The following is a 72,089-nucleotide window of genomic DNA, read 5'->3' on the forward strand; positions in this document are numbered from 1 at the left end:
GCAATGCTGGGGCTGGAGGACATGATTGCAGTGGAACTCCAGCAACAACAACAACAACAGGCAGCACAGGGGAGACTCAGGAGGAGAAGGAAGGTGAGGCAGGTCCAGCATGCCCCACCAGTGCATCCACTGGTACCACGCAGGCAGCCCCCAATCCCTCGCATCAGAGTCAGACCATTCAACCTAACCCCTGAGCAGATACACACCCTGTACAGTCTGGACCGGGACACCATGACCACCATTGTGGACATTTGACATGACAACATTGTCAGCCTGATTGAAATACGCACCGCCATCCCACCTCTACTGAAGGTAGTGTCTGTGCTCCACTTCCCAGCCACAGGCACCTACCAGCACACAGTGGGGCACATGCATGGCATATCACAACCATTATTCTCACATACACTGAACCAAGTGCTTGATGCCCTCCTGAAGCACACAGGCGAACACATTATCCTACCACAGACAGCCCAGGAGATCTCCAACACCAAAGTTGGTTTCCATTCACTGGCCGGCATCCCTGGTTGCATTGGCACCAACGACTGCACCCATGTTGAATTGGTGGTCCCACATGCCATGGAGGCAGTGTACCGCAACCGTAAGTTATACCACTCCATCAACGTGCAAATGGTATGTGACTCAAAGAAGATCATCACACATTGTTGTGCCCGATTTCCGGGATCAACCCATGATTCAATGGTCATGCGGAACTCCACGATACCACGCTACATGGAGTGACACGCAGGGCACAGATCCTGGCTACTCAGTGAGTTGCATGTTAGGCTCATGGCAACGCGATGTGGGTAGGCGATTGGGGGGTGAGATGCATACTTCACCTGGCTGAGATGGGGGGATGCATACTTCACCTGGCTGAGATGGGGGGGAGAGATGCATACTTCACCTGGCTGAGATGGGGGGGAAGAGATGCATACTTCACCTGGCTGAGATGGGGGGGAGAGATGCATACTTCAACTGGCTGAGATGGGGGGAGAGATGCATACTTCACCTGGCTGAGAGTACCTGAGAGGATGGACCATGCTCATACCCCAAAGCAGGCCAGACTTGACCCGACACATGACCCCAAAATGCAAGACGTAAGCTTCCCTACCATGAAAATGATGCAGTGCTACAACCATTCCATAGCCATCAACATGTACACTGCACATAATCAGACCGTAGCCCCCGCAACACAATGCAGCGACAAGCAATTCGTATGGTCAATGCACAGCACCAAATACCATCATCAAAAAGGAAAGTTCTCCATTACTGCGTACAAAGGAGTCACATGAGGGCAAAATACATGAACACACCCCTCCACCAACACAGAGGTCCACCAAAACAGCATGTCAACATCTGTTGTGCAGAGTGAGATCATCATGAGTCTTCCATCAACGGTGACATGATAAAAGCATACATTTGACTACACAGCACCCAGATCATGGGAACAACCGGCATGGACTACCACAGTGCATGGGAACTCACAAGGAATAGGACACCTGTGCGCCCACTAGACGATACCACGCACACCTGTCGATCAGATGAATACACACATTGCAGTTACATCATGACGCTCTATTCATGCATGGATATGTGGGTGCAAACTGGAAATAAATGCATGCTATGGTGTCATTGATACAGGTCCCATAAGATGTGATCACTTACACATAACCATTGTTGCACACATGCAGGTGATGCAGGCTATCCCTTGAAGAGGTGGCTCCTTACCCTAGTCCAGAACCCGCAGAATAGGCACGAAGAGGACTACAATCGTGCGTATACACGTACCCGTGTGGTGATTAAGCAGACATTTGGCCTTTTGAAGGCACGTTTTTGCTGTCTCAGCAGGTCTGGTGGGGCACTCCTGTACGGGCATGAGAAGGTGGGCAAGATCGTCATGGCATGTGTCGTGCTACACAATATGTGCATCAGACGGAATGTGCCTCTGCCCCCTGACGCTGAACTGCAAACACCAGACGATGAGGATGAGGAGGGTGGAGATGGGGCTGCACTTCAGGGAGGCAGCGATGCACAGGTGGGACATGCCATGCGTCAGACTTTGATAAACCAATGTTTCTAGCACACATGGATGGGGAGTGTGACATGGAGGTGGGACTCAGGGCACTGGGTGTGTCAGGGACATGGAAACTGTAGCCTGTTCACCAATAAAGCACGCGTACACTATAAACAATGTCTGCTCATGTGAATTCTGATTTCACAACAGATATATTGAATAAATGTAACATATTAAGTGCACAAGCCCTCCACCTCATACACTCTCTCCCCCTCCGCCTCCCCCTCAACTTCCCCACACACCCTCTCACTCCTCCCCCTCCCCCTCAACATCCCCACACACCCTCTCCCCCCTAGCCCTCCCCCCTCTACTTCCCCACACATGGTGTGCACTTGCATGCACCATTAGTTTTCAGGAGTTTGGATTGCCAGGCTGCACCTACACCCCTTTTCCACTGGCAGCATCGGGTGGACCCCTGTCTGACTTGCGCACATTCTGCCCAGACCTACGCAGGGTGCGGTCTGTCTGGAGCTGCCATTTGAGGAGGCCTCCAATGCTGACACTATTTGTGTGAGGGCCTGCCTCAAAGATGCCATTTCACTACATATGTCTTTGCCAGTGGACTCAATGGCAGATTTGAGGGATGCTGTGCATTCCCTGATTTCCTCCCTTGCATGGCCACATTCGGTGATGTGCTGGGTCAGCAGCCTCGTCAGCTCCTCCTGGCGCTGTTGTATTGCCCTGATGCCCTCCTACCTGTCCCGGACACTGGCGGATGTTGTTGGTGCATGCGGAATGGTTGGGGCCTCATGCATGCTTCCCATGGGGCTGAAGCTCCCTGGCCAGGACTCCACCGCGGACAGCTCACGGCTGCTGGCATAATGATTGCTGGGTGGGGAGTGTTGGGGTGACTGCTGGGGGCCTGCAGCAGTAGGTGTTCCGGGTGTTGGAGTGTATTGTTCGTCATCGGACACAGCTGCTGTGACAGCTGTCTCCCCAACGGTACTGCTTGCAGTGGATACCATGCCTTCAGGCAATGGCTCCTGTGTGGATGTAGCTGGTGAGGGTACTGTGGTAGTGTCAGTGATGCAAATTTGTGCTGTCGGATCCTGCATTGTGTTGGGCTTGCGCAGTAGTCCAGGTTGCCCTCTTCCCCTGAATGTTGAGGGACGGTTTGCTGGTGCCGTGCCCCTGGACCTCTTGGCTGGTGTCGCTGCATCCTCCCTGAGGTCCTCATCTTCACTCTCAGAATGTGTGCCTGTGGGGGACCAAGAGAGGGAGTCCATTAGTGATGGGTCTACAGGCATCAGGTATGCATTGGGGTAGCTGCATTTCTATGGAATGGCAGGTGATTGGCATTGGGGTAGTGACATACGGGTTACTTGCCTTTTGGGTGGTTTATGCAGGGATGCGTCTGTGATGAAACATCTACGGGGTGCATCATGCATGTGGACAAGATGGCGCTGTGCACTGCCTGTAGGCAGTCTTGCAAAAATGTGTCTGGTGGGCCCTGCTTTCCATCATTGCACTGTAGTTCAGGGGGACATCATTGTGTTGTTCTTTACAGTGTTTAATTTGGGACACCTACCTGCATCAGCCGATGACGAGGCTCCACGCTCCATATCCCCCACTCCATCTATTGCCTCCATCCCGATGGTGCTCGCACAGATCTCCTCCCAGGGTTGCATCTTTATGGGGGAGGCCGCACCACCACCTGTTGCCATCCCCAGGTTACAGTTCGCAGAGATGATGTTGCGGACGCATAAGCGCAGGTCGTCCCAGCGCTTCCGGACATCTTTCGCTGTGCATGGGGTGGTGCCAACGGCACTCATTTCTGCACCACCTCCGCCCATATCTCTGTTTTGCGCTGCACTGCAGGTTGTTGCATGTTATTGGAGAAGACAACATCCGCATTTTCTGCCAGCGTCTCTGCCAGCATGTTGAGCTCCTCTTGTGAGAAGCGCTCGCAAATGCTCAGCACTTTTTTGTAGTGCCTTGGGCATTGTGATATGCTGCAGTTCTCGATAGGTACAGGTGTGGTGGTGATATGGGTCCTGGTTACAGAGGATGGCAATGGATTGTGTTTTTGAAGATGGCTGCCGTGCTCTTTCCCGTTCCTGTGCGATGACGCTACTTCCGGTTCCGCTTATTAGCGGTGACCGCTATTAGCGGTAAACGCTAATAGTGGTCGCTGCTAATGCCGGTGGCATGGATGGTGGTGGAGCTATCTGCGCTTCGCGCAATGCCGGTAAGGGCGATTTTTTGCCCTTTAATGGCAGGGCGGTAAGGTCATTACCGGCATGGCGCAAAGCTTGGGCCCGCATACTCGTAATCGCCCTTTAATAGTGGCCTTGGAGCAACACGGACACAGTATTTGCTCCATGCCGGTAAGGGCCATTACTTACCTCCAAACTCGTAATGAGGCCCATAATCTGTCCGCCTGTCCGTAATTAAAGAAAATGAGGTGTCCTAAGAACACCCCCCCCCTGTTCGTATTGTCCGCAATCAAAGTGGAAGTGTCCGTAGAACACATAAGCCGTCTGCATGTCTGCAAAGTTGTGATGTACCTTTAATTAGTTTGGGGACCCAAACCCTGTCCGGTGGACACTTGTGCGCATAAGCATCCCACCCTCGGGTCCTACGAACATTGCGCCTGTCCATAACTGTCCACTGCACGTGTGCTGCACTTTTAATTAGTTGGGGACCCAAACACTGTCCGTAGAAAACTCGTGCGCATGTGCACAACTGACCCCGCCTATTCGGTGTCCTACGGACAGCCGTCCCATTCGCGAACGTGTCCGTGACGTCATCATGTGACCAGACCCACGCTAAGCGCGGGTCCTTGTCCGCGAACCCAGCCCTGGCCCCCAGATGCCAAAAAAGTGCTTTTCTGAGCAATCCAAGTTATTTTACTGTGAAACTTCACTCTTGCACATGTCCCAGACCATGTCCCTAGCGATCTGGATATTATTTGGAACTTTTTGAGCCCTTTTTGGTGTTCAAAGTGTTCGCGGACAGCACGGCTGTCCGCAAACGTGCACCAGCACCCCTACAAAAGGCCCCTCCCCAGAACTGGTCTTCATTCTGTTTTTGGACTTCCAGGACAGACACTACTCCACGTTGCTGGATTGCTCTTTCCTGTCTGCATTTTGCTAACATCCTGGTGGAACCTAACACCTTTGGAGATGGCATCCATGGCTGCTCCTGCTGCTGTTGCTACTTCTGCCTCAGCACCACCACCACCACCACCACCTCCCCAAGGGCCTGGAGAGGGGAACAGGTGTGAAGATGCAGAGAGTGATGTAGAGGATGACGAGATTGAGGTAGTGGAAGTCCCTACTACTAGCAGCTGCCATGGATCTTGGGTGTGGAGGCTGTTTAGCACCGTTGGAGAGGTACCCAAAGCTTGTGTACACAAGGTGCACTGCACTGAGTGGTACTCAGTCGTGGCAAACCAGGTTTGTACAGTTACGGGGTTACCTCCATGCGGCGACACCTAAGATCATTCGACACGAGGGTAATTCGCAAGGTCGTCCCCTGGATAAAAGTAGTAGGTTGAGTTCCTCTACAGCAAGCTCAGTTTCTGCTCCTGTCACCACAAGAAACACTCCCGTGGGGCAGCGCATCCCTGAACTAGCCTTGCAGGCCATACGTTATGCTGTAGACCCTTACCTTTTGATGGTCACAATATTGTGTATGTACTGCGATGCGGTACTCTGCAGGGCGGTCTAGGAGCATGAGAAAGTCTGCCACCTACCTGATTAAGGCCCACCCAACATCTTCCTCTTTCCACCTGCCCTTTCTTATCGCTGTGGTTGGTGCCCTTCCTTACCCTCCCTTCGCGTCTTGTTTAAAAAAAACAAAAAAATACAAAACAACAAAAAAACAAAAAAAAGGCTCTTTTCAGAGCCACCTTTCACAGTTTAAAATAGAAGTGCCAATGAAATACTGGAGGGCCCTGTGCATTTTTTAGAAGTGTGCAGACAGTCCGTGGACATGTGTATTTTTTTAGGGTACTGCGCTATCAAATCCATGGCCGAAGGCCTTAGCTAGCAGTATTGGGTCCAAAAGAAACATATTGAGGGAACATGCTCAGTGGACACCGGCAAAGGCCGTGGCCACTGCCCATGGCCCACGGTGATTGCTAGTGGCCTGGTAGTGTTTTAAAATATACAGTGGGCACGGATGAAGGCTGTGCTCTCTAGTCAGGGCCAAAGGCCTTGACTAGTGGGCGCGGAAAACATGTATAGTGGTCACAGTCAAAGGTCATGGCCACTTAGTTGGTCGGAAATAAATATATTGGGGAAACATGTACAGTGGACACAGCCTAAGGTCATGGCTAGTGGTTTGGTAATATTTTAAAATACATAGTGGCCATGGCCAAAGGCTGTGCTCACTGGCCAGGACTGAAAGCCCTGGCTAGTCAGCCCAAAAGATATGTATAGTGGTCACGGCCAAAGGCTGTGTCCACCTAGTGGGTTGAAAAGAAACATATTAGGGGAACATGTACAGTTCACACAGCCGATGGCTGTGCGAGGCCATGGCTAGTTGCACATAAAAAAAGTATTTGTATAGAAAACCCTTGAAATTCACTTGAAAAACTTTAGTTACCAGGACATTAAGGTGAGCAATACTTTGTAACAAAACCTTTGAACTTTCCATTAGTGATGTAATCATCAGTGATGCCATATATGATGTAATTAGTAATGTCAAAAGTGATATCATCAGTGATGTAATTTCTGATTTCATCAGTGTGGTCATACGTTGTGCAACAGGGGGCGCTAAATTAAGGTGCCTTTGCCTGAATTGTCTGACAAATTTCAGGGGTTTGTTGCATTCAAGTTTTACCTTAACGTCCCTGCAACTAAAGTTTTTTCACTGAATATATATATTCTCATTTCATTCCCCTCTAGTAAGCCACTGCTCTTTAACTGCTGCTTACTCTAAGGTAGAGATCCGCTGAAATTAGTATTTCACAGTGCTCAGTCATGTATGTATGCACAAAACACATTTTCTTGCTCACAGAATTCCTCAGCAGAGGGTGATGTGACAAGGTCAGTAGTCTGACCTTGTCAAGAGGGGATGGGAAACCTTTTCAGCCTGGTGTAGGAGGCCTAGATGGGGATAATCCAGAGCCATTCCAACCCCGGGGGGGAGCAGTGGCAGTTAAAAGGGCCCAACTCCTGTTCCCTTTCTCAAGGCCCTGTATATATTTGAGCAACAACCGCTTGCATCAACCAATGCGTCTTAAACCAAATTCTCACCAGGATTTTGGGCCTGATCACGCATTGGCGGTAGCCCTTAAATGCGGCACTAACGCTATTAGTGCTGCATTTAAGGGTCCGCCCAATACCGAGTAAGGTCACATTCCCCTACAGCTTAGAGCTAGAGGTAAATGTACCAGTGGCATGGGCATTTTCAGCGCTATTAGTGCCAGTGCAATTTGCGCCAGTGCTCATAGCGCTCCGAGGCCCAGTGGGTCCAATGAACCCAATAGGCAATGGCCAATAACCGTTACCCTGCTACTCGTGATCAAGCCCTTTGTCTTTTTTTCTCTAGACCCAGCCTCCAGAACACAACAAACTAGAGAGGCCAGCATAGAGCTAGCAGCCCACCAGTGCCCTACACAGCCCCCGTCCCAACAACAGAATACTTGAACCGGCAAAGTGAGAGACAGGCAGCAGAGAGAAGACCACTGAGCATATGTGACTTTGGGATATGCCATCCAATGCTCCCCGGCATTGGTGCTGGCTACAATGAGGCCGCAGGCCATCCCATATACCACCTGGGACTTGGGAAACCACCATCATTAAAGACTACACCTACCTTGTTGGACACCACATTAAGGATCCCTAACATGAACTCAGACTTGAACCACACAGGTCTCCATGTCCTTACAGCAAACCCATGCAGAGAAAAGGACAGGGTTTAGCTGGCTATTTTAAAGCTTTGCTCTATGAAACACCTTCCGGATGGAGATGACAGAGCCAGATCGGCATGGGGCAAACAACCAATCGGCAAAAAGGAAGGGGGATAAGACTGCCTTCAGGAAACAGGAAGGTGTGGGTTGTTTGGGGAGGAGGTGGCAGACAAAGGGAACAGCTGGAGGAAGAATGGTGTATTGAAGCGCAAAAGCAATTTTTTCAAAAAGGTGAGCTATTGGATGGGGAGAGCAATTGGTGTTTGGTGAATGGGTGTGCATGAATAGTGATTGAAATTGTTAGAGGAAGTGTAGGGAGTGAGTGGTAAGTGATAGTGTGTGCGAAAGGAGGGTGACTGAGAAGAAGGTGGGGTGGAGATGTAGGAGCAGTGTGTATAAGGGCACAGTAGTGTGGAGGGAGGAGGAGTGGTGTGAAGGTGGGGGTAGTAGTGTGGACGAGGGAGTAGTAGTGTGGAGGAAGAAGGAGGAACATCAAAAAGTGGCAGCAAATATAGAAGGAGTATGCAAAAACAGAGGGAGAGAGCAGGAAGACCCTATGAGTGGAGGAAGTGAAGGTAGGTTGAGTTGAGAGCAGAAGAATAGGGAGAGAACATCTGAAGAGGGCGGGGAAAATAGTATGTGGGTGTAATAGCAAGAATACTGAGTTGGGCAGTGTGTCTGAAAGGCCCATCTTTTAATCCATATTTTACGTGTTCCATTTTTTAATGAAACGGGACATTCAATGCTACATACAACTCATGCTAGTTCATGAATTCCACTTAATCCATTTTAGTCCACTTACATCATTGATAGTCTAGGGTCAGTTTAGAACATCTTTGAGGTTGTTCATACAGATGAGGCATTGGCAGTAGGGAAAAGCATTCAGTATATACAGTAACCTGGAGAGGAAGGATGCTTGGGTTAGAGAGGGATTGGTGCCTTTAGATGCAAGAGAGAGGGAGGGCCCTAGAGACCTGACTAAAAGATCAATAAAAACCCTTGTACTGTCTCTGGGAGCTGGATTGTTCTTTGAGCCATCTGTGACTTACTTTATTTTATGGTTAACTCAATTACTACTTGAGTATAAACACGGTGCCTAAATGTTTTGGCTAGCTGCTTCTCATTTGTCCCCCTAGCCCACACAATGTTGTCTGTATTTACATTTCAAGTGGGTACGAGTGCTGAACAGCATCCTCATTAGCCTCCATTAAATTCATTGCTCCCCAACTAAGATGGTCTCTCTGCTGGTCAGGCAGGTGAGGGTAGCTACAAATGAGAGGCTAGAAGTAAACACACAGTGGGTTCTGTCACAATCATAATTCCTAAAACCAGCAGACTTCTTGCATGGGTGACTGTATTTGGTCAGGTTAAGACAGAAACATTTGCACCACTCTGCAAACGAGCACCTACTATTCTGTATTATTACTATCATTATAAATAGAAAAGTGCTTAATATAACCCACAGCATAGCTTTGGTAGCCAATGGGCCTGCCACCAACAGTTAGTCCTTAAATCGATCACTGTGAGCTTTTGTGGAGCGGGAATGTGTGAATCTACCAAATCATGAAGGTAGAGGGCCTTTGCCATGTCAAAGAATTGGTTCCTGGGGTGGTCAGCTATGATCTTCTATATTCAGAGCAATTTGACACCACTGACAGGTGGAAACATTGCATTTATGAAACAAAGAGAAATGTAGAGCAATAATAAAGAGGTTCCCAGAAACCATGAGCGCTCCCTTTTGTCTTCTCTCCTTGGTTAAGATGTAAAATGATATGTTGTACAAATGTTCACATTATTTAGATCATGGTCGTTCAAATTTAAAAATAAAAGCACTTGTGGGGAGGTTTGAACCCTGTCCACAAGATATCTCACTGTTTTCAAAGTCGAGTGAACAATTTGCTACACTAACAATGCTGTGGATATGAAATATGTGCACGCGTATCTATCCTCAATCACAGCACGGTGTGTCACTTTGGAATGGCATTCAATGCCTAAACTGCAGGACAGTAGATAATGTGACACATTGACTGTGGCTTAAACATTGCACGCGAGAGTGTTCTTTCTGCCTAGTGCCATACCATGGAGAGAGTGGGGAAGTGCAGTCAGTTTGTTTTTTAGTGTGCCAGAGATTGGGAAAAATAAGTACATGTGTGGGTGGTGGCACTCAACTACGCAGGGTATTGTATTATAGCAAAGGGTACATTGTGTCTTAAACAATATTATAAATGACTATGACAAGTACTGTATTAGTCTATTGTGGTTCTGTGGACCTAATTTCCTGGACTGTCCACAAAAGTTGACACCTCGGAAATGCCAACCAGAGAACCCAATGAACCATGAAGAGGCTACTTTATGGCATGCAGGCACAGAAGAAGCAGGGTGGCTGTGGTAGATGTATAATCAGGTAAGTGGTTGGTGAGGGCTTGGTGTGAACAAAGTGGGGAGCTTGGAGAGGGATGGAAAGGGTGCTAGGAAGCCATTAAGATGAACATGGTGGTTTATAGTTGAATGTGCAGGGCTGGAGAGATGGAGTGCCAAAGGGGACATGACTGGGGAGAAGGTGACAGAGATGCTTTGTGGGGTGGGGTAAGAGTTTAAGGTTTGGGGGGGAAAACCCTGATGGAAACATTGTTTTCATTTAAAACCAGTTTTTGGCCACTCTAGTGCTGCCAAAACAAAGTAGCCTTTGTTCAGAGCAGCTACAAAAGGGAGAGCTTTCACATGAAAAACATATTAGTCACATCTTTGCAGGTCTCGTTGCAGCTCTATTGGAGGTATATCTACAATCTCTGAAACTATGTTCAATGCTCTCTCCAGGATTTACTGCCATCTTCCCACTGTGACCTCCCGGTTTCCGAACCCACCAGCCCCACCACATTTCAAGTCTCTTTGCAGTTCCCCTCCTAGGTCCAGCCCAACCCCAGTCAGAGAACCTCCTGCTCATATCACTCTCTCCTCTAGGCTTCAGCAGCTGCAGTCTCTTCATGGTATCCACAGCTTCTGACCTGTGGCTTTTCATGTTCTCATACCTTCTAATGTGTTCACCCCCTTGTTGGGTAGTCCCATGACCTCATCTTACTGGTCTATTGGGCTCCTTTGATCCCTGATTCCTCCTACCTACCCAGCATTCTGTGTATCTGACCTCCAGTCACTTGGGCTAATGAGGGGATGTGCTAAAAGCTCTTTCTGTGCTTTAAGGGCTATCAAGGGTAACTGACAGGGTTTCTCTTCCAAAAGGGCTTACATTGAATAAATAAGTAGAGATTCAATGTTTTTGTGCCGCTATATGGATATCTTTCATCATACTGCTGAAAAATGGTAGAAGCCAGGCACAAAATAGGCACACTATGGGGCAGATTTCTAGAAACTACCACAAATGAAAAAAGCACAGAGGATACAAAATGTGCAGGTCACTTAAATCTCAAAGGTGACCTGTGCATTTCAGTCGGACTGAACAGCATTGCAAAAGATGTGCTGTCCAGCCCTGTGGCACACATTAGTTTTGGAAAGCATGCTCCTGACACTAATGTAATACAGGCTGTTAGGGAGTTTTACTAATGTCCACCCGTGGTAGGACTTTAGTAGACTCACTCATAGGAGTACAGGGCTCCAACTGGTTTGGCCTGAACTACCCAAGGTTTGGTAGCTGTGGTCGAGCAGCCAGCCCCAGTCTTGGAGGAAGAGGGGCTGTAGTTGAGTACAAAGACCTTTGAGCACACTTATAGTCAAGGAAGCACTTACACACTGTAGTAATAGAAAAATATGATTATATCTCTCTATATATATATAAAAAGGAAATGTGTGTGAGTCTGTTTGAAAATGTTCAGCATACTTCCACATTCTACAAACATGAAATTTGGCATGTGGGTAGGTTCCATGGTGTAGACAATGTAAAAAGTATAAAATATAAATGTTTCTAATGAATTTTTAAGTTTTTAAGCAGTCTGCAATGCTTGGATATGTTTGTGTGTCTGTTCGAAAAGTTCAGCATACTTCCCAAGAAGCTACAAACCTTACATTTGGTATGTGGGTAGGTTCCATGGTGTAAACATTGTAAAAAGTATATAATATGCATTTTTCTTATTTTCTTTTTTTTAAGCACCCTGCAATGCTTGGATATGTGTGTGTGTCTGTTAGAAATGTTCAGCATACTTCCCAACATGCTACAAACTTGGAATTTTGCATGTGGGTAGGTTCCATGGTGAAGACAATGTAACAAGGATAAAATATAAAAATGCAAAAAACTGTGTTACTTTACCTAGTATCATGCGCCCTTGTCATGGAGGAGAAAAAGAAAGACAAACACTGCCTCTTATTCTCCAAGTTGTAGGCTTTGAGCTTTTAATTGTGCATTGATTCGAAAAATTGCCCTTTAAGATTACACGTGTTTCGACGTCTGCGTCTTTTTCAAATCAGGGCTGATCAAATTCCATTAACAGAAATGTCATATTCATTACAGACGTAAAAAGAAAAAAGGAATAATCATTGTATGCATGTTATATATCAAACACAGTTTTATGCACATATGTTAAAGGATGGCCATTGAGGGAGGCGTTAGGGTGGGATTGTTAAGGATGGTTGACAAAAGAAAGAATGCAGTGGGTAATAAGAACGAAAAGGAAAAAAGAGAAAAACATACATGAGAAATTGGTTAGTTGACGATATCCTATTCCACTTTGCAAGACATATATGATATAATTTTTATAATTTAAAAAACAAAAAAATGGGGGTTTAGATTTCTTACCTAGTCAGTTCGGTTTACAATTCATAAGTTGAATACTTAGATTGGATAGTCATGGGTTAAATCCCTAAAACAAAAACAACATGTGTCCCATTAGTAAGCTTTCACGCTTACGGTTAATAAAGTCCCTTTAGTCAATGGAGCTATACATTGTTTAAAGAGCACATAAATTTGTGGGCGATTTTAAGATTGCCGTTGTGAATTTTCACAAATGGCTAATCCATTAATGGTCAATGCTGAATAAAAAAGCAAGGGACCAGGTTTCCATTTAATCACCATGGTCTTCCAAACTGTATTTACACTCCAAGTGAGCGGGTGTATTGATTTTCCTAATGCTAACAATCGTGCTTCGCGGTCGAAAGTATTGAACAATAGCGATCGTGTCACCACGTGTATTCCATGTGTCATTCCATTGTATGAGTGAGCCCCCCTGCGAAAGCCCCTTCAGCACACTTACTGGTTTGTCAGCGTGTGCCGTTTCAAAGAGTCCCCGTTCGTTCTAAAGCCGGTTTACTATTGATATTGTGACCATAGTAACTAGACGGCTTAGTCCTACTTCTGTTTTTACCAGGTTCGTCCAATTCCTTTTTCCGATTTGTAGCGGATTTCAAATAATAGGGCATTCCAAATGTAATAAAAGACTTGCTCGCGTATTAGGTGAATTTTAGATGTTGAATTCCCACATATAATGTGTTTTTTTAAACGGGTCTCAATTTGCTGGTGTATTACAGGTAAATACCATTACCATGTGCTACATTATCATAATGAAAGTGTATAATTTGTGTTGTGTGTAAATACAAATTTAATAAGGAGTATGAGAAAATACAAAATTTAAAAACGGATGCCTCAGCATCTCTAGTAGTCCTTTGTTAGTTTCTGATATCGCAGCCATGTTTTGGGAGAACAATGGTTATTTAGTGTCGGAATCACGCTCTCTTAGTGTGTAGGGGCATGGTGCCGATTTGAAAAATGTTGCAATGGGCATACGTTTGTGAGCGGTTTTGATGCAGGGCGGGTTTCATTACTGACCTTTATGTAAATTGAAATAAAGTCTGAAAAACTCGTTATGAGAACTTTTTTGCATGTTTCACATGTATTTATAAAAGGTTTTGAGCGAATTACAGCATTGACCGGTGTTTAATATTGAATTGATTCACAAAACCCTTATGTTAAAGGTTTTAACCTAGTGTGTGTTATTAAGCATATTGCAAAGTTGTAAAGTGTACATAACTTATGGATGTCCATGTTAAAGTTCAAGACCTGGTACATGAAACATACTTATGCGATTTAAGCCCATTTTATGAAAAATATTTTTAGAAAATAGCAATGATGAATACAAGAATTGTTGACCATTTAGTGCTGATATGAATATGAAGATTGTTCTTTCATTTATCTTTTAAAAAATGAGGCCATCTCATGATCTGAGTTCAAGCCTCTTTCCACTGCACGGAATTTGCAAATGAATTTCACTTCTTCTTGCCGCAGTTTAGCTTCAAGGTCTCCTCCTCTTGGTCCCAGGGTCACTTTTTTAAGTCCAATAAATTTCAATTGCTTTTTATCAACTAATTGGTGTTTGCGTTGCCAATGTTGGGCTAGAGGTAAGTTGGTATCTTGACTTCCGATGTTTGATATGTGTTCCCTTATTCTTGTCCTGAGTTCCCGAATGGTACTACCTATGTAGATTTCTTCACAATGGCAGATGATTGTATAAACCACAAACTTGCTTCTACAGTTGATTTGATCCACTATCTTGTGGGATATGTCATGTTTGTCTTTGAAGGTCACTATGTTGTTTAGGGCATGTTTGCACATTGTGCATGTTCCACATTTACGAAACCCTATTGGTGGTGGCGGGAGCCATGTAGATGGAACTTCTTTTTTCTCTTCTGGAAGGAGTGAAGGGCTCAAAATATTTTTGATAGTTTTGGCTCGTCTGTAAGTTAATGTGGGGTTGTTTCCTATGTACTTTCTCACATTTTGATCAAGTGGTAACAAATGCCAATGTTTCCTTAATATCTTTCTCAATACTTTGTTGTCTGCACAGTAACTGGTAATTAAACTGATTTCTTGTCTTTCATCTTGTTTGGATCTTGTTGGCTTTAGGGTGTTCTCCCTGTCAACTTGGGAAGCCTTATCTCTAGTTTGTGCTATTGTTTTGTTTCCATAGCCTCTTGTTATAAATCTGCTTGTTAGTAGTTTGCATTCATCTTCAAAACTTCTTTGTTCAGAGCAGTTCCTCCGAGCTCTGATGAATTCTCCCTTTGGCATGTTCTTGATCACGGAATTAACATGGCAACTTGTGGAGAATAAGGTGGAATTCGCCTCAGTGCTTTTTCTGAAGGTTTTAGTTTTGAGATGGTTGTCTTCTACATAAATGTTCAGATCTAAGAAGTTTATTTCATTAGGGCTGGCAGTTCCTGTGAATTCCTTCCCCATCGTGTTCTTATTCGCTCTGCTTCTAAAATCTTCCAGGGGTCCCTCTTCCCCTTTCCAAATGATAAGTACAGCATCTATGTACCGTGTCCATAGTATTACATTTGCGTCATAATCTGGATAAAATATACCTTTTTTTGTATTTATTTATTTTTTAAGCAGTCTGCCATGCTTACCCCTACCATATGGCTCTTTGTGCGGTAGTTCTGCAGTAGTTCTACATTAATTGTTCCTAAAGTTCCACACTATCAGCATTCTAGCTGACATTAGCAGGACTCACTTTTGAAGTGCACAATATGGTGCTTTTGTAGTAATTCGGGTGACAGGAAACGGTGCATGTCTCTTCAATGTATCCACAATGGTGTTGTCCCTCACATTGTGGCAAATCTCTCATGTTAATTACAGAAATTTAATTTCCCACGGAGGTTGATGAATGTATGCCATCTCAACAGTACGAAGCTTACATGCTTCAGCCATACATGTACGGGTACGGCACTTAAAGCTTACATGCTTCAGCCCCACATGTATAGCACTTATGTTGAGGTCGCTGCAGCCTCGGCTGTAGATCAGCACACCAATAATGTGTCTGCACAATCTCAGCACTCCAACTGTAGCTGGAACAGATTTACAGGATTCATGCTTTTCTCATGGTCAGCTTTATGTGGCTTACTCCAGAGTTAGAAACAAAGTCAATGTGTTCACACCAGGAAAGACTAGTAATATTGTCTGCAAAGAAGCATAGGTTTACTTCATTAAATAAACTTCAAACTAGGGCTGAAGTAGGAATTACTGTGTAAAGCACAGGTACACCTGCTAGTTTATTATATATACTAGGACAATGTTAAATTCACTACAGTTTAGGTAAGTAAAAATAGTTCACACAGATAGACATACATTAAAGATTTGCTCTTGCAATACTGAATTCAATAGTAGACCTTTAGATGATAAACATGTAAGTACAAAGTAGTTTCAGGTTAGCAAATCATTTACTTAATTAGTAGCACTGGTAGGTAGGAAACTTAGGAAAAACCTTATCTTTAGGAGCCCAATCCTATCTGGAGCGTGAGTGTTGCGAAATTCAGATGGAGACACTGGGGGAACAGTGACCTTTGCGCAGCAGAACAAAGGAAGGCTGACAATGTCAACATTGTCAAATATCAGAAGAGGCATTTTCATAACAAGTAAATAATGGAATTGGATTCAAATGGTTCAGGGGGCTAAATAGGCCACCTGAAGGATTTCAGCCTTCAGGAAGGATGTCCGTAGGCCCGTGAGAACATTGTTGGGTTGTCCACCCCAACATGACTCAGGAAGCTCAGGAGGAGCAAACAGCAACACAGCAATTACCCAGATAAGTACCCAAGAGTCAGACAGTACCTTCTACAATGAAAAACAATGATGCACTGGCAACTCACCACAGGAAGAAGACAGCAGCTCTGGTTTGGAAATCTGGCCGTGGTGGTTTCAAGAGGGACCTTTGGCGGTCACAGGGATGCCTAGCAGAAGATTTTTGTAGCACTTGATTGTGGAGGCTCAACACAGGCTTTCTAGCAGTGATGCTTGTCGCCCAGCAGACTTTCTCTTCCTTCTCTCGGTCCTCAACTCTTTCAAGAGGACTTCTATGAGCAGGATGGAGTCTCTGTAGGCCAGACAGATGCCCATGAGTTTGCAGCTGGAACCAGGCTTGTCGAGACAATGCACTGCAGCAGTGCCAGAGGTCCCAGAGTATTTGGGTATTGCAGGTCTGCAAAGTCGCAGCACTTAGTGGGATGGCTCAAACTGTAGCTGGTCTCAGGAATGTTTAGGCCTACTTGTCCAAGGAAGGAAGTCATCCATTCTGGATCTCCCCAGTCGCACAGAAGAGAGGGTTGTAGCAGTTGAAGCAGCAGCAGTCACCTAGTCAGCTTTGGAGGTCGCTGGATGTAGATTTAGAGTTCCTCCTCTTTCTTCTTCTTCTTTGTAATGGAAGATCCAGTGGCCGATCCTGGCTTCAGCATTAAGACCCTCACCTTTTATTCAGGAATCTAGCAAATCAGCATGCATGCACTATTCAAACATTGGGTGGTGGCTGTCCCTGGAGAGCAGCCAGGCACCCAGTCAAAACTAGATCTAAGCAGACATACTGGACAACAAAGACCTTTGGAGTTTCGGTATCCTCCCAGCTTCCTGTCCTCCCAGAAACACTGGCGCCTTTGGGTGGGCTTCTCAATGGGAGCCCTTCGAAGACAAAGGAGTGAGCAAGACTTCCCCATCCCAGGTTAGCAGAGGAAGGCTCAAGAAAGGGCAAGCTATTGTGAGTTTGCGAAAAAAAGGTCAGGCACAAGTTTAAGTTAATGGTGACACATGTGTCTCTTACCACAGCTTCGATAGCAGCCTGCGTGTAAAATTCACAGACGTCGGTAGACAATATCCACTGCCACCAGCCACTTAGATAGACTTGCCACTGTAACTAGAAAGTTACAGGAGAAGTGGAAAAAGGGATACATTTGGCCTCATTATAAGTTTGCCGGTCCGGGAACTACAGCACCGGTAAGCATGCCAGTACCATAGTTCCCGGACCGGCAAACTGCGAGTTGTCCTCGCGGGTGCATTTCTGCCCACCAGGTTGGACCTGGCAGGCAGAAAGGCACCCACAAACACAGCTTGTCCGATGCACTGGCACCGTTATAAACAGCGCTGGTGCATCTGACCTCCCCATTCAGCCCTATGGGGGTGAATGGGAATGGGGAGCATTTATTTGTCCGGTGCCCGCAAATGGGTAATTACCAGGTCCAGCAGGGCTGTAATGACCCGGTAATTGCCCATTTGCGGGCCCTGGAAAATAAATGACACTGGTGGCAGCCGTGCCTGTTTTACAGGCACGCTACCACCGATGTCATAATGAGGCCCATTGTGACCTGTCAGCACTACACATAAGGTTGGGTGTGCTGATTTCACAATGTAAAATTCAGGTAGGAAAAAAAGAATACCCCTGTCCTTGCTAATGTTTGGTATCACAAGGACAATAAAAAGGGCAGCTCCAGGAGCTCCCAGCAACACTGCACATAAAGTGCTGTGTGCTGCAGTAATAAATTGCAGATGCCTTAAAAGTTAGGTGAAAGCATGACTACAAAAGGATACAACCAAAAGGGTAGAAAAAGGTTCCCAAAGGTAGATTAAAAGACTGTGTGGGTGTAGTAAAAGGTACCCACTCACTCAGGAGGACTGGTAAAAAACCTGAGTCCAGCAGAAAGGTTCTGGGGGACTCACAACTGTGGAGAATTACACCCAAACGGAAATTCCACCCAATATAGGATCCCGGACCGCATTTCACAGTGACATTCCTTCAAGGTGCCTTAAGGCGCTCTTAAAGCGGGTGTCACTATGAAATGCTAAAAAAAGAAACATTATTTCTGTTCCCGTTTTCTGTGAAAGACTTGCTAAAAAGCCAGTCAGTGTGCAATTGGTTTTGTACGGTAACTCCAATCCAAAAATGCAATAGATGCAAGTCACCAACAGTGCACAGGTGCATTTCCCAATGCATTTTCATGATGTCTTTGCCCACAATATATGCCAGTATAAAAACAATGTCACACTGGCTTGCCGATACATTTCCATCCTGGCAGCACCAATACATGCCAGAATTCTTTTATAAGAACACACTCATGCTTGCTTACATAATGCCTGTAATCATACTTCAAGAACACATGCCCACACTGGCTCTGCCAATATATGGCTGTAGACCCACATAAGGAAGCAGAAGGTAGTCCAGTCTAGCCACATAATAACACACATAATATCTGATTTAGCATAGATGCCCACAATAAAGTGCCATGCCACAGTTAGAAAGGTCTAGACTGGTTGCCTAAAAATGCAAGTCTAGCCAAATGATAACACATATCATGCTTGGCTTATCATAGATGACCAGTAAAAAACGTCATGCAACTGTAAGAAAGAGCTAGACTGGCTGCCCCTAAAATGCCACTCTAGCAAAGTAATAACACATAACATGCTTGATTTCATATATGCCCGGAAAGAAAAAGTAATTCTACAATAAAAAAAATGACTAGACTGGCTGGGCCAGAATGCTCTGATAGATTCCCCAGTAAAGAATGAGTTGTTGCTGCTCCCTGACCCCAGCACAAACACAAACAGGCGCACACATTCACACAACACATACGCACACAGAATTCATTCACTCATCCACACACACATTTTACATAAAAAAATTGCAATCTTACCTGAATGCATCTCCTTTCCGGATCCAGCTCCATTGTGGCCTCCTCTCCAGCTCCTGCACAGCATGAATAAGAACCAGTAAACATTTGTGGCTCTTGGTCATGCGCGGGCAGGAGACGGTGCTGTGATGACACAGTGCTCCGCTCTCCCCCCTGTTTATATGTGCGGGGAGGTGCAGGAGTGCCCTCTTGCACATACAAAGATGCAGTACCCCCACCTGCACCTCCAATGGTACATGCATGGCTGGGGAAGAAAACTCCCCAGCCTTTCAATGCCCGTTGGACATGCGCGGCTGGTTTATGAACTGTCAAAGCGAACCCACGTTTCCCCTTGACAGTTCAGGCCAGCCCTCCCTCAGCTGTAACAAGCTGGTGCAGTTGGACTGGCACAGCTCCTCCATGATGGGCGAGGGTTTTGGTGGGTCAACGCCCCCTGGCCCAATATGGACTAACTTCCCCTGCTGCCAATGTCGTGCCATATAGCCAAAAATGACAAAATACATACGGGGAAACGATTGTTAAGACAACGAAGTCTCAAATATTGAGATAGCATTTGATGTAAGAACATTAAATATACACTAACTACATTGCAACTTATGAAATACTATACCCTTGGAATAACAATGGTACATACTGAAAAATACTGATACAAAAAAGCTGCTTGTGATATAAGGAACATGTGTTGAGCTGTTTCTGATCTGAAGACAATCTGCACATTAGCAGGCACCTAACAAACCCTCTCCTCCTCTTCCACTTCTGTGCCTGCACTTGTGCAATCCTCGTTGCTGTCACAGTTTCTTCACAGTGTTGAGCAGAGCACGCCATATCATGTGAGCCTGCAGGTTCCACGGCATGCCTGACCAACGGAGCAGATGCAGCTCATCATGCCAAGTCATTTCATGGGAGTCGGTTCCAGGGCCATGGTGGGCAGCTGCATGTCTCAGTCAGCCCGGCTCCAGCCTTACCTTCGTGTCGGGGACATTCCTGAGTAGATTCCGTGCTGAATTTTCTGCAAGAGGCAAAAACGCAGTGGTAAATACATTTTTGCCATTTGCAATTGTGTTCAAGTACCATTTAAAGCGCAATTAATTTAGAATTATGTTGCTTAAAGTCATCAGCTATTTAAATTAAAGGCACCCAGTTTGTAACAAAAGGCATTAGTTGAGTTACACTCTGTCACAGCATGGGCGACTAGGAGGCTCTGGCATGCTTCTCCTCCAATTAGCCCTTTCAATTTAAGGATGTCACGCCTTGCAAATCTGTGGTTTAAAGCATGTAAATCTTCCCTCTTGCCTGAATAAACAAAATCAGTATGTTGTATCATGTTGCAGTCAATTAGTGTGTCCAAACCATTATCAGCATGACTGATGTTAACGGAGGACCAACGATGCGCACAAATCGTTGTTTGGTCTCTTGATTTGATGAACAGTTTGCCTTTGATCACTTGAGACCTTTGTCCAAAAGATTTTTTTTTATAGATTATTGGTTTACCTGTAACTGCTTTGCCACATGCTTGATGCTCAATGTGCGGTAGCCATGCTGTCCCAAAATGCTTTTCAATGTTGTTCTCACACTGCTCTAATATGTCTTTAAGTGTTGACCTGTTTGCCCATGGAAATGAATGGTCTAGCGTAGGGTATGCAACTTTTGGCTCGCACGATGTTTTCGACTACAACTCCCATCAACCTTAGCCAGCATAGTCAATGGTGAGGATCATGGAGTTGTAGTCCAAAATATCTGCAGAGCTGCAGGTTGCAAAACCCTGGATGAGGGCATGGTCATTCAGAGCTTATTGAGTATGCTCCTGTTTTTATTCTTTCGTGTTCCACTCTATTTTGTGAATGTAAAATATTTCATGCAGGGGAACCAATAACATGCAAGTCCTACATTCTTGGTCCTGCGTGTTGTTACCACGTTTTCTGAAGTGAACCACACAAAGTCCATCACGATCTGTTTGGCACACTATGAAATCACAGACACTCTGAGTGACTGTTTGACATGCTTGGGAAGCAGCCTTCAACTAAGATAGAGAGGGAAGGACTGATTACCCTGGTGAACAAGGAGGTTGAGGGTCTGACTGCACGTTCGCCATCTTGCTAAATTGCTTTAGAAGTTGGGTTTTCAGGTGTCTGTTGATTCCCCGTTCCTTTTAGGCGATAGAAAATACATCTTTTACACAATTAAGCTAATTCTTGTGACACTAGAACCTTCCATTTTGTTTTGACATTTAGTTAAAAAATATCTGTACTTTATAGACCTGTTGAATGCGGGCATTAGGGTCTTTTTAAGAAATAAAGCTTTTGAATTTGATGAAGCTGAAGTCCATCACCGTATAATCCGTAAGCAACCCAGGCAGCAAAAGGAGAGACAGGATTTATTTCAAGACAGCTGTGCAGAAATTGACTGGGAAACTGGCATAGTATTCCTGTCCAAAAATATTATGAAGAAATATATGTTAGTATGGCACATTTAGTTGGTTATATTTTCAATTAACTTCCTAAAAGAGCATCCGGCAACTTTGGGGGGCCTAGATTTAAAGCACCATCCAAGACCTGTACATTTCAATTCGGTCTACCCATGAGTTGCAAACTGACACCTATAACATATCTTTCCATTACAAGCAATTGGTATGTGTCAATAGGTGTACCTTCCTCTCAGGCAGAGGCTTACATCATTCCCTCTTGTGCATGCTGACCAGTCATATCACTCGCTGCACCTTGAAACACCTGTGTATAGGCGCGTTACAAATGCTATATCATATCATATCATACCAGCGCTCTAAATATAGCTGCAGTTACCACGTCATTGTTGAATGATGGCTCTGGTCTCTGTCTGTTGCTTATGTACATCCACGGCTCATATCAGATAAAACACTTTCAGCTATGACAAATTCCACATGTTATTTTTTGCATATTGTTAGGGGGAATCACATGCAGTACCCTTTGGGAACACTACATGTAATTAGGACTACAAGTGTCAGTACAATTTGACCTTTGGTACAAGCATGTACTACACAGTTATGTGGTAGCAGTGGCTGAGCAGCCAGACTTATCTCAAGAGTTGAGTGAGCAGTAGAACAAGTTACACATAGGGCCAACAAATACAGTGATTCAAACAAACACTTTACTCAAGGTTTCTTGGTAAAAGAATATATATTTATTTACACAGTCAGTTTGAAAACATTACACTAGCAAGAGCAGATCAAAATCATATGATATGATATGATATGATATGGTATTTGTAACGCGCCTATACACAAGTGTTTCAAGGCGCGACGAGGCAGGGAGGGAGGGAAACAAGGGGAAGAACAGACAAACGATCCTACTAGGCCAGGTGTCATTCAGATCGCGCAAGTGCAGAGGTAAGGGGAAAAGGAGAAAGTGCAGGGGGAGGAGGTGGGGGGGAAGTGCAGTACAAGGTAAGTAGCGTAATAAAATAATAAATAAAAAGGGCCAGCTGGTGGCAAGTGCAAGGTAAGTGCAGAGCAAGTGCTGAGAAGTGCTGGGAAGGGGGGCTGTAGGGATACAGTGACAGTCCCACAGTGCAGGGGGAGCCAGGGAGGCAGTGCAAGTGGAGAGTGGCTGGGCCCTGGACCGAGGTCGCTGAGAGTGGCCCAGATGCAGGTTTAGTGCAGAACTCAGTGGGGAGTAAGCAGGTTTAGCAGGGGAGAGGGAGAGAGAAGGCAGAAGCGAAGAGGAAGGTTTTGAGGTACTTCCGGAACCGGAGATGGTTCTCCTCAAGTTTCAGGGAGGCAGGAAGGCTGTTCCAGAGGGAGGCCCCTGCTGCGGAGAGAGATCTACCCCCAGCTCGTTGCTTCGAGAAGCGGCTGACCATGAGGGAGTTGGAGACGGATGAGCGAAGGGCTCGTGAAGGAAGATATTTAGGAAGAGAGAGTTGAAGGTATATGCTTAATACACCACAAATACACGACCAATAAATTACTGAACAAGTTCCGCTCCGCTGAAGTGGGAGCAAAATGGCACTGCAGACACTTTCAAAAGGGGTAAAAAGACAAGGTTATAAGAATCAGTAGCACACATAGTTTCATAGGCAGGGCAAAGGGATTCAGTGAACTATACCCAGCAATTCAGTTCATAGGCCTGGGCCAAAGTCAATGGTTCAGAGTCTTTGTATAGAATAGCACAGTTCTGGTAGTAAACGGTTAAGTCTTTGCTACAGAGTTTAGAAGAATTTGGCTAGGCGAAATGTTACACGAATATTTAGGGAAGGACAAGCCTTCAAGGTTGGGAAAGTTTCACAAACTTTCTCAGTGGCCGAAAAGATTTCCGGACCGTGTTTGCACAGTACTTTTAAAGTGAAGAAGAGCTGTTGCTGAGGCAGTTGTTCCTGGCAGTTCGAGCAGATCTTGCTGTTCCTGAGCTTTAGTCGTGGGGACAGAAGGAGGACGTCAGGTGGTTCCTCCACTGCCCAGGCATGAGGCCACAAGCTTAGCAAAACGTCAGTTTAAGGTCTGAGTGCCTTAAAGTCCACAAGCTGGTTTCCTTCCCCCCGGCTATCTGGTTTTCAACAGCACTCTGAAGAAAATTCAACCAGGATGGGGACGTTGTCCAGGTGGTTTGCGAGTTGGTTGTTCCCACCAAACTCAAGGGAAGAAGTTAACCTTGAAGGGCTTCTCTGTCGATGGAGTTTCAGGCAATTTGGACCTGCAGCAGGGCTTCACCGGTTGTCCAGGAGTTGCAGCAGTCCTCTTCCTTCAGCTCGTCTTCCGTTCTTTTGTTCCAGTGGTCGACTCTGCTTTCCAAGTCCCAGAGACCTGCTTTTAAACAGTTTTCCCCCATTCATTCCAGCCTTGCTGTCACTCACACAGCAGGGTGGCTGTCCTTGACGGACAGCCAGCCGGCCAATCACGCCAGAACGCATTCAGGTCTCCTAAAGCACAGGCAGTTTCGGGCACCTCCCTCACATCCTGTCCATCCCAGACACTCAGGCATCAGAGGAGGGCTTCAACACTGAAGCCCGCCAAAGGCCAACAAACAAAGGGACCAAACCTGGTTTGGCACGCAGAGACAAACACAAGAAGGAGCTTTCCTAAAAGAAATGGCGAAAAAAGTTGACCCCAGTCTGTTTTTTACAGATAGGTCTGGGGCGCCATATTGGAAAACATGGCTGAACCGATTTTTAGCTACCGTTGTTCGCAGTCGGGAAAAATCATGGTAGTTTGATCTAAACCACTGCCACCAGCCATTTAAAGTAGTAAAGGGTAACATTTGACTGTTACATGAGGGTTTTGACTCAGGGGAAGCTAGGCAACCCCTCCAGCACTCTATAGGAAGATAGGGTGTGCTGGGTCTGTAAATTTAAAGAGACTAGTAAAGTCAATTTAACTTTACATGCTCTGGGGACAGTAGTCAGTCCCAGGGAAGGTATTTAAACCTTGGGAAGTTTGAAAGACATCCCTGTGCCACTGCACTGAAGGTGCTATGTGACACACAGAAAAAGATGATGCCTATGGAGTGGTTTTAAAACTCCATATCCAAAGAACACAAAAGTAAAACACACATCAAAATACATGGAAGAGTGGGAGAAAAGGCTCACACTCTTCCCAGGTAAAAAATCAAATCCTAGAAATCCAGCAAAGTTGCTGGGGGTCTCAAAAGGTAAGGGAAATTAGCACATTCTTGAGAATTCTCCCGAACACTCGCCCCCCCAGACTAAGGGACAGGAGGATTTAATCCACTCCTGGATAAATCTCCTTACTCCAGTTGGTCAAACATCCTGGGGAGACCATCAGCATTTCTGTGGTGACACCCAGACCTGTGTTCAATGGTAAAATCAAACCCGTGCAGGCTGATTGACCATCTCAGTAGTTTTGGGTTTTTCCCCTTTTCTTTTGCATCAACCATCTCAAAAGTTGGTGGTCAGTTTGAATCACAAAAGTAGATCCATAGAAGTATGGTCTAAACTTCTTCAATGACCACACAATAGCAAAGCATTCACGCTCAATGGTTGCCCACCTTGTTTCTTGTTCCTTCAGCTTCCTGCTGATTAAGCAAATGGGGTGCTCCCTACCTTTCTCATCCAGTTGACTAAGGACTGCACCTATAACTGTATTCGAAGCATCAGTTTGCACAATGAAGGTTTAGTTATAGTCAGGAGCTCTTAGGACTGGAGTTTGACAAAGGGCTTTCGTTAGGCCTTCAAATGCTTGAGTGCACTCCTCATTCCACGTGACCTTTTTAGGGAATTTGGGAGAGGAGATAACATTCAAGGGAGAAGCTATGGTCCCATAGTTCTCTATGAAGTTCCAATAGTACCCAGTGAGACCTAGGAAGGCAGAAAAGCAGAGCCATTATTATCAACTATTATGAACTCTTCAAGGAATGGCTACTCCCTAACACATAGGGTCACACACACCACACCTAACCTGAGACTGGGTGATCTGGTCAGATTGTTTTTTCTCCCTAAGATGCCTGTTGATCCGTTGCTGAGAAATAGCCTGCCCTTCCCCTTTTGACGCTGGCTCCCCACTCCCTTGTATCTCTGCTTCCCTTATTGTGCCCCCCATGACTTGTAAAGTGCTCTGTTGCTTCCAGAAGCAAGATTTACACTCAATAAATACTATAATAAAAATAAGAATTGGTGTGTGAGGCGAACGAGTCACATACAATCCTTCACTTGCAATGGAGGAGTATGTTGTACTTTTTTACATGCATTTTAATATATCAGATACAAATGTTCTGAGGATGTATCATTTGGAGAAGATCAAAATTAACTTGGAGCCCTCTCAAAACATGCACACTGCAATCTCAAAGGTGTAACTATTATCAGCTTAGCACTTCTGCACGACAGGAACAATCGCACTGGTAGCTGGTGTGTCCTAGCCACTCTTCCGTTAGATTCTAAAGCTGGTCATTGATGACATGTTGGAGGGAATGAGTGTTTTACTGAGTGCACTGAAAGTAAATGGATATAACACCATATCATAGTATCAATGATACAGCATTGGCCGTTTTTATGGAATTGCATGAATTGGACTTGGTTTTCCTAACAGAAACCTGGTTGAAATGAAGTTCCACCTCTGTGTTTCAGCTTCTAGTACCACCTGATTTTCAAATTAAATGGATTAATCAGGAAACTCACCGAGGGGTGAGGGTGGAGGGGGACGCGTCAAAATTGCTTTTTTTTATTCTTCTCTAACCCTAACCAACCCTAACCAACCTTGAGTCTCAGTTTTGGGGTAGCTATCCCAGATCTGTGTTTTTAACTTACATGTATAGCGTAAATGTTCTTTTGATACAGTACTTTGCCACCAACGCCCAGGATCTGCCAAGCTGTTCTTAGATAAACTGGACGGGTTCCTTGGGACCAATGCTCTAAAGCGTTCTAAGCTACTCATTCCAGGGGATTTTAACTTTTGGTACAATGTCTCAGACACCCCTGACCTGGTCAAACTCGATGAACTACTTTGCACAGAGTGTTTCATTGCTTGTTTCTTCACCCTCTCACTGTCAAGGACACAGTCTTGATTTCATACTTTATAAAGGCCAAGAGACTGTACCAGTCCCATGGTCCGATCATTATGTTAGGATATTTATGATTCAAAATTACCTTTCCCCATCCACTTACCTTGGATGCCCCTTTGGCCTTGCCTCACTTAATTGAAATTGTAGTTGGTTATTTATTACGCGCTTAATACCAAGAGGTTTCTAAGCATGTGAACCAAGGGACCTGGGCCCTTTAAGACAAGGTAGCAATACTTAGAGATGGGTGGGGATGCAGAACTTACCCATAAATCAATAATCAAACAGACTCAGGAAGTTGGCAAAACCTAGTACTGTTTTATTAGCAATTATCTAAAACAGGGAGTTACAACGGGCATCAACGGACGTCACACAGTAGGATCTCAATACATGTCATAAAAACAACATTCTTATACTAAACATTTGTCGCGACTGACGTCATACTATGTGACAAACCAAGAAAACCTACTTGGGGATGTGAGAGGCTTAACGGGAACATCTAGGTATACATTCCATACTAACGGAGGTTGTGATTGGGTCTCTACTATCAGGTGGACAACTTAGCCCTCTTTTAGTGCAAGTCAGCTTCATCGTCACAAAATACACGATGATCTAGTTTGTTTCTTTCTCACGTTCATGTAGCTACTTGACAGACAACCACACTCATGGTGGCCTTGACTCTTGGTGCTGGGCCAGCCAGCCTTTCTTGAATTCTCCTTTGCCATCAGCTTTTTTCCAACAGAGCCACACTCAAGCCCTTTCCATTCACAGGGTTAAAGTTTGCTAAAGCGCATGGTGGAACATCCAGATTCTATATATTCCTATGTATATACATTGGTGCATCGCCGCAATCTATTCACTATGCAGCCAGCCTCACGATTACTTTGCTTACTTGCGTTACAGCATCTGTACAAGTGTAAAATGACTGTCCATTTTCTTCAGTGTTTCTTCACACAACCATCTTCAATTCAATCCCTAAATGTTGCTTAACTTCAACACCTCCACTTCAGATCTAATAGAATGCTTGAGTTCCTCTTTCATTTTGTCCTTTTCTAGGTGCATCAGTTCTGCTTTTCATGACATCACCAGTCCTCTTTCTCATCCATTTTCACACTTCTTCCGGGACTTTGTCCAGAAGACAATCATTTCTTCGTGAATGCATATAAGGTTTTCTCAGTGGATATCTTGTCTCAAGAATTCTTTACATTATAGGCATCCACATCGGTACTGCACGTGTCGCAATTTCCGGTTCCCAACATATAGGCAACATGGAGGCAGAGCTTCTGGTAGGGGTATTTGGCTCTGCCTCTAGACTTCCCCCTGAGCGATTCATCGACTACCCTCTTATCAGTCTTCACATCTAGACATCCTTTTCTGAAGAAATGCTTCTTTGCAGTCCATATCTTTATGACTCCTTTCAGGCATCCTGCTGATTTCACATGCTCATCAACACTCCAGGTCATAAGACTGCATTGGCCATTGGGACTGTAGTAGATCCATCTTCCCACATACTTCTTGTGGTTCTTCGGCTACAGGAACTTTGTTCCCTCAGGTGCATGAATACTGGCCTTTACATAGTCTCTGATTTCCTCATCTATCAACTCTTTAGGTTTGAATCCTGATTCAACATCAATCACAATCTTCATTCCTACTGCTTTCTTCTCAGACGTCTTGCATGGTGCGATTATTATCCTGATCACACAGAACCTAAACATGATCATCACCAACAGGGCTCCCAGGAACTTGAAAATGTTCGCAATCAATTGTGGAACCCATGAGAAAATTGACGCAAACCAGCTGTCATCAGCAATGTCTTCCACTTTGTCTTCTATCTTGACGTGTAGCTCCATTAGCATTGTTATGGCCTCCGTCAGCGTGCCATTCTCGTCGTCGTGAGAAGGTATGAATGTGCAACATGATTCTTCGATTTTTACACAAACACCTCCATTCATAGCTGTAATCATATCCAAGACATATCTATTCTGAAGAGTCATCAGTCTTATGGCTCTTAGCTCCTCTTTTATGGCATTGAATCCCTTTATAGTGGTGTTGATCGTCTGCAAAAACTCCCATCTGGTTATCTTTTACCATTTGGTATTTGCCATCGTCTGGATCCCATATTAACACAAGGTACTAGTACGTATGTAGGTTGGCATATAGGAAGGTGTGAATGAATTAAGGTCCTGCCCCTGGTCCAAACCTAAGTACCCCATTTGGGGAAATAGCATCTACATATAATTAGTATCCATCATAATACAACACATCAAGGATAGTCATGCAAATTATTGTAAGTTAAAGACAAGACTTTATGTGCAAACATCCGTACAAATACAATCAATAAAACATTTACGAGGTTACATACATATAAAAAACATTCCTTCTTAGTATAAATCAGAATGCAAGATTGTTAAACAGAAATCATGAATGTTAGTTAAAAAGGAAAGAAGAAAAAATGGAAGAATCAATGAGACATAAACAAAAGTAAAGGAAATATTTCTCCCAATGTAGGGACATCAACACTGGAAAAAGGTAACAAATACTTTTTTCAATATTATATGATCATAATAAGTATCAGTAACACCCCAGTGGGAATATTTGTTCATACACCAATGGGGTGGGGTCTGCCAACGCATGAGGGGGAAGACAAGGAAGTAAGAACAATGCTGATATGCCCAAAAAAAGAATAAGGCTGATTCACTAGACAGTGATCTACGAAAACCAACTGGGATACTGAGCAAATGTTTCTGTAGATCCTGGCTAACTGAAAGAACAACAAAACATGTATTGTTGTAAACAAGAGGTCCAATATAGATCAGATGTTATTCTGAGGGACCTTCAATCCCCTCTAGACAATATTGCGTTTGGCGGTACCAGCTCTGCCTTCATCAGGGCAGTAATAGCAAGACCCTGTGGGAAACAACAGAGGGAAAAGGAGAGAAAGGAATGTTTTAGTAAAGAAAAGAACTGAATGAATGAGAGAAAACATGTTCAAAAGATAATGAAGAGAATGATTTATGTGGAACAAAATTATGTAGATGAATCGCTAAAGTCAAAAAATTGCAAAGTGCATGATCATAGTCATGTTTGCAACTCACATCATGCCAAAGTCTAAATTTCCTAACGGGTTGGGATCACCTGGTAGCATGCTAGTGTGACCCCCCCCAAGGAAAATAAAAGGACCTGGCCAGAGACCCCCTTCTGTGAACAAAAACGCTGGGGACTTGGAACACACCACTCGTTACCCGCCACCCCCGGGGAGGGAGGGTGAAGAGGCAAAAAGAGAGTGCAATTAAAATTGAAATTGAAACCCCGTTTGGGGCATAAGTGGATAGTCAAAACACGAAAATATTATTACCTTGAGCGTGATCCTATGCTACGCTCAACGAGAGAGGTGAGCCCATTATTGCTTGTTGGAAAATGGCTAAATCCTGTATGGTGACAATCGAGTCGGCAGTTGCCTCCCAAAGGAGATTATATCACCAGATATATATGAGGTCTGTTGAAGAAGCCAACCTGGACAAAAAGAAAGGAAACAAAACCCAATTAAAGGGCAGTTAGCCTTCAAGTTATGAAGCCAAAGCGAAAGAACTCGTGTGTAAAAAAGAAATTATTTTTTTATATTTTTAGTACAGGTAATTCAGTACCTGTGATAAGGTGTAGCTGAGTTCCATAGCGAAAAAGCTTAGGCAGAAGGGGAGTGGAGGGAAAGACAGCCTCCAGCTGGCGCCTGTATCGCGCTGCAAAATCTGCTGCGACTGGCTCCTGGAATGTGGAAAGGCAGCCTTTCTATTTGGGTGGACGCCGTGACGTGTGGAGGCAGGCGTGTGGGGCCGGTGTCTGGTAGCAGGCGGGGTATCCAATCAGGACCCTGTGTGACCGCCGAGTGGCAGGGGGTGTGTGTCCCGCCTAGCCTATCGGAAGGGAAAGAGAGTCTTGGTAGGGTTGTAATAAATACAACGCAGCGTCGACCAAACAAGTGATGGATGTTAGGGCCGGCATCCGCCTCGAGACATAGAGGGGATCGCGTTTCTTCGTGCCGCCTCTGACTAATTAGAAGCCCAAGGGCATGATGGTCTCCATGGACCAGTACCAGAGCGGACACCCCCTAGTGCCAAAATGTTGGTCGAAGAAAACTGTGCAATTGAGAAGAACGGATTCTTGTGCGTTTGGGTACGCCAGGAGTAAACCGCGTGCGGTGATGCTGGGACCCAAATAGCACCCGTGATGTTGGGGTCTGTGGTGCACCCGTGTAGTTAGGACCCATGTGCCAGGGACCTAAACCTCCTGACCGGCTCCCAGGTAACTAGACCCTTGTGCAATGGGAAGACTGACTGGACATAAAATTCTGCCGGGTAAGGAAGAAAATGCTGGGTGTGCATGTAAACAGTGTATGCATGCCGGGACTGAATGGTTTTGTGGAGGCCGTCCCGGGTAAGAATGTGCGTAGCATGTTAAGTAAACTGGAAGTCCCTATCTATGGATAATATGGAAGACAATAAGCCCATAAGGGAACTCCGCTCAAAAAATTATTGTTTAACAAGAATCTCTATTAGCGGTGAAGGATTCAAGAAGGAGGTAGCTCATTGAGACCATTGTCCAGGGAGTCCAATCTGTGCACCCATCTCTTTTCCAATTCGAGAAGTCTGTGCTGTACATTTTGACCTGTATGGATCCTATCAAGGACCCACCACAAGATGTCATCAGGGCTGTGGGAGTTGGTCAAGTAATGTGTGACCAACGGAGATGTAATATTCTTACACCGGATCCTCGAGCGGTGTTCTGAGATACGAGTCCCTACATTCCGCATAGTTTGTCCCACATATCTGAGCCCACAGAGGCATTCAATACAGTATATCACTTGGCTGGTCTTGCAATTAGATTGATTGTTTAAGACCCATTTTCTATCGCCAATATTGAAAGTTTGGATCCTCTGAGTAAATTTACAGACCGAACAGGATCCACACGGATAGTGTCCGGTAACCTTGCGTAAGTTCCACAGGCCTGTGCGGAGTGGAATTTTGCTGTATGAGGAATGCACTAGATGATCTCTGATGTTTTTTGCTCTTTTATAAGCAAAGCAAGGTGTAGGCTCATCCACCAGTTGTAATCTGATAATGGGCCAATATTTTCTGATCATTTTTTTGAAATCAAAGACATTGGGTCCGTGAGTCAAGACGCATGTTAACCTTGCTGCATCACGGGTGTTTGGTTCCGGCCGTGATATCAAAAGTGAATCTCGGTCCGTGAACCTAGCTCTCTTGGTAGCAGTATTCACCAACCTTTTGGGGTATCCCTGTGTATGTAGGCGCTGACCGAGTGCTTCGGCATTCTCATAAAAATCTTTCAGAGAAGTGCAATTTCTTCTGATTCTTAGTAATTGCCCATATGGTAAGTTCTGTTTGCTATGTACTGGATGGTCACTCTGATAATGAAGGAGAGTGTTGCGGTCTGTAGGTTTCCTGAATAGGTTACAGGCTAATTTGTTGTTAAAACCTGTAATCTCTAAATCCAGGAAGTGTATCTGTGTAGTGCTATGTTCCATGGTGAATTTGATATTATTATCACAAGTATTCAACCATTCAAAAAATTGTTGGAGAGATGTGTCGTCACCTGTCCAGATGAAGATAATGTCATCGATATATCGATGCCAGTGAGAGATATTGGTGCACCACTGGTTGGTTTGACTGAAGATGTATTTTTCCTCAAAAGAGGCCATGAAAAGAATGGCAAGACTAGGTGCAAATGTTGCACCCATGGCTGTGCCCTTGACCTGCAAGTAAAACCGATTGTCAAAAGTAAAAGAATTCTTGCATAGAGCAAACGTGGCTAATTCAATGATGAATTCTGGTGGTACCCGGGATGGGCCGGTCTCAGTGTGCTCCCGGGTCAATTGTTCATAGATACAATCAATCGCTGCATCTTGTGGGATGGATGTATATAAGGCTTGTATGTCCATGGTAACTAAAAGTTGTTTGGAACCATCAAACGGCAGGTTCTCAAACACCTGAATGGTATGTGCCGTATCCCTGAGATATGATTGGGTTTTGCTGCTCAAGGGTTTAAGGAAATGGTCAATGAACTGACCCAAGGGTTCCAAAATGGAGCCACAACCCGAGACAATGGGTCTGCCCGGAGGATCCTGAGCGTTCTTATGGATCTTAGGGAGGGCGTATAGACAGGGGGTGCGATTGGAAGATGTAGTTAAGAAACTTGATTCTTTGTCTGTGATCCAATCTCTTTCGAGTGCAAACGCGACCATTTCTGAGATCTCTATTTTCATTTCTTTCGAAAGGTCCTTTCTAAGTATACGGTAGCTAACCCCATCGTTCAATAGATTATTGATCATGTTGGTATACTGGTCATTGGTCATCAAGACAATGCCGCCCCCTTTGTCAGCTGGTTTTATGACAAGATCATGGTTGCTAGCGAGATCTTTCAAAGCTTTTCTCTGACCCTTAGTAAGATTATGATGTACTCTGTGCTTCTTTTTCTTCTTCAACAGTCTGATGTCTCTCAGGACGCATCTCTGAAAGGTGAGTAAGTCGTCCGGTGTCTGGTTGTCTGCTGGAGTAAAGGAAGACTGAGGATGAAGGCCTGTGTCTGGCTCTGCATCTGGTATATTATGATCTTGGAAAAAGACACGAAGTCTTAGATTCCGAAAAAAGCGGCGCATTTCAGTTTCGGCCTTAAACCAATCTGTATCACTAGTTGGTACAAAAGACAGACCTTTGGTTAAAAGCGAAATTTGTTCGGGAGTGAGATTAAAGTTACCCAAATTGAAAATCGGTAACTGATTGTTGTCGGAAAAATTGTCTAACGTCTCCGTCTCCTGGAGCGTCTCTGTTGTCCTTGGCTCGGTGTGTTCCAGAAAGGAGGACCCCATCCTCTGGATCCCAAGCATACAGATAACAGTAAAAACTGAACCAGTCTTGCTGAACAATCTGTGTTCATATGGAATGGCATCAAAGACCTGTATTGACTTGGCTGAGAAATCATTTTCTTTCTTCATTCGATCAAGAAGTTCAGTAGATCTCTTCTTCCTCGGGTGAGCATCTACCTTCCTCGGGTGAGCATCTGCTTTCAGAAACTCACGAATGTTCAGATCACTCTTCGGGATCACCAATGCTGGAACATGAACAATCACGATAGAAGGTTTATGGTCTTTCCACTGATGGAAATGCATCGAAAAGCAAATCCATCGATGGAAATGCATTGAATGTAAATCCATCAAAATGCTATCTTTAACATGTAAAGGTACATAGTCATTGAAACTTGTCCATCGAATATAGGAATGGACAAGCTTCAATGGATAGGTACTTTTAAATGTAAAAGATAGCATTTAGAAGCATTTATTTTTCAGATTTAAATGTTACATAGAGCTGTCCAGTGATGAAATCTTTAAAGTATTTCTGCACTGTCCAGCTTCATGTAACGTTTCATTTTTTAAAATGATTATTTGGGTGTTCCCCCTCAACCCCCCAAACTCCAAGGCACCCCCCTAACCCTAACCCAACTCTAACCCTAATTCTAACCCCTGCCCTACCCCTTACACCAAGCCTAACCCTCATTCTAACCCCTGTCTTACCCCTTACACTAACCGTAACCCTAAATGTAACCCCTTACACTAACCCTAAGCCTCATTCTAACTCCTGCCCTACCCCTTACACTAACCCTAACCCTAAATCTAACCCTTGCCCTACCCCAAAACAACATCGAAATACCATTGAATGTTTTTCAAAGAAAAGGCATTTCAATGGAAATGATTTTAGATGAAAGAAATTAGATGGAAATGACTTAGATGCACCTGATTTCGATAAAATGTCTAGACACCACAATAGAACACAGTCCTCCCCAGTCTCTGGGCAGCTTCATGTATGCTCTGGATCCACAGGCCCAGTAGGGATCCATTATCACCACTGTCCCATTTTTCATTCCTGGAACATCAAAAATTAGACTGCATTGTTGGTTCTCTCCAACTTTTCTTTTGCCATTGTTCCTGAAGCACAGCTCTGCACTAGCCAAAGGTACTATCTGCAATCGGCCTCCTTTGTCTTCAACCCACTTTAGAAGCTTTGAAAGCCTTGCCCAGAGAGGTTTCATCCATTTTCACTCGTTCACTAACTGGCTTATGATGGCCAGTTACTGCCACAACTCTGCACACGACTATCCCTTCTTTCCAGCCATCTGGATAAAGTACTAGTCCCCAAATTCTCATCTGGCTTTTTTCCTTCCAGCTTCTAACTTCTTCATCAGTTTTTCCTTGTCAGTTGAGCTTCCTATTTATTACCCATCTGATTCCAGCTCCCTTCATGCCAGGTTGTTCATATCTTATCACATGATTTCTGGTGTGTGCTCTTTCTCTTGTCTTCAAATCTTGGACATAATCATCTTCATCTGGCGATGACCATTCTGTCACCTATACCAAGGATGCCGTTCGACCCTGAAACTGACCTCTTGCAAGGTGAGTCAGGCAACAAGCTGTTTGAACATCTATCTCAATAACTATGAATATTTTAGACTTAACCATAGCATAAGGCAAGGGAGCACATACATAGCAATCCTCCTTAGAAGTCCTTTTTCACACTTCTTTCATTTGCCGATACCACATGTTATTTCCCAAATGTGCTGTACTGTCTAAATAATCATTTAATTCATAATCATCCTCCCTCACACTTCTCTAAGGTCTCTTTCTTGTCAGTTGAGCTTATATAAGCAACTCATTGAATACATCAGTATACATTCTTCCTACTGGAGGAATCAAAGGGGCACTTGTAAGAGAAATTGATGCCTTTACATGGGCCACTGGTATAGGGACAATCACATATGGCCGTGGCCTTTTTACAGTGCCCAGTTCTGCAAAGGTAACCAGAGTGGGAAGGATTAATGGGACTGCTTCCCTTTTGGAGCCATTAAAGTAAACAGTAAATCAGTAGAAACAGAAAAACGAAAATGGATGCTGGCCACGCATAAATTGTGCACCAATACATTAGGCTCCACCACTGATGTCTCTCCACACGTCGTTGACTCTGTTCACTTTCTGGACCTGCAATATGTTTGATAGACCACATATCGCCTGTAATTACCTTTAAGGAAGGAAACACTCTTTTAATTCAGACAAATTTATCAGGTGTTCAGGAAGCTGCCTGATTTGCTCTATAATCTCCACAAGTAACCAGCTGATTGCAGGACAATTAATAGGATCTCGTAAAAAAACATAACTGTTGGTGTTGCGCCAAACAAGAGAAGGATGAACTTGAAGTAAACAGTAAAAGATCATGAGAAGTAGTTTGTGGGCATGGTTGTTAGACAGGATCATTTGCGCGTCCGAAGAAATGCTCAGGTAATTGTCTGATTTGTTCTATAATTGCTGCCAATAACCGTCTAATCGCCGGACCATTTTTAGGATCTTGGATAAACGTTTGCACATCAGTGCTGCGCCCAACAAGAGCACTGTAAACTTGGAGTATAAAAACAAAGACACCAAAAGTAGTCTGTGTATGTCAACATCTGACAGCACCATGGGCCCCTCCAAAGAGAAACTCAGTGAGAAACGAGTTGTGAAACTGCTCCCTTTTCCAGTCCTCAAAAAGGAAGTCTAAATTGGACATTTTCCATTTATTTCAGCACTCCAAAGTCCAATATCAACAAACTCTTGTGGCTCAAGAACAGTAGCTTTCTCACTTTCTTGTATAATATCTATAAGGAAAGTTTCTGGGGAGCCACAGTCCAAATGTACACTTTTGTCTATATACTGGATAGTCTTAGCTTCCTTCTTCCTCGTAACTGATCAAGTCTGCACATGCTGAACTTCTTCTTTACTTGCTTCCGAATGGGTTGGGGTCTGACAGTCTCTCCAGCGTAGACTTCCACATCTCCTAAGTGTATCCACGCTCGTATCCCTTGGACTTTAACTCAGGCCCGGCTCCAGAATGTATCATCTAGGTGGGCCAGAGGTGTTATTGGGGGGCCCAATTTTCAGTTGGTGTGAGAGTAGCCTAACCCACCCCGGAGCTACATTATATAGCCTTCCAAGCCTCTGGCACAAACAATACACGGGTTAGATTCTGTTTCCATACATGCACTATGGACAGTTATCCAAACTGCATGAGCTAATGAGGATCAGTACTTTATAAACAGCAGCAGCCATGACATCCTCTGGCCGGGCAGTCTTCCATACTTGTTTGGTCAGAAACCCTCTAGTAAGTACGTACGACAGAAAGCACTAAAACACGGCCCATACTCACCATCTTGCCCTAGTCCCTGGCAGGCAGGGCAAGCTGCTAAACCCGCCCAAGTACAAAGGATACATTCTGATTAGGTAGGAATCATTATGAGATGTACCCTTAGAGTGAAGAGGAACAAAGTCATCATTCTTGCCTTGACACATTTTTAGGCAGGGCAGGCTGCCTGACACCCAAGTATAGAAGAGACATTCTGAAAGTCCCATTCTTGGCATCTTCAATTAGGGCAGGCATCAGGCATTGTTGTTAGGTTGGCGCTCTGCGTGAGTAAAAATGAAGTCCATACCTGCACATCTTACCCATTTTATTTTTAGTTTGGGCTATGATGTGACACCTTTAATCTGAAACTATTGTATTTGAGTACAGCAAAGTGGGAGTTGGCAAGTGAGAAAGGACACACCCATACCTGCCCCTAACCACCCAAAACACATCCCCCGTAGATCTCTTTGAGCACACTATCAATATGAAATTTCACACTTTTGTCTGCCAGAGTTATTTCTAAGCAGTCTGCTGAGAGTGTATTGGAGAAGTAAATGTCTAATGGTGTAATAAACATGTCTTGACCAAGTGTGCTATTGGCCACTTGATTATTATCTGTTCCTTGCACTGAAGTCCTGTTAAAAACAAGCATTGACAAAGCCAGGTGGCTTATGTATAGGTATTACATAGGAATTTGCCAAGCACTGCTATCAAATGTCTAGGTAATCACATCATTTTCCCGACACTGTTGCAAACCTTTGGCCAGGTAGTACCACCATAGTAGCAGTGCCTAGCAAATGCCTACCACATACCTAACCAAAAGCTCAAACCGTTGGTTTTGTCCTTGCCTTTTTATTTAAGCAACCCATCTGTGTTCTTTCCATTTTTTTTCATTTGTAGAATTCAAACTGCATAAATATTAATGATTAATTAGGTTAGACTTAAGGTGTACTCCCCAAAAACAAAAATACTTTGAACAAAAAACAATAGAGGAAGAAATTAGCAAGACATGAATTTTATTCTCCAAAAAGCTGTATTCTCGACAAATGAGAATAGCCCTTTGACAACTGGTTTAAACTAAAAGGGTAATTTTCTCTTTAACTTTTTAAACTCCCTTACAAAGACATCCATGCAAAAAAGCTGTATTCTTGACGAATGAGAACAGTCCTTTGGCAACTGATTTAAAGGGGTAACTTTATCTTTATCTTTGAAAACTCCCTTACAAAGTCATCCATGCAAAGATTTTCCGTCAGTTCTTTCTCCTATGCTAATGCTAATATGGTCAGATTTTCTTTGCGATTATGAAGCATTGAGCGCCAAAAGGCTGTGACTACACGGGACATAGTAGAAAATGAGTTCTCACAGGACGCAGGTGAAATGCCTATGACCAGTGCAGAGACATATATTTCATGCAGTCCTGGAAAAGCATCTGCATAATTATTTAGCACTTCACAAATTGTGGCAATATTTGAACCTGCTGTGATTTTTTTGTTGCAGCAATGGTTTTGCCAGTGCACGGCTATCTCCCAAACAGCTGAGCTCTCTCGTGTAAACCCTGTCTCGAGTCCCTGCTAGCTAAATTTGCTCTCTGAACCAACCTCACTATTACTTAAACTGCTCATTCTCAGTGTACTTCTCCTTCTATGACTACAACCGCCCCATACACTCTACTGCAGCGCCTCCTCCCATTTTTCTTCCTCACTCCCAACCCCACCACACATTGCTTTCTCGCTCATGCAATATATCTCTCCCTGCACCTCATTCTGACATGTGGTATATCTCTCCCAAAGAAACACGGCACCTCTCCCTCTGCACCCGTCACTTTCTATCCCTAAACAGCCAAGATAGCAACAACAACAAACAAACTACCAGCCACTAGCCCACTACCGTGTCTCTCTTCCTACCTCCTGCTGCAAATACAAAAGCCCAGAAGGGCAGCAGAGCTACAGTGCCTGGCAGTGAGAGCATCAGGCTTTCCTACCAGAAACTGGCAGTCAGGGCCAGTTTCCTGCCAGGCCAGTCTGTCCTTCGTTCTCACTGAAGCTGGTAGCACGACACCAGAGTGTGATTTAGTCTGTGATGGCCTGTTCCCTCACTGTGGTGAAAACTCTTCCATAGTCACAATTACAGTATATTGGAATTTCCAAGGACTGTTTGCGTTGCATCAGATTTTGCACTCTCTTAAAAAGTTCCAATACGTGAAAAGTGCGTCCGGCTGCTTTTAATTTAAAATAATCTTTTTTTAAAGTAAAAGTGCATACCTTTAAAATATATTTGTGCAATATTTCCTATTTAATTCTCAGCCATGTGTCAACTAAAGCCGAAATGAAACTGTTTTTTCTTGGACTAAACTTGGAAATGTTGCACACAGCTGTTTTTATTGCGATCAGCATGCATCTCAGAAAGCACAGGCTGCCAGTAGAGTCTACCGGCTTCAGTGAGAAGGACAGGCAGTCATTTTTTCTCTGATGTACCTGACAGACTGTCAGTCCTGAGTCTTCTGCCAGCGCCCTGACTGCCAGTTTCTGGTTAGAATCTCAGTGTGCCAGTGCCACATACTTGCCAACATTCTGTGACCAAGAAGATGTAGGATTTTTCAAGTTTCAGAAATAATAATTCCCATAACAATGACATCACAAGAAAATAAAAAACATACATTGTTGGCACCATTGAAGCATTCTAAAATTAACAACCCATCAAACAGCACAAAAATGGAAAGATGTTGAAATGTTAAAAATGTATAATTATGTGTTGCATGCTTGGTTCTGCAGCCTGCCGTAGAGTCACATAAATGACTACTCGCCACTTTAAAAAGCAGTAGGCTCTGTCACTGAAATCAGCCCTACAGATTTAGGCTGTAGGCAGTAGGCTACTACTTTTTAAAGTGGCGAGTAGTCATTTATGTGACTCTACGGCAGGCTGCAGGTTCAGATTATCTGTAGACTGTAGGACTGCTTAAAAAGCAGTAGTCTACTGCCTAAAGCCTAAATCTGTAGGGTTGGCAAGTATGCCACCCCGGGGCTACGGCAGACTGGCCACTGCCTCCTCCTCCAGCACTTACTTTTAACTGAAATTCTACCCTCTGTCTCCAAGTCCAACTGACTCCAGCCTTGGAACTTGGGAAGTTCCAACGTAGATTGTAGGCACACTGACACTGCAGCTGGCCCGACCCTTGTCTGCATTCACTGCATTATGATGTTTGTGCCAGCAAAGGAAGGGTGTTTAGGCTTGGCCCACTACTGCGCATAGTGAGGGCACGTGAAAATGCTCAATCAATGCGCAGGCACATGGGCGTAATTTTAGGAGGGGGCAGAGGTTTTTGTCCCCCCCAACTTTCATGGCACACTATTTTGTCTTCATTAATTTGGCTGGGGCACCTTTTCTTCAGATGTCATGTCCCGCCCAACATTTCCAGCAGAGTTACTCCACTGCGCAGGCTTGGGCCAAGGCAGCCTGTGCGCCGATCCAGCACCAGCTGTGCAGCCTTGCTCTGTGTTGCTCTGCATGCGTGCACTGTGAGTGACTTAGCCACTTACTGCAGTGCTCCAGGGGGTTAAGGGCAGGCGGGCTGCTGCGGCTACTTTTTGGAGTCCAAAAAGCAGCTTCATCAAATAATAGCAGCCCGCCTGCCCTTAACCCTATTCTTGACCACTGTGCGATGTGCACGCTGTGTGCATGTATCGTTTTCTTTTGTTCACGTTCATTAATGGAACTAAAAGAAAACGGTACGGCACACAAGCAGCAACAACTTTTAGTCCGAGCAGAGGCCTCCTTTCTAGGGGGGGCCAGAGCAGTTTCTTGGGGGGGCCTGGCCCCCCTGGCCCGCCTGCTGGGGCCGGGCCTGCTTTAACTGCTGAGGTGGTAACGCCTTCCACAACGAAAGGGCCACTGAATCTGGGTTTGTGCCACTTCCTTGTGAAATTTCTTACTAGAACTGTGTCTCCTGCAAATAATTTAGGAACACATAACTTTTTAGGCCTGGTTGCTGTACTGTCTTCATCTGTGTTCTGAGACCGACACCCCTTCCGCTTGAGTTGATCTGAAATGACAGAGATACCAGCGGTCATTCATGTTAGTACTCACATAACTCATTTCATAAAAATTCTGCAGTGGTATGGGCATCACTCTTAGTCCTCGATGGATGAGTCAGGGGCGTTCTAATCCGCCTCCATGTTACTAGTTTGTGGGGTGTAAGGTGCTGATCAGAGTCAGGCTGATTTCTCAATGCATATAATGCAAAGGGAAGGCAATGCAGACACCCCTTCTTCAGTGTTAAGTTTAGTTTTTACTATTCTTTCCTTGAGAAGACCGTTGAGTCTCTCACATATGAGGTTCGCTTGTAAGTGATAAGCAGAAGAAAACATATGTTTAATACTAAGCAATAAGCTAATCTGTTCGAATACCTCATTCACAAAATGAGGTCCATTGTCTGACCTCAGCACCCCACATACTCCCCATCTGGGAAATACTTCTCGAACTAAAGACTTTGCAGCACAAGTGGCATCAGGCTTTGTGCATGAACCAGCTTCAATCCATCTCAAGAAAGGGCACAAAACCACTACATTTACCTGTATCCATTAGAGACCTGCAGCATGTCAACATATGAAAATGCTGAAAAGGACCATTTGGTCGAGGAATGACTCCTCTGTTTGCAGTATGTGTCCAGCAGTGAACTTTTGACATAAGATGCAATTTATTATATAAAAAGCAATGTGTTCTAACAGGTCCAGTATGAACCAGTCCTCCACAATGGTTGCTACAATGCTCTCCCGAGTAACGTGCGCACGGTAGTGAAGCTCTTCTAATGCCACCCTTAATAAGGCTACAGGTATCACCAGTGCTGTCTTGTTGCCACAGTGCTTCGGAAGGGGATAAAGAACACCCCCTCTGCGCCCACATTTCCTTTCTTCCTGTGGTGCTCCACCTTGACTTTCCATCAACTGTGTTGTTGTCAAATGATTAAACCCTTAATTTACAACCATTGTTACAAACATTTTTTCTTTCACTTGAGGAGTATGAAAACTAGAAATATCAGATGAATATTCAACCCTTTTGGCCTCTTCATCTGCGGCTTGGTTTTCGCGTGAAATAAAGTCAGTTCTCTTAGTATGTGCTGCGCACTTAACTATAGCGATGGTTACCGGGAGTTGTAGTGCTTTAACAAGCCTGTCCAATAATGTGGCGTGTTGCACTGGAGTGCCGTCCGCTCGGAGGTAGCCCCTCCTTTCCCAATGTGCTAACCCTGCGTGCATAGTTGACGTCACGTAGGCGGAGTCACTGTGCACTATCACTTCCTGCCCTGCATGATTTTCAAGCGTGAAAATAAGAGCCACCAATTCTGCAGACTGTGCTGGAAAATGAGATGGTAGTCTTGCACTCGCTACTACTTCAAATTCCCTGTTCGCTCTGTGCCATACCACAGCTGAACCTGAATGTCTTTCTCCATCAGTTTGATCACTCTTCGAAGACCCATCAATAAAGAGACCTCCCCAGCTGCTAAAGCATTCTCTTTTACCCTCGGGATATCATCATAAAACTCCTCATAATTTGAGCAATCGTGCACTTGCTCATCCACTGCCAGTGGTTCATCTACAAATGTGACAGGATTCACCATTATAAACCTGACTATTTTGATAGCTGCATTCGATATAACCACCTCATACGCAGAAGCTCTCTGAGACATCAGTGTACCCTTATGTTTCTCCAAAACAGCAACCAAAGCATGCTCAACAAATAAAGTCATGGAACACCCCCTCACTATGCTTGCAGATTTCTCGATAGCAAAAGCGGCTGCTGCCAGCGATTCTTCACAAGGGAAATCACCACTCATAACTGGGTCTAAAATCCCACTATAACATGCTAGGTGTTTGTACCCCAAAGTAATTCTCTCTGTGAGCACTGCTGTCATAACTGTTCCATTTGTATACGAAAATAAAAAGAACTCCTCAGAATAATTGGGAATTCCAAAAACTGGAGCTGTACAAATTGCCTTTTTTAATTCATCAAACCCTTCCTCCATCTCCTCAGTCCATTCAATTTTTCCCCATTCACCTGTTCTTTTTTTCAGGGTCTGCAAAAGGAGTCTTGTGAATGAACTATAATCAAGTATCCATGCACTGACATAATTACACAGTCCAAAAAACTGCTGCATTTGCTTTATTGTGTGTAATTTTGACATTTTCATGATTGCCTCAGCTCTTTCGGGTGTAACTTTCTTTCCTGCATGCGAAATTAACTGACCTATGTACAATACCTCTTGCTGGCAATACTGCAATTTCTCCTTATCCACTTTATATCCTTTCTCTGCTAAAGAATCATTAGCTGAATCGAGTCTCATCTGCACTCTTCCTCTGTTGTGCTATGGATAACAAACATTCTCTACTTATTGCAGTAAACACTTGGCAAACCAATATTGCTTAGGTCCATCTGCAGGATCCTATTAAAGATCGATGGAGACTCACAATACCACTGGGGCAAACATGTGCTTTTCAGCTTAGTCTGACAGAACGTAAAGGGCGTAAGATCTTGGGAATCTTTATGCAACGGGATTGAGAACATTTTTTGAAGTCGATTATCGTGAAATATCGTGCTTCTGGAGGAATACTGCATACAATTGTCACAGTATTTGGAACTAGAGGAAACTCTGCCTCTACAATTTGGTTAATCAGTCTCATGTCCTGAGTTAAACGCCATGACCCACCCTTCAATTTTTTTAGCTGGATACACTGTGGTGTTACATGGTGATTCTGACATCACTAAGATGCCTTGTTCAATCATGGCTGATATAGTCTTAAAAATACCCTCATCTGCCTCTCAAAACAAGTCTTGCTCTGGGTAAAATTGCTCCTGGTTTCAACTTAATCTTAACTTCTCCCACCCACTTTAACAGGCCTACATCGTAGGGGCCCATAGTTGATAAGGAGGTTGCCACTTTTTCCATATTTTCGTCAAAAAATGCTACACGCTGCCGCCCTATCATCATCCTCTGTGGAATCTCTCTTCTTTCTATCCTGATCCAATAAGTAATGCTCATTTCGAACACCACTTTGTCATCTGAAGGGTTGTCTTTAAACATATGCTTGTCAGTGACATCAGTCAATCTATACCGTTCCCCAATGGCCATCACTGTTCTCCATGACCTGCCCTCGTCATCAAATCCTTCAAGCATAGCCAATTCCCCTCGCACTATGGCTGCCTGTAATTCCAAGGGAAAAACCTGTCCCCCCTCTTCATCCATAGGTATCTGTGGCCTGAACAAAAATTCATCAGGGATTCTCATAATCTTGCCCACTAAACCAGGTAGCCACGTTAACAAAGTGCATCCCCCATAGTGAAAAACTTCTGGCTCTAACGGTGTTCCTCGCAGATCTATTTGTCCTGTAAATGCCATGATACATTCACCTACATTTAAATAATGTATTCCTGGCGTGGAACACACTATGCCTTCATCAGTGAAGGAAATCGTCATATTCAGCTTTGTCATTAAATCTCGGCCCAAAATATTGACTGGTGTCTGCTTTGAATACAACAAAGGGACAGACTTATCACACTCTCCTGTAGAGACTGGTCATTTTTCAGTAAAAGGAACTCTACTTGTAGCTCCAGAGAACCCTTGAGTATTCATGGCATTTCCTGATAACGGAAATCTCCCCTCTCATGTACATGAGTGAGTTTCCCTAGTGTCTACTAAAAGAGAAAAAGATTTACTTCCTATGGTAACATCAACCCTTGGTTCCTCTCGAGGATTTGATGTCACTGATAGTACTGAACACATCAAGTCATCCCTGTGAGTCGTCCTATTGTGGGTACATGCTTATTCCCATGCCCATGAAGGTATTCCCTCCTGCGATAGTGACCCCCCTACTCTAGGAGTCAATACCTGTCCTGTGTTTTCACTCAGCTGTATCTGCCTAGGTACATGCTGTGACTGCCCTTGTGGCGGATTCAATGGTGCTTGCTGTGGTTGCAAAGCCTGCTGTGCTTGCTGCACATGTGCTTGAAATACTGTCTGATCTTGGGCAGACCCATGCCTACCTTGTGGGCTATATGCTGGAGGTTACGCTGTCCCCCCTCTTGAGAATTGACCATTCTGTACATACCCTTGGCTCCCAGATACTTGCGCAATGTGTCCTGTCATTCCACATGTCCAACACACAGGAGGGAGACTCCTAATCTGCCCTCCCTGCATGCTTTGATTATCATTCTGCACATTTTGAAAACCACCTTGGTTATTCTGGAAGCTTCCATGATTATTCTGAAAGCCTCCTCTTCCTCTAAAACCTGTTCCGCTGCCTCCCGGCATGAATCCATTTCCTCCTTGATCCGACTGCCACTGATTATTCACCTGCGGCACTCACGCTACTTGCTGTGTCCCCAGCCCCTCTCCACCGGTCAACATCAACCCTTCTATAGCATATTTCGACAGTTTTTTCTGTTCTAGCTTGGCTTCCACGTGTTTCCTAGCATCTTCCATTTTTTGATTTTTCTCCTGCAACAATCGGCAATGGTGCGCAATGGTCAACTGTATTTCTGGCCATAGCTTTGCTCCCATACCCACCAGCTTCTTGAGCTGTCTCTGTACCTGTTCTGACAATCCCTGATAGAATACAGGTATTGATTTCCCCCAAGGGTCTCGAGTTTCCAAAGACCACTGTTCCTGAAAATTCTGAATGTAAGCAAACGGATCTTTGCCTTCATGCATCTTACGTGCCCTAATTGCACCCATATCTGATGTATCAGGATATTGTACTCTTAGCGCTTTCCAGACTGCTTCTCTAAAATTATTAAACGGTCCTGCATCTTGCGCTGTGTTCTGTGCTGTGACACCTGAGTATCCTGCTCTTGTCCAATTGTTGTCAGCCCTTTCACCAAGGATAGCTGCTAGAAGACCCCTAATGTCCCCAATAGCTAACGTATTGCCTCCTGTCATTTCTTCCAATTCATAGATCCCTTTCCCCACCCCTGCCGTTAAACGGGGCGATTTGCATCTTAAATTGTCCTTATCCATCTGGGGCCATGGGATATACTGCGGTCTGGACCCTCCTTTTTCTAACAAGGGGAATTGTGAAATCCCAAAATCTCAATCATCTTGCATCGTTTGCCTATCCATAGTAGGGACAATGGTTCCTGGTAACAACCTCAGTCTGCTCACTTATGGTTGTCATTCCCCCCTCTCACTATGAGATCACCTTTTAGGTCATTCTGAGTACGCCATAGGCTCTGGCGTCCTTTCGTTAGGCTGGTCTAAATCTGACCACCTTACTTCTTCATCAGTCTGGAAACATTCCTCAGGACTGCATGCACCAACACCCTCCTCCCCACGGAAGGTTTCCCTGTCTTCGTCTGACATATATTGTCCCCATCTCATTTGGCTGTCATCTTTTTTGTCTCTGTTTTGAGTCTGCCTGTTCAAAGACAAGGCTCTGTGCTCGAGACTAAACAAACTTCCCTTCTTGCCTCGTGATTGGGCAATTTCATATCGATCATCCTTCCCTTTGTTTCTCAATTCACTTTTCGTAGTCATCTGATAAGCCTTCTCGATACTGTCTCTGATATTTCCTATCTCAAAATTCTCCTCTAGGTTTAACCTAGGGGGTCCTGGTATCACTTCTTGCAATGGGAGAACCTCCTCTATGTCTTCCCATAATACTACTGAACTTGGTTCCATTAGCTCTCTTTCAATGAGATCAATGTCGAGTGCCATCTGTATTCTCTCACGTTCTATTTCTTCATCAAATTCCCTTCGTTTCCTTGCTTCTTCTCTAACCGCACCTCTTCATCGCTTTGTCTTTGGATTCTTTCATCCCTTCATTTCTGTTCTTTCTCCGCTTCTCTCTTCTTTTCTGGCCTATCTTGTTCTTCGATTGCTCTCTGTCTATTGTCATATCGTCTGCCCTTTTTTCCTTTCTTAAATGCTCTTCCTTATGCATCTGCTCTCGTTTTTGTCTACAATTCTTTTACAATCATCTTCTTTCAATCACTTCTCTCATTCCCTGTCTTTTTTTATCTTGCTCATCTTGGTCTAATACTTGCCTTACTTCCTCATTGCTGTTCCCATAAGTTTGAGCAGTATCTGTCCTCCCTTCCATTGGTTATGTATCTCGTCATCTTTGTCTTTCTCTATTTTCCATCTCTTAATTTCCTGTTCTTTATCTAGGGTCACACTCGGCCGTTCACTTTTCTCTTTGTCCCGTGGAACTTTTGAGATCACATCCTTTTCTGGAGTTTTTTCTGGGCTCTCGTCACTGCTATACGCAGGCGGCTCATGTGTCGGATTACTGTATCCTGTTGCTGGTTTAAGTTCCCTTAATGGATGCAATCCTTCATCTTTTGTACTATCGCCATTTATTTCAGGCTCAGTGGGGGAGCCGAAGGATCAACACCCCCTCTTTACACCGGTTAAGCATCCAGTCTTCAGGAGGCAGGTCTTCCTGTTACTCCTGGTACATCCTCCAAAGCTCGAGGCTAGCTAACCTTTTTTCCAATTACTTTCCTGTGTACGCAGCGTGCAAGTAAGTGGTTATATGTTGCAAAACTGCTTTTGACAGTGACCCCTATTGTGGCCATGGCATGAACATTTTATCTGCCATACCCTTAACCCATTCTGCACTATATTGCTTATGGTTGGGTGCGTGTTTTGGCAGCTGTTTGCATAGGTGCATGAGCGGAGTAACATCCTCCATTATGACAAGTCTCAATCGACTGTCGATACTTACCATTATTGTACACAAAAATACTTTTCAGAAAAACAATGAAATACGAGCGTGCACCAATAGTCGCCGCTGCAAAATCTCTGTGTCTCAACTTACTTCAATCTACCTATTCAATCAACATCATCAATGACTAAATAAATAAATAACATACTCTTAACCTCTTAACATAATCTATCATTTGTCACTCTTCGAAATCTCATGATTTCCTCTATGTATAAAATACATACAATACACAAACTGACAAACTGGCCGGCCTCAACATATATCTCTTTTCAGTCCTCCTCGTTGCTAATGTTGCCCCTAGAAATACCCTGATGGAAGTGTAAGTTATTCCCTTTAGCAAACCTTGTTCGCTCATCGCCTATTTATTCACTTGGATTTTGAAATAACTTCCTCTAAACATTCCTTGAATGTAGGATTATGGGCTTAATCTAAGGCGCTCCTTGTCATCTATACCTCTATGTGATGCTCTTCATTGTTAATTAAGTACCCCACCAACCCCATTATAACTTTCCCCAATCTAAGCTCATTTATTTGTTGACACCTTTCTCAATCTACTCACCTATTTTTCAACTCCTGACCCTCGGGATTGTCTCCTCCTCAACCGGCCACCGTCGCCTTTGGTCCGGCAGCTCCCTGTAGAAACCAGGAGGGTATTTTGTGAAAGAAGCACCCATCCCACCTATCTCTTTGTGTCTTGCAAGAACTTTTTTTGGCTGCTATCCACAGGAAGCCTTGCGGTCCTCCAGCTAAATGGCAGAGGACATCTGATATTCCGAGACCCTTAAAAGTCTACTGGGTCAACAGATCTTTAAGTATCCTCTGCTAGCACGTGAACCCCCGGGACCTGGAGCCCTTTAAGACGAGGTACCAATACTTAGAGATGGATGGGGATACAGAACTTACCCATAAATCAATAATCAAACAAACTCAGGAAGTTGGCAAAACTTAGTACTGTTTTATTAGCAATTATCTAAAACAGGGAGTTGCAATGGGCATCAACGGACATCACACAGTAGGATCTCAATACATGTCATAAAAACAACATTCTTATAGTAAACCTTTGTCACTACTGACATCATACTATGTGACGAACCAAGAAAACCTACTTGGGGATGTGAGAGGCTTAACGGGAACATCTAGGTATACATTCCATGCTGACGGGGGTTGTGATTGGGTCTCTACTATCAGGTGGACAACTTAGCCCTCCTCTAGTGCAAGTCATCTTCATCGTCACAAAATACATGACGCTCTAGTTTGTTTCTTTCTCACGTTCATGTAGCTTCTTGACAGATAACCACGCTCTTAGTGGCCTTGACTCTTGGTGCTGGGCCAGCCAGCCTTTCTTGAATTCTTCTTCGCCATCAGCTTTTTTCCAACAGCCCCACACTCAAACCCTTTCCATTCACGGGGATGATGTTTGCTAAAGCGCATGGTGGAACATCCAGATTCTATATATTCCTATGTATATACATTGGTGCATCGCCGCAATCTATTCTACTTGCGTTACAGCATCTGTACAAGTGTAAAATGACTTTGCATTTTCTCCAGTGTTTCTTCACACAAACATCTTCATTTCGATCCCTAAATGTTGCGAAATTCAACACCTTCTCTTTATATCTTACAGAATGCTTAGGTTCCTCTTTCATTTTGTCCTATTCTAGGTGCATCAGTTCTGCTTTTCTGCTTTTCATAACGTCACCACTCCTCTTTCTCATCCATTTTCATACTTCTTCCAGGACTTTGTCCAGAAGACGATCATTTCTTTGTGAATGCATATAAGGTTTTCTCAGTGGATATCTTGTCTCAAGAATTCTTTACGTTATAGGCATCCTCACCGGTACTGCATGTGTCGCAATTTCCGGTTCCCAACATATAGGCAAAATGGGGGCGGAGCTTCTGGTGAGGGTATTTGGCACTGCCTCTACACTTCCCCCTGGGAGATTCATCGACCACTCTCTCATCAGTCTTCACATGTAGACATCCTTGTCTGAAGAAATGCGTGGTTAATTAGCCCAGTACACCGCGGAGCGGTGAGCGGAGCTGCGAGCCGAGGTGAGAGTAGTCAGCAGCAGTCCTGTAGTCGGACCACATCGTTGTGCCAGGAAGTGGTTAATTAGCCCAGTACACCGCAGAGCGGTGAGCGGAGCTGCAAGCCGAGGTGAGAGCAGTCTGCAGCAGTCCTGTAGTCCAACCACATCGTTGTGCCAGGAAGTGGTTAATTAGCCCAGTACACCGCGGAGCGGTGAGCGGAGCTGCGAGCCGAGGTGAGAGCAGTCTGCAGCAGTCCTGTAGTCCGACCACATCGTTGTGCCAGGAAGTGGTTAATTAGCCCAGTACACCGCGGAGCGGTGAGCGGAGCTGCGAGCCGAGGTGAGAGCAGTCTGCAGCAGTCCTGTAGTCCGACCACATCGTTGTGCCAGGAAGTGGTTAATTAGCCCAGTACACCGTGGAGCGGTGAGCAGAGCTGCGAACCGAGGTGAGAGCAGTCTGCAGCAGTCCGCTGCAGAGGCGGAGTAAAAGCACGATGGAGCCTGAAGTGCGTCCTCCCAAACCCCCAGTAGGAAAGGCCAAGACGACCTACTGGGAATCGGAGGAACGCAGAGAATCGACGTCTAAACCAACACAGAAAATGAGAGCACCGGAGGCCGCGGACGCGGGGGCTGTGGCCAAGAAAGCGGAAAAAGTAAGAACCCCCAGAGGTAAGCTTATAATGAAAACACATCAGAGGCAAGCACAAACAAGCCTACAAGCCTTGTGGGCTGCGGCAAACGCGCCTGAAATTGTGAGTTCGAGTCCTCCTGTAAGATCCCCCCCAACACCCGCCGACGCAGCACCCGCAGAGTGCGGAGTGCGAGGAAATCAGCCGGTGGAGACAGAGACGGAGACAGAGACGGAGGTGGAAGAAGTAGAGAGCCCCTGCCACGCCGGGCCGGGCGGGAGAGAGAAAAAGAGCATACCTGACCCAGTTGTCGTCCCAATCGTCCGCGACGCAGCAGGGGCCCTAGCAACCGTCCTAGAGACGAGTGTTGGTGGCGTCAGGGTCGTCGGAGGACGACCCGCGTCACCACCTTTGCGGGGCTCTGGCTGTAGGGCGGAGTGAGGAGGCGGACGACGTCCGGAAGAGCCGGAGTTTGGAGGTGCCAGTGGGTAACCTGATCCACAAAAACGTTGATGTAACAGCCAGCGGGTGGTCCCCCCTTACATGTAACACCCCCTGTGAGAAATGCTTCAACCCCCCCGGCAGCCAAGCCCCAGTGGATGCAAATATGCAGATCCAAAATAACGTGGAGAAAGGATCAAAAAAGACATCGCTTTCCCCCGGGGGAACAGCAAAAAATATGGACTGCCCTAAGAAAACGTTGAACATCAAGGCAATGATCCACGCAGACCATAAGAGCAAAGACACAGACGAGAGAAACACAACAGTTGTGTATAAAAATCAGGTAAAGGAACACAAGGAACCAGTTGAAATCAGTTCCGGTGAATCGTCCTCAGATAGAGATAGAGATAGTGATGAAGTCTTTGAAGAAGATAACAAACGAGGGGACGCATACAGAGCAAGTGACCAGGAGGACTCAACCAAGGAAACAGAGGACGAAAGTGCAAAAACTGGTGTAAATCAACAAAAAAAGAAAAAACTCAAATCTAAAAGAAACCAAACACCTCGGAAGGCACCCTCAACTCAAGAAAAAATATGGGGTACAAAAGACCAGACCACAAAAAGTAGAGAAGAAGGAAAGTGGTCTAAAAGAAAAAAACCATCAAAACTTCCGGCACTGCTACTATCCTGCCCCCTAAAAACATTCTTTACCCAACAGTACAAACGCAAACTAACAGTGGACTCAGAGGTATCAGATGCAGAGATGCTCAAAATAGCGAAAGAAATCACGCCAGGATCAAAACAGACGATACCCAAACCAAATTCGCCACACAGATGGGGAAAAAACCAAATGGTGCAGCCTGCACAGAAAATAGCAATAAAAGAGAAACCAAAGCCCAGTCCAAGAGCGGGGAAGAGGATCACCCTCGGGAAAGACAAATGGAATCCCCCAATCCGAAGAGCCCGTCGGACACTGAAACCTCAAACTCGGAGCCCAAAAAGAAACAAAAAACCCCAATGACAAACAAGGACGAAAGGACAAAGGCAACCGCAGAAGATCACATAGCAAGCCTGTCCTCGGAGGAAACCCATAGACCCGTGGACCTAACAGATGACAGTGCGCAACGGCTTGTATGGACGAAGCCGCACTTGGTCACGGAACTACAAACAGCGGCCTTACCATCCACAAGGAACTGGGAACTCCAACGGACACCTCGGAAGCTACAGGCAGGGAGAACGTCAACAAGTCAGGACCCGACTTCACAAACAGAACAACGGGGCCCACACAGTATAAGTGTGTCAAAAAGAGCTGAGAAAACCCAAATCTCTCCTAAAAATCGCCGGCTAAGCGATATTGCCGCGGCCATTCACAAAGACACCTCAAACCAGAAACCGGACATGATAGCAACCATGTCGGCAATGTCAATTGTACTAGCGCCTTTCTGCAAACTATATGAAGCACTAAAAAATGAAATACAGGACAATACAGCAATCCTCGGAAATATGAGCGCAAAAATGGACCATGTAGAAAGCTATATAACGGCCATGGAAACACAGAAAAATATCCAGGAAATAAACTGGGAAAGAAAAATCGAGGCGCTTGAGCGAAAAATTGAACGACTAGAACAACAAACTAGAAACCCTACACCACCTCAAGGTTCAAACCTGGGAAAGCCTCTAGAACTCCAAACACAGAAGCTGCACAGTGGAACAACAGGCCCGGAAGCCCGAATCCAGAAAGTGCTCAGTGGGATAAAAGGCCCGAAGACAAAACAGAAAAGATCCAGACAAGCCTCTGTATAAACAAAAAAAAAAAAATAAGAGCGAGTACATCCGGCAAACCCCCTGGAGTCACTAAACTACTACCAGAACAATTGTTCACAACTCTAAAAAAAGGAGAGGGGAAAACAGATGAGATTGTAACCCTGGATGATCCCTGCTCCCCGAAGAACACCACCCAAAGATCTCCACGAACAGTGGAAGAATTTATGACAGACTCGCCGCTAATGAATGTATCACAGCACCGGGAATCTACTGACCCGGATAACAGAAAACAAGACGTAACTTCCAACGTAACAGCCAAAAAAACGAGGGAAGTAGAAACCATTAGTGAAGAAAAAGGACCCTCGTGTGAGGAAAAGGCCAAATGGGAAGAATCGAAACAAAAGGACAAATCCAGAAAGAAGGGCGATGCAATCATGTCCACTGGCACGTATCTGAAAGCAAACATACCATCAAGACGGAAAGAGAGTGCGAGAGATAGAAGTAATCCGAGACTCCAATCTCCCGTGGGAGAAAAGAGGAAAAAGGAAACGACAAACAAGAGTTACGCCCGCTTATTTAAACTCGAACAACAAGTTATCACAAAGGAGTACTTAATCCTAAACCGACCAACCATCCTTCAGATCATGAAAAAATCAAAAACCCTTAGGGACGTGAGGTCAAGAGACATCGAGTTGGTAGAGCCTTATCACAAGGGCAGGACGGCGAAAGCCTATTTACATGTAAAGGCTGAGAGCATCATCCACATGGACAAAGCAGTTTTTGAGGAAATGGCAGCAATGGGACTCCCGCTGACTGAAATGACAAAGACCAAACGAGAGGAGCAAGACTGGAAAATAACAAAACTCAAAAATTACAAAGCGCACTATCACTCAAAAACAGAAGATCTTTACGTGCACAACCGATGGAACAAGACGAAAGACAAAGAAAATGCACATGAAGAATTCAAACAATACCGCAGAGATGACTCACGAGACCAGAGAGGGTCCTTGAACCACGCAGACCCAAACTCGCGCAAAAGAAGTAACGTGGACGATAATCGTCATCAACACGAAATTGGACCAAGCGGAAGGAGTGGAAAAGAAAATCAAACACTACAGGCAACTAGACATTCCATCGCAAAAGTGAACGACCAGAAGAGCCCCCAAAAAACACGGACCTTCAGACCTGCAAGAGGCCCGTGGGACTGCTTACATCTACCTGGTCTAAGAAAACTATGAAATAGCAGCGAGCAGGGCCGGGTCTCGAAACAGTGGGAACAACGTCGACCATCGAGAAATGGTCCGACAAGGATCTTTTCATCCTTGGATCCTGGAACACCAGAGGACACAATCACCTAACTACGCCGGGAGATGTGAACTTGGGTTTCTTCGACATTATATGTCTACAAGAGACATGGCTGCTTGAGAAACCCACCTTAGATGGATTATGCTTGGAAATCGCAGCAGCAACGAGGGGACCCCTAGGAAGACCATCATCTGGGCTGCTAACGGCGATAAAAAACGGCCTGGGTCTCGAAGTGCCGAAGAAATTGAGAGAATCATATGAAATGTTAGTGACCCTTACCACATGGTCCCCATCCACCCAGAACGCCAAGAGGATAAAACGCAACATTTCGGCAATTATAAATTGCTACTGGAATCCCCAACGAACAACAGTAAAAGAGTTCTGCTCAACGATGAGTTCGACCATCGATCAACTATATGAAGAGTTTGATGAAATAGAGATAATGGTATGTGGGGACCTCAACGCAAAATGCAGCAAAGAAAATCAGGGACCGTGGACAGACGCAGCTTTGGAACGTGGGAAAGCCTGGATGGATTTAATCAGCTTGAGAAACCTACAAAATACAGCTGCCCTATTCCCCAGCCAATTGAACATTCCAACTTGGGAACGAGGGGCCTCTAAAGCGACGTTAGATTACATCTTCATCTCCGCGGCCATAGCAACAAACATAACAAGATTTGAAGTCATAAAAACGGCTAATAGCGACCACAACCTACTCACATGCACTTGGCATGGGTGGAAACCAAGGAAACCGGTCTACTCGGCCACGATGGGAACGAACGCCCAGCAAACACGGCTATGTCTAACGGAAGCAAACCTCAAACAAATAAAATCGGTCTGGGAGGAAAAAACATCAGCTAACCAACTAAGCAAGAATAAAGAGAGACCAAATTATCTCGCTCTGCTGCTGCCATACAAGAAACCGGCAGGAGCCAGAAGGACGCCCCAACCACACACGGCCCACGCATATAACAAAGAGCTGGTAGAACAAAAAAAACTAGGGCGCAAACTAAAAAGAAGGGCAAAAAACAAAAAAAGAACAAGACTGGCGGGAGTGGAAAACTGAAGTAAAAAGATACGCAAATTGGCGGAAAGAAACTGGAGCAGCGCAATACCAACTAGACGCTGAAGAAATGCTGAGAACACTGGCAACAAACAAATCTAGCAACTTCTGGTCATTAATCAAAAAAAGCAGCCTTACATCAAACTCAGCTCCGATAAATGCTGTCCCAGAAGCGAAATGGATCGAGTACCTATCAAGGGAGTTTGAAGAACCCAAGGAATCAGTAGAACAGACTAAAACAACTGCAATCACGACCTGGGTATCCACCTCAAACCCGGAAGTTATCGAATTAAAAATCAGAAAATTGAAATAATCTAGAGCTCCTGGTCCAGATGGATTAACAAATACCACCCTCAAGCAATTTCCAAAAGAATGGGCAGAACTGATTGGAAGAATCTTCGAGGAATGCGAAAGAACGCAACAAATCCCAGAGTCCTGGCTAAAAGCAGTTATCGTCCCGATTCATAAGAAGGGTTGTCGGGAAGACCCAGTAAACTATAGACCAATCGCATTACAAGACATTATGGGAAAGATCTTCTCTTCGATCATTCTGGACCAGTGGAGGATTTGGGAAAAATCAGCAAAGTGTAAAGACACTCTGCAAACCGGCTTCCAAAAAAATGGATCAACAGCTATTAACACCTTGATAATTAACATCTTAAAAGCCAAAGTAAAAGAAGGAGCACCCAAGATCTATCTGGCGTTTGTTGATCTGTCAAAAGCTTTTGACAAAATAGATAGAAACCTGTTATGGAAAAAATTGGAAGCCTGGGACTGTCCCAAATCAGTGCTCGACCCTCTAATTGCACTACACTCGCACACAACTGTAAGAGTGAAGCTAAATCAAGAGGGCACCTTATCGGACGAAATCCAGGTAAAAAGAGGTGTAAAACAGGGCTGCCCGTTTGCGTCAGCGCTCTTTATCGCCTTTCTTGGTGACCTGCAATATGCTGAAGAAAACATCAGAACATTTCCGCCAAAAATAGGAAAAACCACCATCCCCCGCCTACTATATGCTGATGATGTAATTTTGATCGACCAGACTAAGGTGGGACTGCAAAGGAAACTAACAAATCTCACAGAATACGTTGCGACAAATCATCTAGAGATTAACAAAAATAAAACAAAAATCATGACACTTGAGAAAAAATCGAAAAAACCAACAAGAGCAGAGTCATGGCACTTAGATGACATCAAATTTGAAAAAGTCAAAGAGATCAGATATCTTGGGTTCGACCTAGACAACTCAAAAACTGATCAGGCAATGCAAGCAGCAATCTGGGACAAAGCGAAGAGACTGGTAGCGTAAATGAGAACATTGGATAGGAAATTTGGCAAATTTTCGCTAAGCCCAGCAATTCATTTTTACAAATCGAAAGTTGTGCCGACGCTAATATTTGGAACAGAGGCCTCACTTAGCATGCCTCAGACGATATGGAACAAAATAGAAGGTATGATCTGGAAAGCCGCTTTAGGGCTACCTAAATCAACGGCAATTGCGGCTATCAGAAGAGAGCTGGGACTGCTATCATTGGCATCGATAGCTGAGTTCAGTGCAATGAGACTATTCAGAAAAATCATCTTAGCCGACTACCTGCCATTATACGCTTCGATCAAAGAAGAATTGGAGTTCGGTAACTGCACCGCCTTCAAAAACTGGGCCAAAATCAGAGAAGAAAGTCTATCGGATATATCATGTACAGAAACAGATCTAAAAGAAAATCCGGATAAAATCAAACGCAAACTTGAAGAAAGGGACTGGAACATGACGTTGCAGGCAGCAGCTGACAACAAACTGTTACAACACCTGCCGCCCACGTTCAACAAACTGAAAATGCCAATCAAGTATGTCAGCAAATTTCCAGAAAAGAAAAAAAGACTGCTGTTCATGAAGCGAGACTCAACATACTGCAGACAAAAGAAATACTCACAATTCGAGCCATGGCGGAAAACCAAACCTGCCGACTATGTAAACACACGGAGAGCGTGGAAACTCTCAGGCACCTGGTGCTAACGTGTCCCTGCACCAAACAAAACAGAATCATTTATCTGCTACCACTGATTATGAACCCCCTGTTGGCCCAGGAAGACGATATGTGGAAAAGATTAATCTCTGGAGAATCCACACGGTGGACAGTGGCCATGGCGACCCTTGTTGAACTGGCTTTCACACAGATCAACGAGACCATCCGTTAAATCAGGCAACTTTCTTGCAGCGAGCTAATTGGCCAAATCGCGCGACGACCTCAATATCCACCTAGTGTTTGATCTGTGGAAAGCCTTTTTAGAAAGAACCTAGACACCTTTTTTAGAAGAACCTGAAAAGAAAAACTATTTCAAAAACACATTTTCAAGACTTTCTTTGATAAAATTACAGGTTCACCTGAAATATAAATCAAATAAATAAAAAAAAATTTTTTTAAAATGCTTCTTTGCAGTCCATATCTTTATGACTCCTTTCAGGCATCCTACTGATTTCACATGCTCATTAACACTCCAGGTCATAAGACTGCATTGTCCATTGGGACTATAGTAGATCCATCTTCCCACATACTTCTTGTGGTTCTTCGGCTACAGGAACTTTGTACTCTCAGGTGCATGAATACTGGTCTTTACATAGTCTCTGATTTCCTCATCTGTCAACTCTTTAAGTTTGAATCCTGATTCAACATCAATCACAATCTTCATTCCTACTGCTTTCTTTGCAGATTTCTTGCACGGTGTGATTATTATCCTGATCACACAAAACCTAAACATTATCATCACCAACAGGGCTCCCAGGAACTTGAAAATGTTCGCAATCAATTGTGTAACCCATGAGAAAATTGATGCAAACCAACTGTTATCAGCAATGTCTTCAACTTCGTCTTCCATCTTGACGTGAAGCTTCGTTTGCAGTGTTATGGCCTCCATCAGCGTGCCATTCTCGTTGTCGCGAGAAGGTATGAATGTGCAACATGATTCTTCGATTTTGACACAAACACCAACATTCATAGCTGTAATCATATCCAAGACATATCTATTCTGAAGAGTCATCAGTCTTTTGGCTTTTAGCTCCACTTTTATGGCATTGAATCCCTTTTTAGTGGTGTTGATCGTGTGCAAAAACTCCCATCTGGTTATCTTTAACCATTTGGTATTTACCATCATCTGGATCCCAAGCATACAGATAACAGTAAAAACTGAAGCAGTCTTGCTGTACAATTTGTATTTATATGGAATGGCATCAAAGGCCTGTATTGACTCATTTTCTCTCTTCATTCGATCAAGAAGTTGAGTAGATCTCTTCTTCCTCAGGTGAGCATCTGCTTTCAGAAACTCACGAATGTTCAGATCACTCTTGGGGATCACCAATGCTGGAACATGAACAATCACGATAGAAGGTTTATGGTCTTTCCATTGATGGAAATGCATCGAAAAGCAAATCCATCGATGTAAATGAAGCAAATGTAAATCCATCAAAATGCTATCTTTAACATGTAAAGGTACATAGTCATCGAAACTTGTCCATCGAATATTAGGAATGCACAAGTTTCAATGGATAGGTACTTTTAAATGTAAAAGATAACATTTCGAAGCATTTATTTCTCAGATTAAAATGTTACATAGAGCTGTCCAGTGCTGAAATCTTTAAAGTATTTCTGCACTGTCCAGCTTCATGTAACGTTCCATTTTTTTTAATTATTATTTTGGGTGTTACCCCTCAACCCCCCAACCCCCAAGGCACCCCCCTAACCCTAACCCAACTCTAACCCTAATTCTAACCCCTGCCCTGCCCCTTACACCAACCCTAACCCTCATTCTAACCCCTGCCTTACCCCTTACACTAACCGTAACCCTAAATGTAACCCTTTACACTAACCATAAATCTAACCCTTGCCCTACCTCAAAACAACATCGAAAAACCATTGAATTTTTTTCAAAGAAAAGGCATTTCAATTGAAATGATTTTAGATTAAAGAAATTCGATGGAAATGACTTAGAGGCACCTGATTTCGGTGAAAAGTCTAGACACCACAATAGAACACAGTCCTCCCCAGTCTCTGGGCAGCTTCATGTATGCTCTGGATCCGCAGGCCCAGTAGGGATCCATTATCACCACTGTTCCATTTTTCATTCCTGAACATCAAAAATTAGACTGCATTGTTGATTCTCTCCAACTTTTCTTTTGCCATTGTTCCTGAAGCACAGCTCTGCACTAGCCAAAGGTACTATCTGCAATCGGCCTCCTTTGTCTTCAACCCACTTTAGAAGCTTTGAAAGCCTTGCCAGAGAGGTTTCATCCATTTTCACTCGTTCACTAACTGGCTTATGATGACCAGTTACTGCCACGACTCTGCACACGACTATCCCTTCTTCCCAGCCATCTGGAGAAAGTACTGTTCCCCATATTCTCATCTGGCTTTTTTCCTTGCAGCTTCTAACTTCTTCATCAGTTTTTCCTTGGCAGTTGAGCTTCCTATTTATTACCCATCTGATTCCAGCTCCCTTCATGCCAGGTTGTTCACATCTTATCACATGATTTCTGGTGTGTGCTCTTTCTCTTGTCTTCAAATCTTGGACATAGTCATCTTCATCTGGGGATGACCATTCTGTCACCTATACCAAGGATGCCGTTCGACCCTGAAACTGACGTCTTGAAAGATGAGTCAGGCAACAAGCTGTTTACATCTATCTCAATAACTATGAATATTTTAGACTTAATCATAGCATAAGGCAAGGGAGCCCATACATAGCAATCCTCCTTGGAAGTCCTTTTTCTCACCTCTTTCATGTGCTGATACCACATTTTATTTCCCAAATGTGCTGTACTGTCTAAATAATCATTTAATTCATAATCATCCTCCCTCACACTTCTCTAAGGTCTCTTTCTTGCCAAATGAGCTTATATAAGCAACTCATTAAATACATCAGTATACATTTTTCCTACTGGAGGAATTAAAGAGACACTTGTAAGAGAAATTGGTACCTTTACATGGGTCACTGGTGTAGGGACAATCACATATGGCTCTGGCCTTTTTACAGTGCCCAGTTCTGCAAAGGTAACCAGAGTGGGAAGGATTAATGGGATGCCTTCCCTTTTAGAGCCATTAAAGTAAACAGTGTGGATCAGTAGAAACAGAAAAACGAAAATGGATGCTGAACAGGCATAAATTATGCACCAATACATTAGGCTCCACCATTGATGTCTCTCCACACGTCGTTGACTCTGTTCACTTTCTGGACCTGCAATATGTTTGATAGACCACATATTACCTGTAATTACTTCTAAGGAAGGAAAAACTCTTTTTACTCAGACAAATTTATCAGGTGTTCAGGAAGCTGCCTGATTTGTTCTATTATCTCCACAAGTAACCGGCTGATTGCAGGACAATTTATAGGATCTCGTATAAACACATAAGTGTTGGTGTTGCGCCAAACAAGAGAAGGATGAACTTGAAGTAAACAGTAAAAGATCATGACAAGTAGTTTGTGGGCATCGTTTTTAGACAGGACCATTTGCGTGTCCGAAGAAATGCTCAGGTAATTGTCTGATTTGTTCTATAATTGCTGCCAATTACCGTCTAATCGCCGGACCATTTTTAGGATCTTGGATAAACGTTTGCACATCAGTGCTGCACCCAACAAGAGTAGGGTAAACTTGGAATATAAAAATGAAGACACCAAGAAGTAGACTGTGTATGTCAACATCTGACAGCACCATGGGCCCCGCCAAAGAGAAACTCAGTGAGAAACGAGTCGTGGAACTGCTCCATTTTACAGTCTTCTAAAAGGATGTCTAAATTGGACATTTTTCCATTTACTTCAGCACTCCAAAGTCCAATGTCAACAAACTCTTGTGGCTCAAGAACAGTAGCTTTCTCACTTTCCGGTATAATATCTATAAGGAATGTTTCTGGGGGAGCCACAGTCCAAATGTACACTTTTGTCTATACACTGGATAGTCTTAGCGTCCTTCTTCCTCGTAACTGATCGAGTCTGCACATGCTGAACTTCTTCTTTACTTGCTTCCGAATGGGTTGGGGTGTGACAGTCTCTCCAGCGTAGACTTTCACATCTCCTAAGTGTATCCATGCTTGTCTCCCTTGGACTTTAACTGCTGAGGGGGAAACGTCTTCCACAACGAAAGGGCCACTAAATCTGGGTTTGTGCCACTTCCTTGTGAAATTTCTTACTAGAACTGTGTCTCCGGCAAATAATTTAGGAACACATAACTTTTTAGGCCTGGTTGATGTATTGTCTTCATCTGTGTTCTGAGACCGACACCCCTTCCGCTTGAGTTGATCTGAAATGACAGAGATACTAGCATTCATTCATGTTAGTACTCACATAACTCATTTCATAACAATTCTGCAGTTGTATGGGCATCACTCCTAGTCCTCGATGGAAGAGTCAGGGGCGTTCTAATGCGCCTCCCTGGAACTAATTTGTGGGGTCTAAGGTGGTGGTCAGAGTCGGGCAGATTTCTCAATGCATATAATGCAAAGGGAAGGCAATGCAGCCACCCCTTCTTCAGTGTTAAGTTTAATTTTGCTATTCTTTCCTTGAGAAGACCATTGAGTCTCTCACATATGATGTTCACTTGCAGGTGATAAGCAGAAGAAAAGGTATGTTTAATACTAAGCAATAAGCTAATCTGTTCGAATACCCCATTCACAAAATGAGGCCCATTGTCTGACCTCAGCACCCCACATACTCCCCAGCTGGAAAATACTTCTCGAACTAAAAACTTTGCAGTGCAAGTGGCATCAGGCTTTGTGCATGAACCAGATTCAATCCATCTCAAGAAAGGGCACAAAACCACTATCATATCCATGACAGACCTGCAGCATGTCAACATATGGAAATGCTGAAAAGGACCATTTAGTCGAGGAATGACTCCTCTGACTGTTTGCAGCATTTGTCCAGCAGTAAACTTTTGACTTAAGATGCAATTTATTATATAAAAAGCAATGTGTTCTAACAGGTTCAGTATGAACCAGTCCTCTGCAATGGTTGCTACAATGCTCTCCCGAGTAACGTGCGCAAGGTAGTGCAGCTGTTCTAACGCCACCCTTAATAAGGCTACAGGTATCACCGGTTTACCAGTGCTGTCTTGTTGCCACAGTGCATCGGAAGGGGATAAAGAACACCCCCTCTGCGTCCACAGTTCCTTTTCTTCCTGTGGTGCTCCACCTTGACTCTGTTGTTGACAAATGATTAAACCCTTAATTTACAACCATTGTTACAACCATTTTTTCTTTCACTTCAGGAGTATGAAAACTAGAAATATCAGATGAATATGCAACCTTTTTGGCCTCTTCGTCTGTGGCTTGGTTTTCACGTGAAATAAAGTCAGTTCTTTTAGTATGTGCTGCGCACTTAACTATTGCGATGGCTACCGGGAGTTGTAGTGCTTTAATAAGCCTGTCCAATATTGTGGCAAGTTGCACTGGAGTGCCGTCCGCTCGGAGGGGTCTCCTCCTTTTCCAATGTGCTAACCCTGCGTGCATAGTTGACGTCACGTAGGCAGAGTCACTGTGCACTATCACTTTCTGTCCTGCATGATTTTCAAGCATGACCATAAGCGCCACCAATTCTGCAGCCTGTGCTGAAAAATGAGATGGTAGTCTTGCACTCGCTACTTACTTCAAATTCACTGTTCGCTCTGTGCCTTACCGTAGCTGAACCTGAATGTCTTTCTCCATCAGTATGATAACTCTTCGAAGACCCATCCATAAAGAGAATCTCCCCAGCTGATAAAGCATTTTCTTTTACCCTCGGGATATCATCATAAAATTCCTCATAATTTGAGCAATCATGCACTTGCTCATCCGCTGCCACCGGTTCAGCTACAAATGTGTCAGGATTCACCATTTTAATCCTCACCATTTGATCGCTTGATTCAATATAACCACCTCATACGCAGAAGCTCTCTGAGACATCAGTGTACCCTTATGTTTCTCCAAAACAGCAACCAAAACATGTTCAACAAATAAAGTCATGGAACACCCCCTCATTATGCTTGCAGATTTCTCTTTAGCAAAAGCGGCTGCTGCCAGCGATTCTTTGCAAGGGAAATCACCCCTCATAGCTGGGTCTAAAATCCCACTATAATATGCTAGGTGTTTGTACCCCAGTGTAATTCTCTGTGTGAGCACTGCTGTCATAACTGTTCCATTTGTATAGGAAAATAAAAAAAACTCCTCAGAATAATTGGGAATTTCAAAAACGGGAGCTGTACAAATTGCCTTTTTTAATTCATCAAACCCTTCCTCCATCTCCTCAGTCCATTCAATTTTTCCCCATTCACCTGTTCTTTTTTCAGGGTCTGCAAAAGGAGTATTGTGAATGAACTATAATCAAATATACATGCTCTGACATAATTACACAGTCCAAAAAACTGCTTCATTTGCTTTATTGTGTGTCATTTTGACATTTTCATGATTGCCTCAGTTCTTACGGGTGTACATTTATTTCCTGCATGCGAAACTAACTGATCTATGTACAATACCTCTTGCTGGTAATACTGCAATTTCTCCTTATCCACTTTATATCCTTTGTCTGCTAAAAGAATCATTAGCTGAATTGAGTCTCATCTGCACTCTTCCTCTGTTGTGCTATGGATAACAAACATTCTCTACTTATTGCAGTAAACACTTGGCAAACCAATATTGCTTAGGTCCATCTGCAGGATCCTATTAAAGATCGATGGAGACTCACAATACCACTGGGGCAAACATGTGCTTTTCAGCTTAGTCTGCCAGAACGTAAAGGGCATAAGATCTTGGGAATCTTTATGCAACAGGATTGAGAAAAATGCATTTTTCAAGTCAATCATCGTGAAATATCGTGCTTCTGGGGGAATACTGCATACAATTGTCACAGTATTTGGAACTAGAGGAAACTCTGCCTCTACAATTTGGTTAATCAGTCTCATGTCCTGAATTAAATGCCATGAGCCAACCTTCGATTTTTTTACTGGATATACTGCGGTATTACATGGTGATTCTGACATCACTAAGATGCCTTGTTCAATCATGGCTGATATAGTCTTAAAAATACCCTCATCTGCCTCTCAAAACAAGTCTTGCTCGGGTTAAAATTGCTCCTGGTTTCAACTTAATCTTAACTTCTCCCACCCACTTTAACAGGCCTACATCGTTGGGGCCCCTAGTCGATAAGGAGGTTGGCACTTTTTCCATATCCTCGTCAAGAAATGCTACACGCTGCCGCCCTATCATCATCCTCTGTGGAATCTCTCTTCTTTCTATCCTGATCCAATAATTAATATTCATTTTGAACACACCTTTGTCGTCTGAAGGGTCGTCTTTAAACATATGCTTTTCAGTGACATCGGTCAATATATACCCTTCCCCAATGGCAATCACTGTTCTCCATGGCCTGCCTCGTCATCAAATCCTTCAAGCATAGCCAATTCCCCTCGCACTATGGCTGCCTGTAATTCCAAGGGAAAAACCTGTCCCCCCTCTTCATCCATAGGTATCTGTGGCCTGAACAAAAATTCATCAGGGATTCTCATAATCTTGACCTTTAAACCGGGTAGCCACGTTAACAAAGTGCGTCCCCCATAGTGAAAAACTTCTGGCTCTAACAGTGTTCCTCGCAGAGCTACTTGTCCTGTAAATCCCATGATAAATCCACCCACATTTAAATAATGTATTCTGGTGTGGAACACACTATGCCTTTGTCAGTGAAGAAAATCGTCATATTCAGCTTTGTCATTAAATCTCGGCCCAAAATATTGACTGGTGTCTGCTTTGAATACAACAAAGGGACAGACTTATCACACTCTCCTACAGAGACTGGTCATTTTTCAGTAAAAGGAACTCTACTTGTAGCTCCAGAGACCCTTTGAGTATTCATGGCATTTCCTGATAATGGAAATCTTCCCTCTCATGTACATGAGCAAGTTTCCCCAGTGTCTACTAAAAAAGAAAAATATTTGCCTCCTATCGTAACATCAACACATGGTTCCTCTTGAGGATTTGATGTCACTGATAGTACTGAACACATCAAGTCATCCCTGTGAGCTGTCCTATTGTGGGTACATGCTTATTCCCATGCCTATGAAGGGATTCCCTCCTGCGATCAGGAGTCAATACCTGTCCTGTGTTTTCACTCTGCTGTATCTGCATGGGTACATGCTGTGACTGCCCTTGTGGCGGATTCAATGGTGCTTGCTGTGGTTGCAAAGCCTGCTGTGCTTGCGGCACTTGTGCTTGAAATACTGTCTGATCTTGGGCGAACCCATCTCTACCTTGTAAGCTATATGCTGGAGTATAAGCTGTCCCCCCTTTTGAGAATTGACCATTCTGTACATACCCTTGGCTCCCAAATGCTTGCGCAATGTGTCCTGTCATTCCACATGTCCAACACACAGGAGGGGGTCTCCTAATCTGCCCTCCCTGCATGCTTTGATTATCATTCTGCACATTGTGAAAACCACCTTGGTTATTCTGGAAGCTTCCCTGATTATTCTGAAAGCCTCCTCTTCCTCTAAAACCTGTTCCCCTGCCTCTCGCATGAATCTGTTTCCTCCTTGATCCGACTGCCGCTGATTATTCACCTGTGGCACTCACCCTACTTGCTGTGTCCCCAACCCCTCTCCACTGGTCAACATCACCCCTTCTACAGCATATTTGACCGTTTCTTCTGTTCTAGCTTAGCTTCCTCGAGCTTCCTAGCATCTTTTTTTTTTATTTTTCTCCTGCAACAATCGGCAATAGTGCGCAATGGTCAACTGTATTTCTGGCCATAGCTTTGCTCCCATACCCACCAGCTTCTTGAGCTGTCTCTGTACTTTTTCTGGCAATCCCTGATAGAATACAGATATTGATTTCCCCCAAGGCTCTCAAGTTTCCAAAGACCACTGTTCCTGAAAATTCTGAATGTAAGCAAGTGGATCTTTGCCTTCATGCATCTTACGTGCCCTAATTGCACCCATATCTGATGTATCAGGATATTGTACTCTGAGCGCTTTCCAGACTGCTTCCCTACAATTATTAAATGGTGCTCCATCATGCGCTGTGTACTGTGCTGTGACACCTGAGTATCCTGCTCTTGTCCAATTGTTGTCAGCCCTTTCCCCAAGGATAGCTGCTAGAAGACCCCTAATGTCCCCGATAGCTAACGTATTGCCTCCTGTCATTTCTTCCAATTCATAGATCCCTTTCCCCACCCCATTAAACGGGGCAATTTGCATCTTAAATTGTCCTTATCCATCTGGGGCCATGGGATATACTGCAGTCTGGCCCCTCCTTTTTCTAAAAAGGGGAATCCCAAAATCATAATCAGCTCGCATTGTCTGCCTATCCAAGTAGGGACAATGGTTCCTGGTAACGACCTCAGTCTGCTCACAAATGGTTGTTATTACCCCCTCTCACTATGAGATCACCTTTAGGTCACTCTGAGTACACCATAGGCTCTGGCGTCCTTTCTTTAGAGTGGTCTAAATCTGACCACCTTACTTCTTCACCAGTCTGGAAACATTCATCGAGACTGCATGCACCAACACCCTCCTCCCCACGGAAGGTTTCCCTGTCTTTGTCTGACATATATTGTCCCCATCTCGTATGGCTGTCATCCCTCTTGTCTCTGTTTAGGGTCAGCTTGTCCAAAGACAAGGCTCTGTGCTCGAGACTAAACAAACTTCCCTTCATGCCTTGTGATTGGGAAATTTCATATTGATCGTCCTTCCCTTTGCTTCTCAATTCACTTTTCGTCCTCATCTGATAAGCCTTCTCGATACTGTCTCTGATACTTCCTATCTCAAACCTCTCCTCTAGGTTTACCCTAGGGGGTCCTGTTATCACTTCTTGCAACGGGAGAAACTCATCTATGTCTTACCATAATACTACTGAACTTGGTTCCATTAGCTCTCTTTCGATGCAATCAATGTCGAGTGCCATCTGTATTCTCTTGTGTTCTATTTCTTCATCAAATTCCCTTTGTTTCCTTGCTTCTTCTCTAACCCATTCTTATTCCAGTTTTTTTCATTTCTCTCCTTCATTTACCCTGCGCACCTCTTCATCGCTTTATCTTTGCATTCTTTCATCCCTTCATTTCTATTCTTCCTCCTCTTCTCTTTTCTTTTCTAGCCTATCTTGTTCTTCGATTGCTCTCTGTCTATTGTCATATCGTCTTTGCTCTTCTGCTCTTTTTTCCTTTCTTAACTGCTCTTCCTTATGCATCTGCTCTTGTTTTTGTCTACTCTTTCTTTTGCAATCGTCTTCTTTCAATCGCTTCTCTCGTTCCATGTCTTTTTTATCTTGCTCATCTTGGTCTTCTCCTTGCCTTACTTCCTCAATGCTTTTCCTATCAAGTTTGAGCAGTATCTGACTTTCCATCCATTGGGTCTGTAAGCATCATCTTTGTCTTTCTCTCCATTCCATCTCTTAATTTCCTGTTCTTTATCTAGGGTCACACTCGGCCGTTAACTTTTCTCTTTGTCCCGTGGAACTTTCGAGATCACATCCTTTTCTGGAGTTCTTTCTGGGCTCTCGTCACTGCTATACGCAGGCGGCTCATGTATCGGATTACTGTATCCTGTTGCTGGTTTAAGTTCTCTTAATGGATGCAATCCTTCATCTTGTGTACTATCGCCATTTACTTCAAGCTCAGTGGGGGGAGCCGAAGGCTCAACACCCCCTCTTTACACCGGTTAAGCATCCAGTCTTCAGGAGGCAGGTCTTCCTGTTACTCCTGGTACATCTTCCAAAGCTCGAGGCTAGCTAACCTTTTTTCTAATTTCTTTCCTGTGTACGCACCGCGCAAGTATGTGGTCATATGTTGCAAAACCGCTTTTGACAGTGACCCCTCTTTTGGCCATTGTATGAACAGTTTATCTGCCGTACTCTTAACCCATTCTGCACTATATTGCTTATGGTTTGGTGCGTGTTTTGGCAGCTGTTTGCATAGGTGCATGAGCGGAGTAACATCCTCCATTATGACAAGTCTCAATTGACTGTCGATACTCACCATTATTGTACACAAAAATACTTTTCAGAAAAACAATGAAGTACGAGCGCGCACCAATAGTCGCTGCTTCAAAATCTCTGTGTCTCAGCTTACTTCAATCTACCTATTCAATCAACACCATCAATGACTAAATAAATAAATAACATACTCTTATACTCTTAACATAATCTATAATGTGTTGCTCTTCGACATCTCATTATTTCCTCTATGTATAAAATACATACAATACACAAACTGACAAACTGGCCGGCCTCAACATATATCTCTTTTCAGTGCTCCTCGCTGCTAATGTTGCCCCTAAAAATACCCTGATGGGAGTGTAAGTTATTCCCTTTAGCAAACCATGTTCCCTCATCGCCTATTTATTCACTTGGATTTTGAAATAATTTCCTCTAAACATTGGGATGTGTTGGTTGGTGGGTGGCTACAAAGTGTTGCCGGATTTGGCAGCAGCAAAATTGTATTCACAGCAAAATTTACCACAGTCAGTTCCGCCACCAAGAATTATGCCATGGCCAAATCACATACATCCAAATCTAGTTTCCTTGAGGACCACACTAATTTGGTGGTCAATAGGCCTAAATAACTCTTTGATGTAATAAAACAATTCTCTAAGCCACAATGCATATCTTCAGCTCTGCGACCGTGTTAAATACATTCATCACCTGCTTTGTTAATTCTTCACTTTCTCAAGAAACGTTCCTAACAAGTTAAAAGATTCAAGCATAACACCTCTGTTACAAAAACCCTAATTGGATTACAATTTGTTTCAGAATTTTAACCCAATGCTGGTATTTTATTCAAAACTTTATGGAAAACATTGTCTTATTGATTCTTTTCACTCAGGCTTTAGGCCATCTCATGGAACTGAGACAGCACTCCTGACCATTTGGGATGATATTCTGAAGTTGGCTGACAAGCGATGGGGGTGACCTCACCTTGCTGGTCTTGCTTGACCTCTTAACAGCCAGTCAACTTCGATATACTTCAATCTAGACTTATCAAGGTCGCTCATGTGTCACAGGACTCCCTAAAATGGTTGTCTAGTTCTTATTGGACCCAACAGGTTAGGATAGGAGCAAACTACTCAAGTTAATTACCAGTTTCTTGTGGTTCCACAAGGGTCCTCTATGTCTTTTATTGTTTAACATCTACATCCAGGCACTCATGCACATTTTTACAAAGTTTAATTTATACTCTCATTCAGATGCGGATGACATGCAGATTTACGTGCGTGTGAACAACTCTTCTGTTTCTCTCCAATGCATTATGGACTATGCATCAGAAATCAAAAGTTGGATGATGACCAGCAAGCTCCAACTAAATCCCTCAGAAACGGAGGTCCTCCTTTTTGGCCCCAAAAACCTTTTGATAAATTAATCTAAACTGCCTTCTTGCTGAGGCTTGTTTGACCTTCCCACATCCTCCGCACACCATGTTAAGAACCCGGGATGCATTTGGAATTGGATCCTGGATTGTAAACATCAGGTTGGTGAAAGAGTGAAGTCCATCTACTACAGCCTCAGACTTCTGCGACCAATCCTTTCTTTTATTCCCGAGAGTGACAGATCGATAGTCGCTGGCTCACTGATCAACTCCAAATTATCCTATTGTAACACCAACCTTACAGGGAACCCTGAAAAACAACTTAATCGGTTGCAAAAGCATCAAAGTGTAGCTGTGAGACTTCTGTTTCATGTTCCAAAATCCTCCTATATTTCCCACAATCGTAAGGCATTTTATTGGCTGCTGGTACAACATAGAATTATCTTTAAGATTTTCTGCCTTGTTTTTAAGTGCATTTATGGTCTCACTTCAGCTTATCTTATGGCCAGATGTGCACCCTAGTGCCCAGCACAGTCATTACAATCCTCTGATCAACATGTATTTGTTTCTCAGTTGGGGGCCCTTACATTTATTTATGTATTTATTTATTTTGCGCCTGTAACTCACGAGTTTCGGGGCACAGAGAGATGGATACAAAGACAAACAAGAATGTGATGAGACAGTTCCTAATGAAATTAAAGGGTTAGTGGGTCAAGGATGACAAGGTCAATTAAAGAGATACCTTTTTACTAGCCTACGAAAGCGTAAGTAGTTAGGTTCTTTCCTTATGTGGACTGGTAGGTTGTTCCAGATACCTGCTGTAATGACTGGGAAGGATTTTCCCAGATCGGACCTACCTTTATGTGGCATCACTGCGATCCTGTTTTGATCCGTGGATCTTAAGGCGCGGCTTGGAACATAAGGACGTTCTTTGGATTTTAGGTAGCCTGGTGCCTTCCCGTGAATGCATCTGTGGGCTATTGTAAGCGCCTTTAAGTGTGTTCTACTCTCCACTTTGAGCCAGTGTAATTCCTTCCTGGAGTTACTGATGTGGTCTGATTTAGATTTGCCTTTGATTATCCTAACTGCGTTATTTTGGATAATCTGGAACGCCTGTATGCTTTTTTTGTTGGCTCCTAGCATAAGTGCGTTCCCGTAATCTAATCGAGAGAGGGCGGTTGCTCTGGCCACTGTGGCACAGTTGTTCTCTGAACGGTACGGTCTAATGGCTCTGAGGAGTCTCAAGTAATAATTGCATGTTTTCTTTATATACTGAGTCTGGGCTTCTGCTCCTAGGGATGCTTCCATCATCATGCCCAAGGTTTTTACCTTCTCAAGTACTTTGATGTTGGCGTCTTTGATCTTAAAGTTTGCATAGTCATGGGGCAGTGAGTTTCTGGCTTGGGTGGATCCAAAAACCATCAACTTGGTTTTGCTGCCGTTCAAGCACATCCAGTTGGAATCCATCCATTGTTCTATGATGTTGTATATTCTGATTAGATTGTCGTTGTCCGTTTTATGGTCCCCGCTAAGTTCCAGTACCAGCTGCGTATCATCCGCATAGTTGGTAAAGAATATATCTGCCTGATCTAAAATGTAGCATAAGTATCTAATGTAGAGATTGAACAGCAACGGGGACATGCTGGCTCCCTGGGGAACCCCACAGAGGATCTCCCTTTCCACATATGGTGAGTTCCACGTTCCTACATATGGAACTCACTTCATATTGATCTTCGAATGATGGATTCTTATCTATCAATTCTGAAAAGCCTAATACCCAATCTCTTCCAATAATCCTCTCATTATCATTTTGCACCCACTGCTCTTTTCTCCGGGTAGGATCAGCAGTCAGATGCAGTTTAGTCTGTCTGATTTCTCTCCATCGCTGGCGACAATATGCACATAATAAATAAACTCAAATTTAAAATTCATCCTTCTCCCATGTGGTTGGTGCTCTGGCATTCCCACGTGTGTACATTGTCCCATCAAAAGAGCAAGAACACAGTTTTAAGTACAGCAAATTATGTACTCCATCAATGTGCAGATGTCTTTGCTTCTGATATGACTCTATCACACACTGCTATGTGACTTTCCACAGCTCAACACACAATGCATTTATAATATACAGTAGACATCATTACTCACTAGCATGGATGTCAGTTTGACTGTTAGGTAAGTAGTATATGCGTAGATGTGTGTCCAGCACATTACCATGTGTAATTTTGGAAATAATTAACATTAGGTGTATATCCCTTACAAGCCTGTGATTGATACCTGCACTGCACCCATGTACAGCTGGCAAGGAGAAGTACACTGCATATATTGAAAAGAGTCCCATTGAGCTTGCCTTTGGTTTATTGAAAGTAGGTCTAGATGTCTACATGTATCAAGTGGTCATATAAGGTATGGACCTCAAACAATATACTATCTGACACTTAAGATGCTCAGTATGTGACTCCTGATTTTTAAAAGAGATTTAATTTCAAACTCAACGGTTTCTAGGAAAGCACACCCAATTGTCTCAAGTGCGACTCAGAGTTGCCTTATAAATACCCATTAGCAGCGCAGCACACTGGTTTATGCCCTCCACTTTGGACACACCTCAAACATTAGTAGAGTTTTAGTGCTGCACTGCATGTTACACAATTTAACCATGAAACACTGGGTACATTTACCCACTAGTGTTGAATATTAGGTGGATGATGGAGGTGATGAAGGAGGTGCTTTTGGCGACCGTAACTGTTATAACTTGGATACTGCTGTGCTGAATGAAGGACACTCAACAAACAAAATTATCTTGTCAGCACTTTTA

The sequence above is a fragment of the Ambystoma mexicanum genome, chromosome 6p, assembly GCF_040938575.1.
Source record: "Ambystoma mexicanum isolate Mex_15411 chromosome 6p, UKY_AmexF1_1, whole genome shotgun sequence".
In the NCBI taxonomy this organism is placed as follows: Eukaryota; Metazoa; Chordata; class Amphibia; order Caudata; family Ambystomatidae; genus Ambystoma; species Ambystoma mexicanum.